Consider the following 72,089-nt stretch of genomic DNA (forward strand, 5'->3'; position numbering starts at 1 on the left):
TTTCGCTATTTTTTTAAAGAATTTAATGAAATACTCACATCTTAATCCTAGCCTCAGGGTGGTTAAGTACTAGAGAGGAAAAAGAATAAGATTTGTTTGTATAGTGGTCGCCAGGGTTGGAATGAAAAGGAAAAAAAGAACCACAATACAATGGTTGCTTGAAAGGGTGGGTCCTTTAAGGAGTGGTGGATTTTAAAAAGAATATCTTGAGTACACACCTAGACCTATGTTTCCCAAAAGAAAGAGAACCTACAGGAGGAGGCTGTTACTGTATCAGGCATCAGGATTCACCAGCTTGCAGCCAGTGTTATTGTTAGCCAACCATAACTTGAGGTTCCCTTATTTATCTCATTCTGTAGCTGGCTCTTCAACACAGCGCTCTGGATCATCCCTAGCAATAACAAGAATCTACAAATAATAATATCACAAGCTGCTTCATTCCCATCACTAGCTGAATATATCGAAACCATTAGTTTATTCTTTGTATTTTATTTTTAAATTTACTTTTATTCGGCAGAATAGTATTTCTTTCTGCTTTCTACTTTTAGAAGCGAAGGCTTTACAAAATTGCAATTGCTTTAGTTTTTTTATATAGTTCATACTGTCTTATATGTTAATTTCAATGATAATTGGAAAACCAATATTTCATTTCCAAATTTAGCTATAAATGGGAAATAATCTGGCATTCAAATTTCTCTTAAGGAATAATAATAATGTTTTATTTGTAATAAAAAGAAAGTAAATACAATTAAATAAATAAAAAACATTCTGCGGCATGGAAGTTCCGTCTGCCGGAGGGTTAGCGCAAAATTAATAAAGCAAAATAACCACTACATAACAGACAATACAAACATTAAATTAGACAGAAAAATAAATAAATAATAATAAAAATTAACAGCATAAAAAAGAAAAAAAAGATAAAAATAATAATAATAAAAAATAAAAAATGAAAAAGAAATAAAACAGAATAACTGATTCATGCTAATATATAGAAAATTAGACATACTTTGATAAAAGAAAAGAAAAATACATAAATAAATAAATAGAATAGAAAATAAAAGAAAATTATAATACTCTGAAAAAGGAAAAGAAAAATAAACTGAAGAATATACAGAAAATTAGACATACTTTGAAAAAAGGAAAGAAAAATACATAAATAAATAGAATAGAAAATGAGAAATACCTACAAGATGGCAAAAATAAAAATTATAAAGAATTTAATATAACTATTGAAGTTAATATAATTGAAAGAAATTCACACAAGCCCTGAAGGCAATAAGACTATGATGGTCAAGTCTTACGACGGCGATAATGCCAAGCAAGTCGCGCAAAGTCTATTAAACGCTTGCAATCTTTCTCAGAAGAAGCATTTAGAAAGGGTATCAGCGCTGATGCAGGAAAAGGGCTAAAGCCAAGGTACCGCACCCGCAGTACTCTTAAGGAATAGGTGTGTCCTTAAATAAAGTTGAAATTGCTTTAATGATGATCAATAAAGATGAAATAAGAAGTGTTTAATTGTATAAATAATCTTCCTGCCCATATCAAGAGAATAATATTGTGCATAACTCTAATTGTAAAGTTATAATTGAGTATGAGAAATGATAATTGTGGGTTGTAGCTTCATCTTGATTTTATTTTTAGTTATAAAAATAAATTTTCTCCGACGGAAAATCGCTGAAAGTCCAAATTTGAAACTTCACCTAGGCACTCCATTAGATGATAAGAACTCTAAGTTTTGGTCATTGTCCACAAATACCACTTTACTACACGAATTTTCGAGTTTTTTTTTTTTTTTAATTTTCACGAAAACTCATCTAGATCTATCCTGTTTATTTTTTCCTGTTAATGTTTTTCCAGTAAAATTTTATTTAAGCTTCTTCTGTGAATAAAACTTTATGGACTCATCTTTCCGACGTACCATTTGATCGTTATGTACGGGTATACCAATTATGTACTATTAAGGATGGTGGTTAAATGTGTTGCTCAAATTCTGAGCAAAAAAAAAATCTAAAATAACATTTCACTGAGCAAAGTTTTCAGTTTTATTATTTTTCAACTGGATTAAATTAATCATCAACTTACGCGAATGTAAAATCCAAATTCTAAAAATTTATTCTTCATTCAACGCGTTGATTTTTTTTTTAAAAAAAAAACTATCACTAAAAATAACAAATCTCACGCTCTCTGTCGAACATCTGCATCTCAGACTATCTTAAAATATGTATATGCTTTAATTTTGGTGCATGGCGAATGTTTCACTTGGTAAAGTGATAATTATTAAATAATATTTTCCCTTATAATGGGTTAATTATAAATTACCTTCAAAAGGTAAATAAATAAATAAGAAAATTACAATGTGATGCGATATTTACATTACTATGGCAACATTGGTACGAAGACTAATACCATTTGGATAAATTAACTCTTATAGCTTTTCCCTATTGTTAAAATGTATTCTGCCTTAAGCAATGATAATTGTTACGTCCTGAAGTAGTGTACGCTTATTAATACTATAATGTATTCTAAATAGCGGAGTTATCATAATGAATCGCACACAGTTATTAGTCCAAGTGATTTAATGAATACAGTTTTAGTAATCTGAATTACAAAATTATGAATACTTAAGGGTGAGCATATTAATCAAAGATTTTGTAAGTAATACTGAAAAACTTTATATTTTCATTTATAAAAAAAAATTTAACTTCATTCATAATTATTTATTTTATTATCTTTTTAATTTATGTAGCTTCAACATGTGAGGTCATTGACCTCTTACCGGATAATGTTCCCTTGCCTTCAACCTTTATTATCATTATTGTTGATCACGCATCAGCCGAAAACGAATACTGAAGAGTGGGACAGCTTTGTTGCAACCTCTCGCACATTTTGACTAAACTCTGGGATGATTTCTATAGTTTTCCTCAGGATCTAACGTTGTCAAACAGGTTCTATTTCATTCCAGTCAATAAATCCTTGCGAATTGTCACTCACTAAATATAAAAACACAATTTTAAATGCGTAATTGTACCTAACAGGTACTATAATCCAACAAGAATTCGCACGATTACTCTAACATCGCACACCAGATCTTCCAAATCTGCATCAATGAAACAACTACTTAAATATCGCAATATTGGTGATTTTCTTGCCCAGAAAACTTACTAAAATATTGAATTACTAAGTATATTTTTGAATTAAGTAAACAAAAAAACAAAACTCGTAACTCTTGATCAACTTTAAAACTAATTTTTGCACTTAACCAAATGATTAAAAAGATTTCTTGTGATATTAAAGCTTGTCTGAGCTTAAAGTTAGCCGAGTTTAATTTGTCATGGTGCTTTTTTGCAAGAGGGGCCTAACTCAAGGCAGTTTGCCACTACTTCACAGACGGCTTTATTGCCTTAAAGAAGAGTCTTTTAATTCTTTTTTCTTCCTTTTTTTTGCAGAATTTTTTTTTAATATTAATATTCCATAAAGTTTAGTCACAAAGTTCAACTTTCTGAAGAAAGTTCTAATTAAATTCTGTTATGTTTGAATAGTTTTTAATAAAGGCGAGGGCGTTCTTTGCCTCACAAGTACATTTACATTAAGCAATAATAGAAAGCATTAATATGAAAACCCTTCAAATTATTGCTTAAAATTTTTCAAGAACGTTTTTAATTTGAAGAAAAGTTCTATCCCCTCTTTTAATCTTTTTATATAGCTTATATTCTAAAGTTTCCAATTTTATTTTAATAGGATTCATATATTTTTGAATAAATAATTCATCTTTACATTGCTTCTGTATAATGCACCAGATAATTTCTTCAAGAGACTGGTTATTTTAGGTTTTAGGAGGTTTATTATAGTAAGTATATATGCATATGTATGCCGGTGTGTGTGGTGCTTAACACTGCATTGCCGAAGTCAATTTGACTCCAACAAAATAGGAATGGTCTCTGTTTCCCCACATCATCCCGAAATGCTCTTAGATATGCTATCCCCACTCTCTCACCATTTAATAGCTACCAGCTGAAGACTGTGGGATTCTTAGTTTCTTTTTGCAGTTTAGTTTACTTGAATCATAAGAGTCATTTTGACTACAGATTGGCATTATACGTAAATATATAGGAGTCATTTTGACTCCTGATTGGAAATATAAGTAGATTTTCTGTTATTAACTTGACTCCAGATGATTGCCTAAATGCTTATTTGATAAATTTACATAATTTTCATAGAAAGTATCAAGGCACAAAAAAAAAAGCCTCTTTCTAGAATTGATTTTCTGTCCGAATTGCAGCAAAAACTTGCAGCGAATTGGGTAATTTCCGATCCGTGTCAACAGCGCACAGTAATTGAAAAAATAGCGAATGTAATTAAAAAAATGAAAAAGTCCCTGATCAGAAGGCAGTCAATCAGGGTTCTAAAAAAGACTGAAATTACTGCGATCCTAAGTTGAAGTTAATTCCTTCTGCGTGAAATGTTAAAGCCGATTTGTGGACAAAATTTGTTTTTTCGTTCTTAATTCCTATTCTTTCTCATCCTTTAATGCAAATTTTATTGTTAAAATTGAAATCAATATAAACAAAGATAAAAATAAATTATGGAGTCAATATTGGTAGTAAGTAAGATAAATAAATAAGTTGGAGCATTGGCAATGCAGTGTTAAATGCCCTTTCTAACTGCACCAAATACTTGTTTCCTTTTAGAGGTTACTAAGCTAGCCATTTCTTCAAGTACAGGGTGATCCATTTAAAACGCACCAATCGCTAATAACTTTTTAGGAAAGCGGAATTTCGAAAAAACCCACGAAGTAAGCTATATGTTTTTTTTTTTTTGCCTAGTTTTCAAATTTGTCTTCATTTTTGGCGGAGTTACGGCCAAAAACTTAATTGAGGTTTCGTAAGAACCACTGGTTTTCAATGATAATTGAAGAAAGAATATAGAGAATGTAATGGTTGTGGGAGAATCAGGATAAATTTGTTTTATCATCAAATAAAAGTAACCATCACATCATTTTAATGTACCCTGTATGCAAGACTTCTTGACCTATGATTACGGTAAGAATATCTTGCCAGGGAGGGGCGGGTGTTGGTCTAGTGGTCATGAGCGTGGTTTTGTAAGATCCCCAGTTCAAATCCCGCGGGTGTAGTCATTCACAAACTCAATACATCATAACACTTTTTTAAATAAAATGTAGTCAAACGTGGGATTCGAACTGGGGACCTCTCACTTTCAAAAACACGCACTTGATCACTAGACCAACACCCTGGCAAGATATTCATACCGTAATCATATGTCAAGAAGTCTTGCATACAGGGTACATTAAAATGATGTGATGATTGCTTTTATTTGATGATAAAACAAATTTATCCTGATTCTCCCTCAACCATTACTTTACACTACATTCATTAAAATCTTCATTTATTATTATTTGTGTTCCTTGCGTCAAAAATAACATTTTTTGCAGTCAGAGGACCTCCCAACACGTGTATTTGTGATGGTAAATTAATATTGAAAACCGATCACGAATAGATAAAATTGTAACTTTAATCTTAAATATCTCGACTAAAATTAGGGATATCGAAACGGAGTCAACGTAATTTTTCACAGTTTTTTGTGTAGTCCTTATGTAGTGGTCCTTATGAAACTCCAATCGGGTTTTTGGCCGTAACTCCGCCAAAAATGAAGTAAAAAAATTGAAAACTAGACTAAAAAAAACATATAGTTTACTTTGTGGGTTTTTCGAAATTCCGCTTTCCTTAAAAGTTATTAGCGATTGGTGCGTTTTAAATGGATCAACCTGTATACTGGCATCCCTACCTATCCTCCAGCCTTAACAGCTAAAACAACTAGATAGATTTAACTCTAACACTAATACAGAGGTTTGCGGAAGTTCATGAAGTGTGTATTAATGTTATTTAGGTTAAACGCAGACAAACCCTAGTTGATCGCTAAAATACTGGTGCCTTTACAGCACACTGTAAGCTCATATGGATTCAAACGTAATGTTAGGATCCTCCGCATTAGAATAGTACAATCGGAGAGATTCTCGCATCTAAAGATCGTTCTCTCTCGAACACAACGCATGTCTGGGTCATATACTGTAAATTCATTTTTCTGACTTTCTATTGCTTTATTCAACTCCTTAAAATGTGTTTATTAGTGCATCCTTGTGACGGTGCATCTTTAGTAAGAACATAAGCACAGAATTGACAATGCTATTGCTTTATTACTATTATTATTATTATTTTAATGATACTTTACTCAATTTAATTTTTTTTAAAAAAAAAAAGATAGATTAACTACAAACTTTTTCCAAAAATGTTAGTAATTTGTACAAAAGAATAGAAGTTGATTCAGGCCTAAACTCGTAGTTAGTACTTTGTTCTAGTATTCCCCTGACAACCATATACCCGAAAAACAACCATTGAGCAGTGCATGTTGTCGGAAATGTCCACTTTTACTTGAGAATGATCCTTCCCTTCTACATTATCCAACCATGTTCGCTTACTTTTAGGATGTAGTTATGAGGATCGTCAAGTTTAGGAGAAGCTTGTAGGTGGAAAAAAGCTCTAAGTGTAAAAATACAGAAGTTGGGCGGTGAACGTGTTGGTGAATGTAAGTGCTGCCGGCGGCAGAGGGGGCAAAGAAATAATGTCAGCAAGATTCTCTTCCGCCGGCAGTCTCTCTCTATGGACGAGATGGAGTGTAACGTACACTCACAGTGGCGCTTATACAAAGACATATTCAGAAGGGAGAAGTATTGAGCACTACTGCGAGGCATGATGTTGAAAGCGTTGGTTTTCCTTCCCTTTCACCAACCGCTGAATACCATCAACCATACATTGAATACAAATGGAAACTGAAAGGTAGATAAAGTAAAGAAAAACGAAAAAAATGTTTAGATAAACCTTACATATTACATTTATGTAATAAATGGGATATCATTTGTGTTGCTTATAGTGGTCGAGTGCACGATAGAGTAGCTAAAATGGGTCACAACCGTAAGCTTTTAAAAGAGATCTATTGATTTATCCTTCTGTAAGCTTGCTGGGACTCAAATTGGAAGTAATCCTACCTCTAATAGTAAAGTTAGTTCTAAATATGAGGAAAACCTTGATTGAGAGACCTTCAGAAAGCAGCTTTTAGTAATTACCTCTCCTTCCAGAGGTGCTCCTCTTCATAAACAAAATTTGGCGGATCTAGGCATAGAAGTCGATAAACTTCCCCTGGATAAACCCCTAGGTTCAGTGTCCCTGGGAGTGCAGCTTGGAGAACCACCCGCCTCTAATCTAAGGCCTAATTTTTTACAAAGTGGTTTGTTGCCAAGATATACGTATCAATGGCGTCTCTCTGAAACTGGGCACAAGCAGAGAGTAAAAAACACACACACAAAAGTAACTTATCACACTAGGAGGAATGGAAAAGAGGATAATATTGTGAGATGAAAGAGGATGCTGCCCGATGCTTACGCATGAGCGAACAAAAAGGGTGCTGCCGTACTGATTGGCACGACCGTCGGATCAAGGTTCAAGAACAGTTCTAAATAATATTTTAGTAAATGCACCAAATATTTTATGATTTTAAAAAAAATGTTTATATTTAATATCAAAAGGTTCTGATCTCGAGTCCAGGTCCTCTTTAAATTATGTTTTAGTAAAGTGGAAACCTTGACATGTACCTCCATCATATCTGAATTTGGAAATAATTGTGGCCCTTTTCTTCTTTTAAGTACAGTTCATCTTAAAAGTAAATGGTCCACTTTGGGGAGGTAATAGAAACGACATTTCACGCGTCTCATGTTCGTCGCTTAAAAAATATAAAAATAAATGCAAAAACTCACTTTTAGTGAGTTCTTTCACATGGTTAATTCTCAAATTAATTTATAATTCAATTAAAAATGAACTGTTTAAAATTTCTTAATTGATCAGTTTCCGCTAAATCGACCCACCTCCTTTAGCCAGCCATCTTTAAATTGCTTCTATTAAACAAGATAACAAAAAAATCCACATGTCTGTGTACAAACATGGCAAATGGAATGTAGAGAGAGCAATCGTGCTCTTTCACCTTGACGAAATGCTATAAATCATTTTACGAATTAGATATACCAGGTAGGTCCTATATAACCAGGTACAACAAAATAGGTGGGAGACATTTCAAAGTATAATTCAAATCTAATTGCCGGATATAATAGTTTTGGTGGAATGATGATGTTCCGGAGGGAGGGTAAAGTAGAAGGGATACGTTTTTTTAATAACCAAAATGGAAGTGGAGTGGGGGCGGATGGGAAGTAAAGTGATGACGGTTCTCTCTCACATTCTCTCACTTGCTCTCTCTCAGAACGGAAACAAGGACCAAAAGTAAATTAGTTACTGTTCCGAACGAAATAAAATAGTTCTTGTATTTGTAAGAACATTGTAAGGCATTGCTTTGCAAATAAGTTCATCCATAGCCAATCAGGTGGGCATAAACAAAAAATTAACTGTTTTTAAAAAGGCGGTTTTGCGCTGCCAGCGCCTCGGACTTACAAAGTTCAAGCAATTGTTTAAGGAATGCTATGAAACACTAAGGGCCGGTTTATCAATGCTCAGTCAAGTTAAATTTGACTAATAGTTAAGTGTTAACTGCAAGTTATGTGTTTATCAAGGCAAGATAGCTAACAGCTACACATTAACTGTTAGTCATAGTGATCGTTAAAGTAACTGACAGAATTTTTGTCTGCCAAACATAACTAACAGGCTAACAACGCAGTTTTGATATTATTTTTAAAAAATAATACTTTCTTTTATTATACGAGGTGTGTTCAAAAAATAAAGTGAATTTTCAAATTTCGCGGGCTACGTACATTCGAATTTCGATTGTCTTTTTTTTTTATGTTGGTACACTTGTCTCGAACATATTTTCAAAGTTGTAGCTATATAGCATGTTTAGTTTGTATGTTAGAGGCATAAATAAGACAAGTGTTTTGCGAGTTCGGCGATTTTCTTCTGTCGAAAAAAATGGATCAACGAATTTGCATCAAATTTTGTGTAAAAAATGGAATTAAGTGTTAAAAAACACTTGAAATGTTGAGAGTGGCGTACGGTGAGAGTACTCTGTGTCAAAAAAATGTTTACAAGTGGTACAAGCTTTTCACAGAAGGTCGAGAAGATGTGAATGACGACGCTCGCCCTGGACGCCCCAGCACATCAACAACCGATGAAAATGTTGAGAAGAATCGTCGAATCACAATTAGAGAAGTTGCTGAGGTTGTCGGCATATCGGTTGGCACATGTCCTGCAATTTTTTTCGGAAATTTTGGGCATGAAGCGTGTAGTAGCGAAGTTCGTTCCAAAATTGCTGAATTTTGATCAAAAAAACCGTCGCATGAGCATCGCTCAGGAATTGTTGAATGACATTATCATGTCTCAGTCACCGTATTCACCAAATTTGGCGCCCTGCGACTTTTTCCTGTTCCCATGATTGAAGAGACCCATGAAAGGACGGAGATTTGCGACGATTGAGGAGATAAAAACCGAATCGCTGAGAGAGCTCAAGGACATAACAAAAAGTGCATATCAGAACTGTTCCGAGGATTGGAAAAAATGCTGGCACATATGTATTATATCTGAGGGGGACTACTTTGAAGGAGACAAAATAAAAATCGATGAATAAATAAATATTTTTTAAGAAAAATGAAAATTCACCTTATTTTTTGAACACACCTCGTATAATCAAACTTCTCAAAATAAAAGAGGGATTTTTGTGAAGTTAACTTTTTTAAATTTGTTTTAGTTTATTATTATTACTCCATTATTTTGGTCACAAAGCGAGTTTACATTTTTTTATATAAATTTGGAATGCTAAATTTTTATTATTATTTCACAAAGCATCAAACTTTCTATAAAATTTTTGAATCTATTAGGCAATATAATTTTTATTTTTTGAATTATGTTACTGTATAGTTAAGTGTTAAGTTAAGTTAGAAGTATATTAAAGTGCTGTGAAGAAGAAACTATGTTCGTAGCTTAATTTTAATAATTGTTTATCGCAAGCACTAAAATTTGGACCCCCTTTACCTTTTTCTACCTGTTTAATACATTCCATGTTTCACTGTCACAAATTTGCTTCATGTCAGTTTTAGGTTATGTATATATATCACTAAAATTCAAGCGAGCGGAATAAAATAACCAATCGGGAACGCACAAATTTAATATCCACAGTACGAACCCACGTCAAAACGAGAGTAACTTACAGTTACCTAACTAACAGTCAACAACGTAGTGGATAAACGGAGAGATGGGTGACTAGAACAATAACTTTAAGCTATCTCTTAACTTTTAGTTATGTAGCAGTCACTTTTAACTGAGCATTGATAAACCGGCCTTAAATGTTTCAACAAAGCTGTAATTTTTTCTGCAACCATGTAGGAAATGTTCTCATTACTCAATTAAAATCAGCTGTGTAATGCCCAACTTTACCTCACTAGTGGGGAAAAATTCCCATTAGTGTCACTTTCCTCACTAGTGAGTGGAAAAACTTAATTGTGCTTCCTTGATATAAGAAGTTTTGTTATTAAATATTTTCTGTAAAACTTTAATAAGCTTATTTAAATTTATTTTATCTAAATAATTAAAAAACGAATATTAAAAAAATGAATTAAAAATTGAAAGGAATATAGAAATAAAATAGTTATTTATTTAACAAGTGTGGAAAGTAGTACTTTTCCTCACGCGAGGCAAGGTTTGCACGCACGAGCGAGCGAAGCGAGGCGAGTGCAAGTGCAAATTGCCGAGTGTGAGGAAAATACTTTACACTAGAGTTAAATATTATATTTTTTCTGCAACCATTTATTAAGTAATAAAATTAAAAATTTCATTTTTACAGTCTACAAAAAGTAATTTATTTATTATAAACATTTATTGTTGTATTACAATTATTTACATTACTTACGTATTCACATTACTTATTACATTTTCTGCTGTTTCTTTTATTGATGGAGGAGTGTTTTCTAAACAGGCATCACTAGAATCCATTTTAAATTTCTATAAGGTAACACTATAACCTTTTTAACTGTTATAATTAAAAATATCTAATTATTTATTAAAGTATTATTTTTATTTCTATATTCCTTTCAATTTTTATTTTATTTTTTAATATTCGTTTTTTAATTATTTAAATAAAATAAATTTAAATAAGCCTATTAGAGTTTTACATGAAATATTTATGTTAATAACAAAACTTCTTATATCAAGGAAGCACAATAAAGTTTTTCCACTCACTTGTGCGGAAAGTGACACTAATGGGAATTTCCCCCCACTAGTGTGGGAAGTTGGGCATTACACAGCTGATTTTAATTGAGTAATGAGAACTTCCCTACATGGTTGCAGAAAAATAATATTTTAATAAATAATTAGATATTTTTAATTATAACAGTTAAAAAGGTTATAGTGTTACCTTATAGAAATTTAAAATGGATTCTAGTGATCCTGTTTAGTTTTTTTTTTAGTTAATAACCCTAATGGTTGCAGAAAAAATATAATATTTAACTCGAGTGTAAAGTATTTTCCTCACACTCGGCAATTTGCACTTGCACTCGCCTCGCTTCACTCGCTCGTGCGTGCAAACCCTGCCTCGTGTGAGGAAAAGTACTACTTTCCACACTTGTTAAATAAATAACTATAATTATTTTTACATCACACACTCATTTTAACCGGATGATTCGCTTAAATAATAAAAATCGATAAAAAAGGAAAGAATTGTAGATCAACGAGTCTGTGTCTGAGGGATCATGATAAAATAAATTAACTAAATTTTTTTTTTCTTGTGCATACTGCGGTAGAATTAAATAACTCGAATTGTACTAACTAAATAGATCTAATTAACATTATAATTTAATTGTAAACTAGAAATCAATATGCGTGCGGAAAGAGACTATCATGAGAAAAGTAAGGTCACATTGCAAGATTTTTCCACATAAGAAACTACTTGAGACCAATTTCCGCACGACTGAAACAAACAGTTGTTTACTTATTTAGCATGTTTTAAGTGAATTATTTGATAGTAATTGTGTGTTAATACTTTTCATAAAAAAGTTAATAAAAGAAGATAGATGATGGCGCCAGGTATCAAGGTGTATTACACAAGGCAGACAAGTGGTTTGGTCAGAGTAATGGTTGAAGCTCTTTCTGGTAACTTAGTTATTATCCTGAGTAATTTGAGAACGCCACTAAACTAAAAAATATGATGATAGGACCGCACTACACATGTTCAGATCAAACTAGATCCAACCTCCCTTATAATGGGGCTTTACACAAACATCGCACAGCTGCTACTTAATACGTCAGGCTAGTTTTTACAAAATTTGGGTTTGTTTTTTTTCATGTTTGTGAACATAATCAATTTGGTTTCGTAATTAATGTGATTTGGCCGTCTAATCGTTTAGTAACTTGACATTAAAATCAAAAAATTCTTCTTTTATGAAATAAAGTACTATTGTGAAGAGTAGATTATGTTTAAAAGTATTTGTTTTCCAATTAAACTAGTTGGCGAAATAATTTACAAAGCAAAAAAAAAACAGAGTAATCGAGAGTCACAAAAAATAAACAAAAATATATCCTCGTAGTTTAATTGATTAAACAAAGTAAATAACATTTCAAATTTACAAAATACTAGCCATTTCTTTTGGTACAGAAGTTTTAACTTTGAGATACCTTTTTTCATTTTATACAAATTTCTTTAGAAACAACATCTGTGCAGTTGTTGTAAGTGAAATAAGTGAAAATTGAAATCTGTTAGACATGAGTGGTCATGAGGTTGATGTGGTTGTGATATTCAACCCAAGACTTTGAGAACTGTCAGAATTAGGAGAGGCGAGAGACTGTTCGAAAGGAGTAGAGCAATCGGAGGAAGTGTAGCAAGGTATTTCTGATATTCATCTTGGGCTAGCTGCAGTACGAAAGGAATGTCGCGTTATGTTAGTATCAGGTTGGTGACGTTGGGCTTAAACTATTTGTCGTATTTTTAATTGAAATGTCTGTAATGTCCGTATGTTTGTCTGTACCCCAGATTTCTAGTCCGTAGGTCCACATAGGCTTGCTTACAGAGTTGTACTATTAGTCTTTTTTTAGTTCGGTCAGTGGTTTAGATCTTTGTCCAAGAAGTTTCGCACTTTTTGTCATTGCTTGTCTTTTAAGTCTAGTGTGTGGGCTCCACGTGAATCGGGTATCTTTGAAGAGCCCAAGGTAGGGCATATGATTGTTATTGAAGAAAACAGTAGTCTAGGAAATCTGCCCTCTTGGTCCGCAGGTATTTTTGAGAGACCAATTAAAGTCTCCACCTTTCGCCGATGGTTCTATGTTGTGAAGGTGTGTCTGTAATATGTGAGAAGCTGATGAAGGGTTTGTTCTTGTCGCAAATAAGGTTGTGCCAACTGTACAAAGTAATGTGGATAAGTCTGTAGTTATGTCCGATGTATGTATACTATGTACAGAACAAGGCCAAGTATACTCCCCTGCGGTTGAGCCAACTGGAGAACTCCAGAAAGAACAACTTTATTTTGTTTGTGAAATAGCCTGCGGGAAGGTTAACGTCTATACGAAACTCTGTGGTATAATTTTGCTACACTTCAGAGGGATGACAACCAACTCCTACTCAAATATAGTATGTGCTTCTAATAAAATTACCATGACAAAATGTTTTAAAGAAACTATGTAAATCTATATGTGTGCCAAGTGTAATCGAAGTATTCTTTTAATGAAGTACGATCATCCAGCTGAAATTTTCCTCGTTATGCTATGTTACAACTAGGTTTCTCAGAGTACTTTGATGAAATATGAAGAATGAGTTCCCTGCGATTTTTCACGAGCTAGAGAGAAAACTTGCGATACACAAACTGTTTTAAAATCCAATTTTTTGGAACCAATGCTCTTCAAAAAGGGAAATTAAAACAACTTGAGATCATTGAGTGTATTCGGGAAAATCTCAAATTGCAAAAGGAGTGAAAATTTGAAAATAATTATATTTGGCTGGGAATTCTAGATCGATTTTTATAGAATTTCAAAAAGAGATAAGCTGCATTTCTGACGTCTAAAGCACTGAAATTATCAGTAAATCACTTATCGATAGGTGCAACATAAATTCTTTTCCAACAGACGTATAGATTAAAACGTAACATTATTTATGAAGGCTTAATATTACTTATTAATTGAAAATGGCGAACAATGAAGATTATTATTGTGTTGCTAGTAATATGATATTAAGAATTCAAACCCAATTATTGGAATAAGTTGATTTATTGAACTATTCTTGCTACCCAGCAGATTGTGAAGGAAGTCTTGAAATTTTGGTTTCTTATTAAATACCGTCTTAGTTCATTTAACAATTTTGATTAAAAGTTTAGTTTTTTCTTCACTAAAACTAGATTTTAAAAATATAGGCTCCATTTCTCTGCGGTCACTAAAAATTTATTGTGATAAAGTGTAGCTATTATCCTTTGTAGGCCATGGAGTTCAAGGTTGTGAACTCTTCAATCATCATCCCCTGAGACCCAGCGGCCTACCTACTTCTCTTGGATGAACAGTTCATTCGTAAAACAGCTAAACAAAAGTAGCTTCTGATTATCAAGTATATATTCTATAAACATCTTCTAACTTTTCTCATAATAATAATTTTTTCTTCCCTCTTTCTTGATGCCGATGTTTTTCATATTAATTTTTAATTTCACATCTAGCTGGTAAGTGGAGAGTTTGTAGGCTGACGGATTAACGTGAGGTTTCACTAATTCAGTTCTGTGACTAATACAGGTGTAATTTGTTTGCAGAGAATATTCTAAAACCTGTCACTCTCTCAGTCCGCTGAAACAAAAAACTTCAAACTTCAAAGGTTTTCGAACAAAATTTATAAACCTTTCAGTTAACGCTTTTGCTTTAGTCACCATAAAATGTTAACATTTTTTATATTTTAAAAAATTTCTTTTGGATTGTCAGGATCGACTAAAAACCTGCTTATATTTTTTCTTTCTATCTTTTTAATATTGGCCATAACGGTAAGTTGTAAGTATAGCGGGGGAGGATGGCTATAGTGGTTAATATAGGGTAAATGAGTGAGTGGCCCGCGGTAGTCAAGTGACATATCGCTTATTTTTCTGGCAGGGCGTAACGTCCAACTTTGTAAATGTCTTGGACGAAGGTCAGAAGCTTAAACTTTACAATTTCAATTTCTCCAAAACCAAAAAGTAGCTATTTGCTGGACTTGGAATGGGAATCTCTGTGTTTACTTCAATAGAATTATAAATTAACTTAAATTTAAAGCGGTACATTAGGAACACATATTCATCTCGAACAAAAAACGCACTTGTGAGTTCGTCGTTTATTTAATTTTTATTTTTTAGGAAGATTTTAAATATAAGAGATTATATCTCATTTGGGCGTAGGGCAAGAATTTCCCTACTGTATTTCGCTGGTTCCTATTTCCTTTATTGAGTTCAGGCGTTTTCAATCCTGTTGAGATAGGATTAAGGAGTGTTTTTCTCCCATCCTCTCAACAGGAGGAAACTAATCACTTATCCCAGGATTTTGATCAACCTGCCTAATTTTACGAGCAATACTTGTGCGGGGACTATGCAAATAGATGAAGTGCTAAACAGTAATTGAATACATTCTTCTACATTATGAGCAGTGAGCTAACAGACAATATTTAGCACCTCTAATTTGCCAGGTTTACAGACTATTCAATTTATATATAATGGCCTATATTCTTGTAACGACCCTTATAACCATAAAACTTTGGCATCGCGGTGCCCTTGGTATTCCAACCATTTTGTCTACAAATGTAACACTAACATTAATACTAAGCGACTGACAATGCGAAGTTCCATCTTCGTAATGACGACCACAAACCTTCACGAATCTCGAAGAAGTAGTCCCACCTCTGGAAATTTGTAAGGATGTGCATTGATCAATATTAATTACTAACATTCGGATGATGTCCATCTTACCTTTACTTAGTGTTAGTATAGGAACTTTAGTAAAAACTAGGCAGGTATACAAATTAAAGTCCAAAAATTAAAAATAAAGATATTAAAATTACCGAATAGTGTAATAATAAAGCATTTCCATTTTTTTTTTTTTTTTTTAAGAATGTAACACTATTCAAATAATTGAGGCAATTTTTGATTTAATAATACATATTATCGAAGAAGAGGTTGCCAAAACAAAAACAAAATGTTTCTTATTGTTCCAAATTGTTCATTGTATAATGTACGGTACATCACATTGTGCGTGACTATGTGGACAATGGGCCACACCTACAGTCACCCTTCCTCACCTTCAATTATCGATGCCTCACTTTGACCTTTTTCTGTTCCATTACATATCCTTCTTCATTATCTGTGCCATACAATTTTCACCTGTTTGCTGTCTTTGAGAGATGGAAATAGATGTTTTATAATGCCGTATTATATAATTCCTTGTATTCAATAATTGTAGTTTTTACTTATTTTTTATCTTCTTCGTTTTATTTCCGTTATTGGACAAAAAAGTACTCGCTTCTTTTTTCTTTTTTTTACAGGTAAAGTTTTTTAACGAAATTATTTTGAAGTCTAATAACAGGTTATAATATAAAATGTGTTCATTAATTTGGAAACACAAATTTAAAAGCTCATGCAAAAATAAAAGTATTCGGTTCCGAGCCATTAACGAAACAGTGGCCACGTATCAGGGAGTTCAGTATTTCTTTCATCACGGATCGGGACCTTTACGAATTACACTATGAGGGCAAAAGCAGAAGATCGCAAACGCAAACTTGGCCAGTTTTTCTCGTACTTCAGGGTTCCTTAGCGTTTGCTATTTGCTTACTAACAAAATTTTTATCAAAAACTCCTAAATGACTGAAGAGCTAAACTGTTGCTCATTTCTTAAATGCTGTAAATATAAGAGGCCTAGTTCTGGGCCATTAGGCTTATAGTTTCAGCAGTTCTCCTCTCAGCTTCAGAGCCCAACGTACAGAAGTTAAACCATTGAGTGAGTCTACCACCTCACAGAGTAAATTAGTACATCTCTGGTCATTTATAAATTGTAAACCTATTAGTAAATTTTGCTCTTTCTTTCAGCTTATTGTTTACGTTCACCCTCATTTAATCTACCAAGCTCCCAATCTGACCACTAAGGGTCACTTAATAATAAGCCCTATGACCAACAACAATCTGATGTGGGAATGTCCTCTATGTAATCTTGTGGAGAAGGAAGATACTGTCCAGTTTGTTGCTACCTGCCCTGCCCTGCTGCCTATTCGTTTGGCAAATTTTATAGAAAAATGTCTCTCTCTAGAAAGATGTTTAAATTCGATTAATGGTATAGACAGGCCTCAACTTATCCATTACCCAGCTGGGCTGGATCTTGGAAGTTTAGATGAAAATTCCTAAATGAGCCTATTTCTTGATTTTGTAGTCATCTGAGAGGAGCCTTTGTATTTATATACCTAGTTTATCATTGATAATTAATTACTTAGCGAATTAATAATTAATGTATTTTCTCTCTCTTCGTCCTTCTTCGTCCTTTCTGTATTCAAAACGACAGTTCATTGCCCTTTGTTTTATTGATTCTTCTTGAGGATTTCTTCCCTCCTCTGATTTTAAGAAGTACTATTATTTTTTTATTTTTCATGCTAAGTGATCTAAAAATTTCAAAATGGTTTCTATTTTTATATACATCTATTTCTCATAACAATGTTTTCTTAATTGCGCAGATAATACTGTTTCAAACTTCGGCAGACGGTAGAAACCATGCCGATTAAAGTATTTTGTTTTCTTTAAAAAAATCTTATATTTTTCATTTTACTTTTATTACTACTACTACTGTAAGTGGCACTAGATAGCAGCACACGCTGTTCCAGTTTTTACTAAAAGGTTGCGACTTGCGATGTACCCAGGCGATGCCCAATTTAGCCTTGTAATTGTTAGATAAGTGTAGTTAGACTCTTCTATTAATCTCTTCTTGCCTTTTTTATTCGACTTTTACCCCTTCCGTTCAACGCTTTCCTTCTTCACTCTTGCTGGCAATATAACAAACCATGTGTTCATGATAAATTTGCCCGTGATTTTAACACTCACGTTACAAATCTAGTAACAAACATTACTACTCGTAAAACATGGTCGCCATGGTCTTGTAGCACATTTACAGAATGATATTTCTATGGTTTTCCTTTAGATTGTTCTAAACCCTTCTTTAAACCTTTAAGAAGCTTAGTATTTACAAAGAATTTCGAAACCCATTCACCATTTATTACGATAGTTTGCATTTTTTTTTTTCATTTTGAAGTGTACGCTACCCAAAATACTTCCGCGTGTTTGTTTCTTACACTACAACATAACCCTTTTCGAATTTTTTTATGATTTCACACATTTGCAACTGTTTTATGTAAGAGAAGGTAAAAATTTCGTTTTAATAAGAGTGCTTAGAAGTTACCACAGAAATCTTTCCCATCATTACTGCGGCTCCGTTAGCCAAGCTACTTTTGTTTATTTTATCTTGGTATTTGAACTGTGGGATGTCACGACTATTAACAGCCGATACCTCGTGGTTTATTATAAGTCAAATTAGTAAGCAGATTAAAATCACGAAATTGTGAAGTTGATGCTATGTGGCTGATATGGGCTAAATTCGTGGCCAAAATAAATCTCATGCTTTAATAATTTTAATATTTTTTTTCCTTTTCCAATAGCCAAACTAGCGATATGCATCTTTTTCAGGAAGTTTAGTTTATATTTTTTGCTTGCTACCTCACTCAATCTCTCTCTCTTTTCTTTCTTTCTTTCTCTTTCTCTCTAATTATTAAGAGAAAACTTGGCTTATTCATCAGACTTATTGTCTTATTTAATGCAAATTCAATAATTGATTTATACTTTAGATTGCTTATACAATAATTGAATTGAGGTTCAGATCGATTTCATCGACACGTTGCAGAGCAGCGAGTAGAAACATGATACTAAGATAAAACAGCGATCAAAGAGAGTTTGAGTTTCCTGAGCGCGGTTTGACTACGATGAGCGTCAAACCTCGAATAATCACGTCGAAAAGAAATCTTTTCTGGAAATGAATATCTCATCTGAAAAGATTTTGGGGAAGAGAGCGTTGTTAAATATTTAAATACTCGTAAGTGAAGTAAATTAATTGCCTATTTTTTCAGGCGGGCTTTACGTCCAACTACCAATTAGGTATCGTGGACGGAGGCGACTAGCAAACATACTTTACTGTAAATTTCTTTTATTAACCATTAAATAAAATCCAAGGTCTAACCACAATGCATATTAGCTTTGTAGGTCTCGCCTCTTAACCGCTCGGCTACTGTGGCGCCTTTAACCTTACAGCGGGCGCGCGTATCTCACAGATACAAGCTTAGACTAAAATAATCGCAGTTTAGAGACGGAGCGGCGGAGGATGCTGTCGTTTAAGCAATGCTACACTCTCATGACTAGTTTCCTTCAGTAAAAATCTTATCTTGTTTGGGGTTGTACATTTCTTTGCAATTGCCGATCCGTGCCTGACATATACTCGCGACCATTCGAGTAAGTTTCCTGACTTATCAATTATTTATATTTTTTCTTTTATACGTGTTCATCAAATTGAACTATTTTCAACATTTTTTATAAGAATATTGTTTTCTACTGACAGAAAAAGACATTGTATATCTCAGATACGAGGAGGAAATAACTGCGAAAGCTTTCAGACAGTCTAGTGGCTGAACATGCTGATGGTAATTATTAATTACACTTATTGGCTCGTAAAAAATAAAAAGTACTGTCGTTTTCTGAGTCTTTTTTTATTTGTTCTTTCATTATTAATAATTATAGATGTTATTTAATTAATTTCATTTCTTCTATTGATAGGAAAAATTAAAAATACCAAAGTTTATCTGTGAGATACTCGCGCCCGGTTTTGTAACTTTTTGGGCGCGCCCGCTGGAAGGTTAAATATTTAGTATATACAATATATATAAGCTAAGATGAATTGTTGGTACTGGGTTTGATTCCCGGTCTTGGCCTGGCATTTTATTTGATAGTTAATATGAGAACTTACTAAAGTATGATACCTAATCGTTGCCTTCCATGACACCTAATTGATGGTAGTTGGTCGTAAAGCCCGCCTAAAAATTAATATTAATTAATAAAAATTAATATTACCTTATTATACATATACATACGTAATATATATAATAATAAATATAATAGTAAAAAAAAATATTTTACTGTTGGATTTAATATAAAGCTAAAATTGAATTAAATTTTTTAATAAAGTTCTTGTATTTAGTAACTAAGCCCATTATACCTTCTAAAGCTCTCGCATTTGGAGTACTTTCTCTAAGATGGAGAAATTAACATGTGAGAAAATTAAAGCTGAACTTTAGAAAGAGGACTTATCGTTAATTCTACTTTAGTCTGTTTATTTCAGTCTGCTTAGAACGGAAAATCCTTATTCTTATTTCGTTTGCCTTATAAAATCCTTAATTCCTCTCTCCGCCGCTTGCTATGAAATATTAAAATTTTAAGCAGAATTCTTTAGTTTTTAAATAAAAGTCTACACAATTTCCCTTCAATCAATATTGCAACTGACATTTTTTTCAGCTTATTAATTTCTACGAATTGTTTTTACAAATTCTATATCTCCTAGTAAAGAAATATTTCTTTTCGCAATCTCCATCTAGATGGCAGAGTCGTATTGCTCTCTGCATTAAGAAAATTAATAAAAGATGAAAATGAAATTTGTCTGCTCAAAGCAAATGGTTACGTTCCTTATTTCGATTTCCTTACTATAAGAGAATGTGGTATGCTCCGGATGTCCTGCTGAAATACTCGATCTTATGTTATTCTATTTCCATTCTCTAATAAGGGAGCTATACTTTTTTCCGTAAACTCCAAAATTTGGCTTCGAATTAATTTACTTAACAACACAAGGGTGTTAAATAAGTAAAATTCCTATAAATATTACTTTAGAAGAGAACCCGAATACCAAGCATCCCCAAAAACCCTCCTAAAGTCAATTTTCACATTTGAAATGGAAATATTCCAATTAGGATGCGATTAATATTTTCAAAAATCATACAAAAGTTTTATTAATATTTTATCACGTTGGTCCATGAATCCATTAAAACAGGATTAATTAAAATTCGTTTTTCTCATTTCACTCTATGCTTTGGAGTAATACTGAAGTAACGCCGAGTGAAATTCACATTTTATCATATTATCTTCATCGGTTATTGCGTTTTGAATCCATATTTCAACGATATAATCGGGACCTTGCTAAAATTGGCTCCCAATAAAGTGAACCACTGATTCTCCATAGCCAAGAATTTTTGTTTAATTTTGTTCACACATCCAGCTTAAACTGTATGTGGTTATGCGTTAGTTGCTGATGAAGATGGCCGTGGAAAGTGCATGTTACAGTTTTCACTTCTATATTGCAAATGGCAAAGAATCGATCCCAACAGTATTTACAAAGTAAAAAATGTACTTTCCTCACAAATATAAGTAGTATAGCCAACAGACATTAATTAAAAGGAGAAAAAGTAACAAATGCCAGAAAAAAGACATAAAATTCTATTCCTTATAGTTCACAAAATTAACGTAGTAACAGACGTAACAGGGGTCACAGTTGAATCACAATGGTAATTAATATGTATAATAAGAACGATTTGTGCTCAGTGCATGTACCAGACTAAACACTCACGACTGCGATAAAACTCAATGAACTTTATTAAATCAGAGAACCGAACTTTAACACTTTTTGACTCATATTTTTTAATAAACACACCTTTTATAAAACGTTCAACATTTGAATGATAAATTTGCCAACGCAAATACGTGCAATACTGGAAGCAACGCGTCATTAAATTGTACAGACATGTACAAGTCTGTGTTTAGACAAGTCAACACTTAAAAACAATAATCTCCTAAACATAATTGAACAGATTGAAACAAAAGTTAGTTGCAATTATTTCTTGTCAACATTTGCATTCAATAATTGCATTCAATTTTATATAAATATCCGCGTGCATACAGTTGCATTCAGTTCTTGAAAGTTAAAGATTGCTCTTGTATGTAAAAGAAAATGGCATCATGAAAATGAGGCTTAACATGCTTAACCTAACCTTAGGACGAAGGTGGTAAAAAAAAAAAAAACTGTTACTTAGAGCAATCATAAACATAAAAAAAAAGTGCTGGGGTCATCATTAATCCCACGAAGGTTAGATTAATTGCAACTGGTTTACAAAGGAAGAACTCATTGCAATCAGCGGAAATAGTGTGAATTTTATTAATAAATCATTAGTTCCAAAAATCATGCCTGCATGAACCGAAAATAAATGAACGGATCGCATATAAAAGGGTAAATTTAATTGATATTGAAAACGCAATATTTCTATTTATTTCTATTTTTGCCGATTAGTATATAATCACATTATGAATAATTTAAACTATTGAAATAGTGAAAAGAATAAAAAAAAAAAACTTCTATTCTTATCAGAGCAGTAAAACAGTAATTAACCTGCACTAACAAACTTCTGATGCGTGTTCATTAATTTAAATTTAATAAAACATATTTTCCTAAGTTCCCAATGGGCAATAAATCCCATTTAGTTAATGGATATTTACTGGAACTTGAATTTAGATTTCCTGTTGCATTGGATGTAACGTTATTTATTTTAGCTATCGATTTGTTTTAATTTGCATTTCCCGAGAGAACAGTGAATAAACCATTCATTCTCTGTTTTTCATAGTTTGAGCATTTCATTTTTTGTATTGACTAGATTGCATGGTATCTACAGTGACTCCCATTAATATTGGGACACCTATTACAAAATGATTTAAAAGGTAAATGAAAACAACATACAAAAGTTTGGATTTTTTTTTTTTTAAATAACATTAGCAACATCTGTAGAAATTATATGTAAGTATAAATCAATGAAATTCCAAACTGTTAGGTAGTACTTTTTGAAAAAGTGTAAAATAAAGCTCTCAAAAATATTGGGACACCAGAAGTGCTAGTGTTTTAAACGTTCAATATTAAAATCTCCTACTATTTAATATTTGGTTGGTAATAATTTAATAATTGCTTTTTGACTTAAAACAGCCCTCTAACGATCAGGCATGGATGAAACAACTTTTTGGTTAATTCAGGTGGTGTTTTTTTCCCATTCTTCCAGGAAACATCGTTTTAATTCATTTTTGTTAGATATTGCTCGTTTGCTTAAAGCACAGCTAAATATTGCCATAATTGTTCAATGGGAATAGGATCTGGTGACTGCGGAGAGGTTTGGAAAACTTTTCGGCAATTATATAACAGTCACTGACGTATCACCCAAGCCGTAGGTTTGGGGTCGTTATCTTGGTAGAATTTAAAAGACCCTAAAATACCCAATTTTTTTGGCACTTTTTCCAAATTATTTTTTAATATATTACTATAAACTATTTTGTCCAACATTCCATCAATAAACGCTAATTCTCCAAATCCTGATGCGGACATCCAGCCCCAAACCATAACTGACCCACCTCCACCCGAAGGTGGAGCTTTAAAACCCTTTAATGTTGGCTGTAAATTCTTCTTTTCGAGCTCAGCTTTCCTCCAGCCCATAACCCTTCCATCTGACTGAAAAACATTAAATTTTGATTCATCTCTAGAGTATATCATTCCAAAAGTCACTATTTCCATTAAAACATTTTTCGGCAAATTTCACTCTCTTAACACGATTTATCTTACTGACAAAAGGATTCTTCCAGGCTACTCTACCATGATAGTCGAGTTTTCTTAGCACTCTCCGAACAGTTTCTGCCCCTTTTTTGCTTTCTAAACATGTCAAAAATTTCACATAGAAGTTTTGGAGCACTAAGTCGGTGATCTTTTTTAATTCTTTTAATATATAACGCTGCTCTCTGCTGCTGTCTCTCAGAGAGCAGTCGAGGACGGCCTTTTTGTGGGATTGAAACAATTCTTTTTGGTAACGCTGAATGATGTTCCACGCAGTAGATGTTTTTGGTCCGATCAGTTTTTCTGTCCCTCTTACACTTTTTTTTTTGTCTTTGTGCAAAGAAATTACAATTTTTCTTTGTTCAATCGTTGTATTTGTATTTTTGCGCGACATGTTATACGTGGCTTGATTTATATAAACTAATTTAATTATTAATTTCATATTGAATATATGCTTAAGGTAAATATTTACAAATTGTATAGATATTCGGGCAAAACCTTGGACAAACTATAAATTGTAATAGTGTCCCAATACTTATGAGAGGTAGAATTTGCACTTATTATAATATATATATTTTTTAATCTACCAAAACATTTTTATTTAATTATTTAAATAGTTTTTATTTAATTAATAGTAATTATAAAATGAAATGAATTTATAAAAATTTGAATAAATGGGTGCCACTTTTAATTTTCGTCAATTTTTAACTTCTGTATGTACTGTCCCAACATTAATGGGAGTCATTGCATACATAAAATGGTGGGCGATTAAAAAGTAATATGGCAAGCTGCAACTAAGATAAGCGTATGAATATTGCAAAAAGCAGTCGAATAATGAGCACTTAAACTTTATTAGATCGTTAAAATCACAATTAATCACAAACTACTTCATTAACACAAAAAGAATTGTCAAGTGATTGATTCTTTAGTTTGTTTTTTAATAACAATATGGAACCTAATTAATTGTATACTGATTATCCCAGTAAATCACCTAACAAATACCCTCTCATTAATTAAGCATTTATTTTGATAAATTACGAACCAACAGTTCTAGAAACATGTACACAAAATGGAAAAGTAAAACATGGTATCTAGAATTTGTAGAGGGTAAGATGGTACAAGTTGATAGTTTGCTTGAATCTTACCAAATTTAGAGCGGCCATAAATCTTTTTACACTTTAGTATGTGCCTGTGTTGGAAGCAATCCCAAATCTTTTACAACCAGTGGGTGGACAGATATTTACTACAATAACAGAACACGCAGAGCAATCTGAATTTTGTATTTCCTTTTTTTATATATTGTTTAGCCGGCAATTATTTATATTATAATTTCTTATTTTCATTTATTCATTTGGCATGCGCGACAACTCAGGTTGCCAATCTATAAGTGAATATCTTAAGTCATATTATTAAATTAGATCAATTGTTACGTTCTACTTCATTAGATATTCTGATAGCGCTCATTAAAGAAGTAAGATTCATCAGCAAGTTGTGCGTGTCTAAGTTCAAGTGTTATCGTTAGAAAATATAATACACTTAATTAAAAAGTGTGTGCTGTTATATTTCTCCACTTTCTCATATTTATTAATCTATTAATTTAATACATTTAATGTCAGCCTAATTAAAAATTAGAATAATGTGCTTACAATTACTGATGAAAAGTTATTGCCCGTGTTCGGAGTTTATTTCATTATTAGTTATTTCATTTTTAGTTAAAAATTTTGCAGCGCCTGTGGGAGAGGGGGAAGCGCTCTCTCGCGCAGGGTGTTGGTGCGTTAGAGGGATAGAGATGACTAATGGTTACGGTAACGGATGGTACTCTTTTAAATTGTATTGGAATGTAGTGTTTTGTATTATTTATAATCAAATATAAACATGTTTTATTGGTTGTACTCCTTTGTTGTCTTCACACTGATACCAGTCATCCATAAACTGATGCAGCGCAACGGCACTAGAACAAAAAAGGATAGGCGAAGAGACTTCACTTCAAGCCTCCTAGCTCCCCTAACAGCCTGAATCGTATTTATTTTGATGATTTTGTCAAGATTCCAATTATAGGAATAAGAATATTTCTTATTAAATTGGTGATGATCAGCAAATCGTATCTTTTCAAAACAGAATGTACTCTTATTGTGTGCATTTTAATTTAATTCAATTCTAATTTTGTTCACCTTCATCGTCACTTTTGCGTATCATTTTTCGGTTAAGGGCAGATGTTCCTGAAGGGGTCTGGAAGCTAAAATAGTTCAATAGGGGAAGAGAAAATTGCAGTATCATCAAGCCAAGGTCGATGTTGAAGCAAATGAAGATCTGCCACCGCTGATCGTGCATAATATAGGAGCCAGTGTTTGGGTGAGGGGACGGCTAATTTTAAAGGAAAGCGGAAAAAGAAAAGATCCCTCAGAGGCTTGTCAGTCACTCAGGTGCGGAATAAGGGGGAAAAATGAGTTTGTGCTAGGATGCCTTTGATTTCCGGCAATAAACTTGTCAAATAGCTGTGGGACATCGAGGAAAACTACCTTGCACTACATCCTAAGCTACTATACCTTTTTTTTTATCATGGTTTGTAGAGGGATGCATTTGTCTGAACCCATACTCATGTTTCGAAATGTTTTTGGAGCTTCGAAGATGAGAATTAGGCTGGAAACATAGTGGAGCGGCGAGCAAAGCGTCGATGATAGCTGCTTCAGATCAAAGAGAGCGACGAGCATGCACATAGTGACGAGTTTAGTCGCGTTTCTCCTTTCGACGAGACATGATGGAGGAATTATTTCTATACGAAAATTCTTCCTCGAAAATTTGGTATTTACAGCAGCTTAGTAGCAGGACTGCAGTGTACATGATATAAACAGGACTAGAGATGAACATGGTGAATTCCATCACTTGTGCCAACAACTTCGGCAGCATCCTGGCAAGTTTCATTGGTATTTTCGAATGTCTCTTTCAACATTTGATTACATACTAACCAGTGTTGAAGGCATGTTAATCAAGAATTGGACGAATATCAATGTTAACCCAATTAATCCAGTCCCATTTCTTATCCGACACAAATCGGTTTAGATGTAGAAGATCCTTTTGCTCTCACAGACGTTTCTTTAAAAAAAAACTACACCAATAAATGCAGCAATATCCATTTCAACCTTGAAAATTGAGCGCGATGAGAGCGTAGAAATCAAACATGTCATAACGCGTTGCTCTACTCTCTCTTGGTAGCGTTACTCTATCTTCGCTCTGCTCCCCACTATGCGCGGTCCCATATCTTAACTTGTGTTGGTTTTCGCCGCTTTGCTCTTCAGAAAGCGGCTTATCTAGGTTATTTAAAATGACGGGAAGAAATCAAATTGGCAAGGAGGAGCGGGTGACCATAATAATAAATAGGATTGCTCTAAATAAAGAATAAACTCTAGAACAAAGCACTGCACAAAAAATATTTAAAAATTTAACCTGACTGAGATAATTCTTTGGAATTCACCCGATGGACCTACTTAACTAAGTGATTATTTATTATTATTGTACACGCTTAACGAAGCCAAACTACAGCGCGTAATGTGACGCCTGACTCATTAAACCGACGAGTAATATTAGCCACTAAACAGTTGGCGGGGCTTTACTAAACCATCCAATTGATCTATTATAACAGTTGAATAATGTTCATAATTATCATATAATTTGAACTTTATAGATATATTTAAAATAATTAATTCGTTCTCTTATAACAAATTTATTATAGCATTCTAACAATAGTTTAGGTAATCTATTATAGCTGAAGTTGTGTATAAATTTGGTTACTTTAAGTACAAGGTGTTGGTAACAGTAATAAAGGTAATTTTAGAAACTCAGAATTAACCACGAGCTAAAAACAAGAAACGATGATAATACTAGAAAATAGAAACACCATAATTGGAAGAAATAAAGAAAACTATTCTAGCTTATCTTTCATATAATAGAAAAAAGAATTCACTGACATTAATTTACCACTTACAACACTATTAGAGATAATTACTAGTTCCTTAATAAAGTTGTAACACACTTCCAATTAGTTTAAGTATGTGTTGGTTTATCATCTAAATATTTTTTCTTTTTTCCTTTTTATTGTTATTACCCTCTAGTTTTATTGTTCTGAGTTCGTGTTTTAGGTGTGAGAAACTTTAAACAATATTTTTCAAACATGTTTGTGATTAATTTGATTGATGTAGATTGTTAATGAAGGCAATTAACTAGCAATTATTCCGGCCATCGATAGTTTTGATACCTTCTCACAATTTCACATCTGTTTTTGTTTTTTTTGCGGAATAGAAACAAAATGTACATGAGAGCTATATCATTTTCGCATTGCTCATTTATCTGATATAGATTATTTCTGCTCTTTTAGGTTTTTTTTTTTCATGTTCTGAGAAAAAATCCATTGTAAATAGTAAATTAAATAAAGAATTTATTACCAATAGATCTTACATTTTTCTGTTAGGTTGTGATAATGACTGAATTTAATTTAATGTTCTTCTTGTTGAAAATAATATTGTTTTAAATAAACAAATCTATATAAAAACACAATAATCACAAATAAATTTTGCTAACGCTCTTTCAAGCGCCATAAATAAGAAAAATATTATATCCAAATAAGTTACAAAATACAGAACTAAAGTTAACTCGAATAATAATAATTAAAGGGAAGGGAGTTAGCTCAGTTAGTAAGTGCGTTGGATTAATAGGTCTGGAGGTCTTAGGTTCAAATCCGGGCTAGCTTTAGATTGTCTTAGTCTGAGCCTCTAAATTTCGTGGCCCGATGATGATAAAAGCAATGAAAGAACAATGTTTGGAGGCTGACCGTCCAAACTTCGCACAGTAATGTTCTAGAAAGAATTTTCCGGTAAAAATGTTTCGAATTTCAAGATATTGAGATTGAAAGCCAAGTAGGATCAGCATGTGCCATCCCAGTTCGAGAAGAAAAATCGATTTTAGTCACCTCAGAAGTTGATACGACAAAATAATAATAATGAAACTATTGCTATATAATACAATGTAGCGCTATATAATTTTCAATGCTTATAACCTAGATAAAGTTTCCTCCAGGATAGGTGAAGTTAGATACATAGCCAGAATGTAGTGACTTTCAAACAAAATAATAAATTCAGTAGGTGAGTGGTAGGGTACAGTACGCGGGAAGTGTCACGAGTATGGTGTTAACTTGTGATATTTTTCACCAACTCCAGGGGACTTCGGAAATGTATAATTCATAAGCAGGAATACATAGGAAATGCAAAGAGGGTAAGAACGGAATGGGGATGATGTTGGGTAGGTTGCTTGATGGTTACCAAAAAGAATGATGGAATTTAGGAGTGAAAAATTGAAATTATGGATTAGGTGTCACACGAAGAACATCTCAATTTGAAAAACCAGCGACTTTCTCAAAGCGAAGTCTATCTTAAATAATAATTGTATTGGGTCCGGATTAATGTTAGAGGAAGGGAATATCCCAAGAAGCGTTGCTGGTAGTGCACATATCCTATAACCTGTTTATAAGAGAGCAGAGCAAGTTCTGACGTTCAAAACGACGAAAAGAATAACTTAAATCAAATTAATGCTCGCTCCTAGAACCGCCACTGTATATACGTAGTTTAATTTCTTTCTATTTTTTACGCTTTGCGTTCCAAAAAAATAAAATAAAATATTTCACTTCAGCTCCTAGAGCATATACCAGGAACAATATGAACCCTGCGTATTTATGAACATGAATATGAACCTCGTATTTATAAAGTAAAGACGTTCTTAAATTGATTCAGCGTAGAAACAAATATTGCTTGAATGTAAAGTATGAAACGAGCTCAAGATTGTTTCACGCAGAACCGTAATTAGTCGGTAATGTTCTTGTTTTAAGTCTTACAATGGTGTTTCACAATTTCAAATTTCGTCTTAATAAGGAGATATTCTCTTTAGTTGGTGATACTACTCTTCGTTTATTTAGAGCAGAAGTGTGCAGAGGTGGGAATTTCACAAGAATTTGATTTATGTACCTAATAATTTATTAGAATTATGAATACTCACGTAATAAAAGCTAATTTCTCTCATTTACAAATAAGTTATTAATTAAATAAAAGTAATTACTTATCGATAATTTGCTATTAGATTTTTATTGCTGTATTAGAGTATATTTTTTCTTACTTGACATTAAATTAATTTACATGTGAGTAATAAGCAAATTGAATTCCCCTGTGGTTCCGGGGTTGCAGAATAGGGCTACAGTGTCCTTCACAGTGACGTAAGAAGCGTCTAAAGGGGCAACTGACCGTTGACCCGATACCTATTATCCTCCCTTTATCTCCATTCATTGCCCATTCATTACTTTTTCTTTCGGCTTTTCCTCTCTTGGGGTACCCTAAGGTGGAGAGAACAGCTTAAAAACTGGGTTCTACACTAACCCCGGGCAGTACATTGGCCCGCCTTCACGACCTGGCTGGCTTATCATATTCCGCGCATAATCTCGTCAGCAGTGGTAGTTGTGGATGGCGTCAGAATTAGTGACCTACCGCAGTCAGCAAGGGAAGTTTTTCAAGGCAACCACCTGTGGGTGTGCTGCGCGTGGAGGGCCTCGGGTGCAGCGTGTCTGAGGAGCGGCGTGAATTTCCGGCAATCTCGCGGATACTTTCAAGAGTCGGTTCTAGTGTTGGTTAGTAAACAGTAACGTTCGATACGATATTCGCGTATCATGGTTTAGTGATCTTCTCAGGACGGCGGCAATCTGGATCCCGAAGGCGTGAAATATTCAGGCAACGTTTGGATAAGAATTAAGCGGGAAACCTATATATTAGTTGTTATTTTACCCCGAATGAGTGTATACTTGATTTTAGGCAGTAGTTAAGTTCCCTGAAAGATGAGATTATAAATATGGCGTGATATGTGTTGGTGGTAGGCGACTTCAACGTGAAGGCGGTGGAATGGAGATGCCAGCGACGGATATGACGGGCAGGCTTACCACGAAGATGACCGCTAGAACGAGACTTGTTTCAATGTCAACTTTTTGGCGTCTTGGCCACACTGAAATAATCCCAGATATCTCCCTGGCCAACCGCCCAATTGAGAACTGGATGTTCATTGAGGACTTCACTGGGAGCGACCAATTGATTTGTCAAATCAGTGAGAGGAAAGGTGATAACTGGCCGAAGCAACAGGAAGTCTTTACGAGATAGAATACGAGGTGTGTTCAAAAAGTAACGGGAATTTTTAAATTTCGCGGGTTTGGAGAGTCTGATTGTAAAATTTTTTTTTATTATGTTGGTACACATGCCCCTGAAGTACGATAAAATTTTCAGTAATATTCATTGTTTACTTCTTAAGTGGCAGCCGTTAAGGTTAGACGTGTTTTTCGAGCTTGGCGATTTTTGTTTGTTAAAAAAAATGGATCAAAGAATTTGTATTAAATTTTGCGTAAAAAATGAAATAAAGTGTAATAAAGTGTGTGAAATGTTAATAAAGGCATATGGTGAGTCTGCTATGAGTAAAACAAGGATTTACGAGTGGTATAAGCGTTTCCAAGATGGCCGCGAAAACGTTGAAGATGAACGACCTGGACGTCCAAGCACATCAACAACCGATGAAAACGTGAAAAAAGTGAAAGAAATGGTTATGAACGATCGCCGAATCACAATCAGAGAAGTCGCTGATGATGTTGCCATATCAATTGGCTCATGCCATGAAATTTTTTCGGATGTTTTGGGTATGAAACGTGTGGCAGCAAAATTTGTTCCAAAATTGTTGAATTTCGAACAAAAACAGCGGAGAATGGAAGTTGCTCAAGAGTCACTCAATGAAGTCGACAACGATGCGGATCTACTGAAACGTGTTATAACAGGTGACGAAACATGGGTTTACGGATATGATGTCGAAACTAAGGCTCAATCGTCCCAGTGGAGGCATTCTGGATCGCCAAGACCGAAAAAGGCTCGACAAGTGCGGTCGAATGTGAAGGTTATGCTCACTGTGTTCTTCGATTTTAATGGCATAGTGCATCATGAATTCTTGCCACAAGGTCAAACAATCAATAAGGAGTACTACCTACAAGTTCAACGCCGTTTGCGTGAAGCAATCCGAAAAAAACGCCCGGATTTGTGGCAAAACAATTCATGGATTTTGCACCACGATAATGCACCTGCTCACACTTCATTGCTTGTTCGTGAATTTTTGGCCAAAAACAAAACTTTAACGATGCCCCAGCCTCCATATTCGCCAGACATGGCTCCATGTGACTTTTTTCTATTTCCAAACATAAAGAGAACATTAAAAGGCCGTCGTTTTACAAGCATAGATGACATTAAAAGCGAATCGCTGAAAGAGCTGAAAGCTATCACAAAGATCGAGTTTCAGAAGTGTTTCGAGGATTGGAAAAAGCGCTGGCACAAGTGTATTGTATGCGAAGGGGACTACTTTGAAGGCGACAATATTAATGTAGATGAATAAATAAATATTTTTTTCAAAAAACGAAAATTCCCGTTACTTTTTGAACACACATCGTATTGATTAGATTAAGGTAGGATTATGCTCCGTAATCCTTAGCTGTGGAAAAGCTCACGTTAAAAGTGTGCGGTACTATTATGCAGGATCTTTATATTATTTGTGTATTATAGGGATCCTGGCTTTATTTTAAAATGAAATGGATAGTTTAATAGATCCTTCTTCTATTTATAAAAATATAATCCTTCTACTCTCATAAAAATTGAAAGCCAAAAAAAAATGTGCACGTAATCTCTCTTAATGACTGTTTGGTGGGTAATAAAAAAATAAAATTTATCTGCTAAATTAAAAATTTTGCTATGAGCTTCTCAGCAGCTGGGCATCTTACCACCACTATCTTGGGTCTGAATGTTTTATAACCACCATATCCAGAGATGTGCGTTAAAAGAAGTTTTACTGGTGTAACATTGGTGATTTTCCAGTACATAGTAGTTGCCACGTCTTATGTGCAGCGATTCAATGTGGACCATGGACGATGAAATCGTTAACGGGATGATTAATTATTGCTGACGCCATTGCGATTATTACATTCCCAAGCTGGTAAACTTTGAGTTCAGGTATGGAGCGATCTCAGTTTAATAGTAATGTTTTAGTTAGTTTTGTTCCAGTTTTCTCAGTATTCATTGGTCCAGGTATTTTTTCTTATATTATAGGTATTATTGGCTCAACGATCTTGAAGAAATCTGCATGCTGATTGTAAACAGAATGGTTGAATATTGAAAATAGTGCTCTAGTTGGTCTACCCAGCGCTTTTCAGCTTTAAACCTGTCAAAATTAGATGCGAATGCGCTCTCTGAAAATTATGGACAAATTTTAGTAACTTTAGCCATAACAAAGAACACAAAGCGAGAAGGAAACAGAAATAAACTAAACAGAAATTCTAAAAGAGAAACAGTATCCGCTGGAATAATGGATATTATTCATACATGAGTCTGCCCTAGTTAGCTCCTTAAAAACAAAGTAGAAATAAAAATAATGCAACAGTGTATATATATAGGAGATATTTTTAGACGTTGTGTTTCTTTAATAATGGGCAAAATATTTTAGAAAACCTATAAAATAACTTTGTTTTTGCTTTTACGGAACTTTGGGCTTGTTTAAAGAGTTGGTCCAGCCAGATATGTATCTATACAAGTTTTTAAAAGTTTTTCACTGAGTTATTTCCGTTTTTCTCTAGTTGCGTTTCGCTACTTATATTCATGGTTATTTCATTGATCTTAAGTTTATTATGTACTTACTTTTACTGGAATAATTTAATTTTCATTTTTCTTTCATCTGCATAAACTTTTCCGATCCATACTTTGTTTTCCATAATTCATAGACTTTTCTCAATGCTCGTCACTACTTTGGAATTTCAGAGTATTTGAACCAGCATTTCATTTATAGTGGACATCATTTTGTTCTTCGCTATTTTAAGAAATAACTACTGATTGAGTATACTTCTTATAGCAGCATTTTTACTCAATCTTACCCGATAAAAGTGAAAGCATCGTTTTCATGCAGATTTTCGGATTTTGATTGCACGGATAAATGGGGGTTTCTTTGAAATTTTTATTAATTTATGAGTGTTTATTAACATTCATATTAATATTTTAAATTTGGGTAATATTTTACCATTTGATTGCGCTTTACATTCTTTTATTCATTCAGTCCAGATTAAGGTTTTTATGAAAAGAATTCATAAAGTTTATTTGGGAAAATAATTAAATATACAATAAACAATGAAATAAAACAAAGTAAAAATCATGGTTGTGGAGAGTATACGTATAGGGACGCACTGAAAATAAAACCTCCTTTTGTATAGGTAATACAACTGTTATTAAATTGTAAATAAACTTTTCAATTTCAAATTTCAAAATATACAATAAAACTTCATTCATTCAATACTATTTGTATTAATTGAAATCGGTTGGCTTTCTTTTCTATTCTAAGTGAAATGATTTTAAAAACACAATAATTCTGGTATTTATTTTATTTTTTTGAAATAAAAATATAATGACAAATTGTGATTTAAAAAAGTATATACGTATATATTTACAGATAGTATGACAGTAGAATTCGTGGTGGCATTGTTTGAGGTCGTGGGACTCGGCTGGAGACCACCTATTGAGCACAACACGCTCTTCCTCAGTAAACACACTTCATGAAGACATATTTTTATCTCCTCTTTTGTATTAAAGCATATTCAATTTGAAATGAGCATATTCTGAAACTGTAAAAGAGCATTCTAAAATACTCAAGTAAAGCATTCTTTCATGATAGTTCATTCTAATTTTCAGATTATTTTCAATTATGATGAGGTTTAGGTAAATTTAAATCATGAAGAGTCATCAGATGATTATCTACACCAAATTTCGAAGAAGGAAGGATACTTTGCCGGTGTTTTATAGCCATTGATTAAATTTTAAATTTAAATTTTCCTTAATTTACACAAATATACATTTGAAAATAAGTTAATTTTGTGGATCCTTTGAACAGAATATCCTTTGAATATAGAATAGAATAATATATCATTTGCGAAAAGTATTCTTTAGATACTGTTTGACTCAAATCCTAATACTATATAACAAATATTTATTTTAATATTCAGAATATTATACATATAACAAAGCTAGAAATCGAAGTGCATTTAAAAAATACATAAAAAGAAGTTTGATTACTTTTAAAAGCTTTTAATAAAAATTTCGCGTATTATAATTAATTAGATCAATTAGAAGGTGAAGTGTTCATACTTCTGGAACTCAAAGATTTAAAAAGTGATCAATTTAATTTATATTATTGGGTATAACTCACCCCCCGCTCCATTTTAATTTCTTCGAGTTTACTTTATAATTTATTAAGTAATTGGTCTTTAGATTCTATATTTTACTTTCACATTAATTTAAAATGTAAAAATGTAGTTGGTACAAAAGTACTAAGTTTCAAAAACAAACATTTATTACTCAATTAGACTGCTCACCTTAATAGTTAGCTTAACTAAAGTTGATGTGTTATATTCTATAGACTCCAAATAAAAGGAAAATGAATTTATTCGAAAACTTTGATTTCATTACAATGATTGAAACTTGTGTTTTCGAGCTTGTAGGAACCTCATTGTTATAAAGTCTGAGTAAATATTGCACCAAACTAAAAAGGGGTTCTTTCCAAGACACGTCGTTGGAACCACCGCCAACTATTCGAAGAATCGGCTGCAAAGCGTTAAAAAAAAATTTAGATGATCATTCTTTGATCTTGAGGATTCTGTTACATTTTGTCTCAGTAATCATGATGCACTATAGTTAGCAGTTTATTATTATGCTCTCTGTTCCGTGTGTTGCAGTAAATTTGTGAATGTTATTAGAATACGCTAATGAATATTATAGTACTCTCTAAGGACATTCTATTCCGGAAGGTAGCGCAGCCGTCTTGAAACATGGAGCTCCCGGTTTCAGGTCTACGTGTGCTGCTCATAGAATTTCTCTTCCAAGGAGAAAGAGCGAAAGAGCACTGACCATAAGAAGGCAGTGCATTGAGAAGGCTCTGGGGGAAGAAGCCGATACACTATAAATAATGATAATATTCTAATCCACTGCACTAAACATTGCAGTTTCATTTTTTAATCGTAACCTTCCAACGCTAAGTCCTTCCTCCATTATCCCACAAAATTGTTCTGAAAAAAATTGAATACATATCTGATTTTGAAGATATTCGTTCTATTTTATTTCTTATATGGTCAATCAGTGCAATCTTAGTCCGTATAAGCCCTGAAATGACCTAAACAACTAGGTCGAAACCTTAGCTAAAACTGTAATAAAAGAGACTGAAATTAGCAGCAATTTCTCTTCCTTATCGTTCATTTTGTGTAGTTTATATTTTTCTTCAAAAAACAAAAAAAGAAAAAAACAGCGTAATTTAGAAGCTAAAATACGTGATTAATGATTCTGCCCGATGCAGGCTTTAATATGATTGGGATGTGCGCACGCCATTACCCCCAATTATTACGATCAAGGTTAAGCAAACATTCAAAAAGAGTTGAATATTTAGCCTGATATGCCATCAAGGTGGAGAGAGTGGCTGTCAGACAACCATCTGTCCAATCAGATGCCCCATATGATGTGGACGTGGTAAGTATAGTTAGACAAACTGCCTGAAGTGACTAGGTCAGGCGCTTGGAAACGCAGAATAGCTCCTAGTAGCCGACTGCAGAACTGTGTGCACTCCTCTCCCATCATTATATGTTTATCTGTAATTTACCGCCATCTTCTCTCTCTCGCACACTAAATAGATCTATTGAATGTGAGTGAGAAAGAATGCATTCGGTGTAATCCGTGCACTTGCCTCGTTGGAAACATGAGCAAATCAAAGAGAGGCGTGCGGTCCACGAGAGTAACTTTTTATCCCATTTTGGACCACCTAGGTTGATTGGCCCAAACTTATCTCTCCCAATTGTTCCTCTACCTGTTCTGGATAATGTTTATCACTCGATTACACTTACCTCCGGCTATACACCTGGATTCTTTTTTTCCTTTTTTCTTTTTGTTAGATTTTACCGCAGAAAACTAGATTTACGTTTGCTACAGGCCAATTTCCAAACGGGTCATTCACTTTCATACTTGCGTGTAAAAAGTAAACCACCTGACAGATTTTAATAAAAGATCGTTAAGAAAGTGACAACATAATCTTCAGAAGGGTTAGTTTAGCGATGGGTAATTTAGAACATAAAAGTATAAAAACTGGATTTACTCCAGAAGAGATCTAAATATAAATCGCTTTAAAAAAAAAAACAACAAAAAGTATAGATTGAGGATTAGATAAAGGCATACCGAACGCCCAACCCTGCTCAGCTCGAAAAGAGTTGAATGTAACTGAAAGGGGACTTTGTGCTCAATGGCTACGAAATATAAAATAAAAGGAGAACTGCGTTACAAACTATAGATTAACCTTGCAGAAGGCGCTCCTAATTTTACGCGATCGCTGCGGACTCATGCGATTAAATAGATAAGATTCTTTTCGTTTGTTTTTAGCTAATATGTTAAAGCAATGAAAAACTATTTAAAATCTCATTTAATAATAATAATAAATAAATAAAAATTAAGGAATGAAATTATAACTTATAAAAAGGGACAAAATAATAAAATACAAAACAATAGGAATTAAAAAAAAGTTAAAATAAGAAATTAGTTTTTAATTATCGCTATTATTGGTGCTCCAAATATGTATGATAATAAATGCACCATACTTTAAGCTTTACACCTTCATAGCATTAACATAAATATTTTCTGTAAAACTTTAATAAGCTTATTTAACACAACTAAATAATCAAAAAACGAATATTAAAAAATAAAATAAAAATTGAAAGGAATATAGAAATAAAAATAATACTTTAATAAATAATTAGATACTTTTAATTATAACAGTTAAAAAGGTTATAGTGTTACCTTATAGAAATTTAAAATGGATTCTAGTGATTCCTGTTTAGAAAACACTCCTCCATCAATAAAAGAAACAGCAGAAAATGTAATAAGTAATGTAAATAATTGTAATATAACAATAAATGTTTATAATAAATAAATTACTTTTTGTAGACTGTGCAATGAAATTTTTAATTTTTTTAGTTAATAAATCTGATGGTTGCAGAAAAAATATAATATTTAACTCGAGTGTTAAGTATTTTCCTCACACTCGGCAATTTGCACTTGCACTCCCTGCCTCGCGTGGGGAAAAGTACTACTTTCCACACTTGTTAAATAAATAACTATTGCAACACGGGGAACCTTCTTCGCTTTTTGAAAAATTTGTTTGTTGCACTGTAATCCTCTCACTTAACCCTCAAATTAGCGCTACTATTATTATTTTGCTTTAAGAGTGGACAAAATTAGTTTTAATTTTATTCGTATTCTGGTTACTTTAGTAGTGATTTTATTTCAGTAAAAGTACACATCTCAATATCGGATTACTGTGCCGCAGTCTCAAATAACGCAGATCATGAGATAATTTTTGGAGAAATCTCATTTCAGATAGGTATTAAAATATTATTTTTCAATGCAATAAATTGTTTGTTCAAATAATACTATCTTTGACGCTCCTTAAATACAAAAAAATAACGATACTATTTTTGAAAATAATATGTAAATTTCCCATCAAGCAGATTTGTTGAGATATTACGAATAGAACTTTCAGTATACAAAAACAAAGAAACCACTCCTTTTTTATCCGACGTAACTCAAAAACGAAAAATCCCAGAATATTCAAATTTGATATTTGTCTCAGGTGCCAAAAAAGGATGCCACAATAATGCTTGGGTCAAAATCGGTCCAATCGATGTATCCAATCGATGTATTCCTTTGCTGAATAAATTTTTTTCAGCTTTTTATAATTTTCTCAATAAAGTTTCGATGATTGTCCTTTTTTACTATCTGCGCCAATCACTCATACACAGATCTATTCTTCTATATCTTCCACAATTGAATAGATAAAAAATTACAAGCAAAATGTTTAAAACAGTTTGAATAATGAAATCAAAAATATGATAGCAACAGTCCAATACACTTCACGCGCACGTCGTTTAAAATAAAGTTTGTTCCATAATTTATTTAATTTGAAAGTATAAACAAATATAAGTAACATAATTAAATAAATAAAATGACCAATTTGTGCTAGCACTTAGTCTAAAACAGTTTTGAAACGGAAGGTCTTGTTAGTTAACTAGTGACAACGGATAGGCCCGTTTGCAGCACTGCACTAGTTACATCAAATAGAATAACTGGAATTTTGCTTAATATACAATGTAATAGAGAACTAACAATATAGGGCCAAGTAATTGCATTTGCAGGGCGCACCCTTAATGGTACTCCTCTACCTAGTTACAGCTCTCCACTACTCTAGCTCCTCTAATTACATTTACACAATTTAACAATACTATCCCAAATATTGTTTACACAATATAATTTAAATTATATATACGAGGTGTGTTCAAAAAGTAACGGGAATTTTCGTTTTTTGAAAAAAATATTTATTTATTCATCTACATTAATATTGTCGCCTTCAAAGTAGTCCCCTTCGCATACAATACGCTTGTGCGAGCGCTTTTTCCAATCCTCGAAACACTTCTGAAACTCGATCTTTGTGATAGCTTTCAGCTCTTTCAGCGATTCGCTTTTAATGCCATCTATGCTTGTAAAACGACGGCCTTTTAATGTTCTCTTTATGTTTGGAAATAGAAAAAAGTCACATGGAGCCATGTCTGGCGAATATGGAGGCTGGGGCATCGTTAAAGTTTTGTTTTGGGCCAAAAATTCACGAACAAGCAATGAAGTGTGAGCAGGTGCATTATCGTGGTGCAAAATCCATGAATTGTTTTGCCACAAATCCGGGCGTTTTTTTCGGATTGCTTCACGCAAACGGCGTTGAACTTGTAGGTAGTACTCCTTATTGATTGTTTGACCTTGTGGCAAGAATTCATGATTCACTATGCCATTAAAATCGAAGAACACAGTGAGCATAACCTTCACATTCGACTGCACTTGTCGAGCCTTTTTCGGTCTTGGCGATCCAGAATGCCTCCACTGGGACGATTGAGCCTTAGTTTCGACATCATATCCGTAAACCCATGTTTCGTCACCTGTTATAACACGTTTCAGTAGATCCGCATCGTTGTCGACTTCATTGAGTGACTCTTGAGCAACTTCCATTCTCCGCTGTTTTTGTTCGAAATTCAACAATTTTGGAACAAATTTTGCTGCCACACGTTTCATACCCAAAACATCCGAAAAAATTTCATGGCATGAGCCAATTGATATGGCAACATCATCAGCGACTTCTCTGATTGTGATTCGGCGATCGTTCATAACCATTTCTTTCACTTTTTTCACGTTTTCATCGGTTGTTGATGTGCTTGGACGTCCAGGTCGTTCATCTTCAACGTTTTCGCGGCCATCTTGGAAACGCTTATACCACTCGTAAATCCTTGTTTTACTCATAGCAGACTCACCATATGCCTTTATTAACATTTCACACACTTTATTACACTTTATTTCATTTTTTACGCAAAATTTAATACAAATTCTTTGATCCATTTTTTTTAACAAACAAAAATCGCCAAGCTCGAAAAACACGTCTAACCTTAACGGCTGCCACTTAAGAAGTAAACAATGAATATTACTGAAAATTTTATCGTACTTCAGGAGCATGTGTACCAACATAATAAAAAAAAAAAATTTTACAATCAGACTCTCCAAACCCGCGAAATTTAAAAATTCCCGTTACTTTTTGAACACACCTCGTATGTATACGTAATTTTTATATAAGTATAGTGTTTTTTTTATTTTCAAAGAAATAGGTAGTAATATTAAATGTTCAATCAGATAAGAAACCAATAAAAACAATGTATATCTCTGTTGGAAACAAATGTGTAATTAATTGGAATGTAGATCAATGATCTGCTAAATAAAGCCAAATACTTTGCAGCCTAAAGTATGTACAGAAACTCGTTTGACGGTCAGTGTTTGTCATAAAATTTAGGCTCTACTCGTATAAAATGTATCTAAGAGGACATGCTGACTTGGTGCACGCTAATCCTGATGGGTTGACTAGTTCGATGAATTGATAGATGGGTAGATGAAAGAGTAGATTGGTTGTAGATTTTTTCTTTTATTTTGTGATAAACTAATTTTTATTTTTATTTTTTTAAATTCATGTATTATTCGCTCCCGAGTAAGAAATGCATTTAAAGTGAAGCTCAAAACAAATATATAAGAAATGATTGTTGATAGATAATTCTTTATTAGTGATTAACTGTATGCACAAAGTAAGTAAAGTAATCGCCTATTTTTTCAGCCGGGGCTTAGCACCCAAATAACAATTAGGTGACGTGGACGGAGACGGAAGCTTATACTTTACCATAAACAGTTTTTTCTAACAAATACAAAGTAGTCATACGCGGGATTCGAACTGGAGGATCTCTCACTCACAAACCACGCTCTTGAACACTAGATCAACACCCTCTCCTACATCAAAACTTTCATCTTGTGGCAAAAGGAAAACCCCTGGCTGCACGGCGAGTTTATAGCAGAGCCTTCTCCTCTCTTCCAGTCTGTAATCAGTGCCCAAGTCATAGTTCCTTATCTCTTTCTCTTTTGAGGTTATTGTTACTCAGTCTAAATTTGTCGAAAAACTTCAGCGTGTAACTTTAAAGTGATGAGCAACATACTCTGTGCTAGTAGCAATGTGCAGGTCTATAATGCACCTGTATCAAGGAGAAGACGTCACAGCAATCTTAGGAACTTATTCTGTATCACCAGCAGCGTGGTGAAGCTGGTTCGACAAGCCAAGCTCCAGGGATGGCCAGCCATACAACAACATCGTTCTAATCACTGCAGTATAAAGAATTAGTTTACATTTTCAAGACATGCTGGACTCTCCTGCAAAGTAAAGGAAACCATGTCCGAATGACCAGCTTTCCTTTGCTGACCCTGCCCTCATGTGGGAAAAAAAACATTAGCTTGTGGTCGAAAATCACATATTTGAAATTTGAAATATCGGGATACCGGTATTAAAACCGGTATTATTAATAAAAAATTTACTAGTTATATTTTTACTTATATCAGATATTATACTGACTTGTTAACAAATAATTGCTGAAATCTAATAAATATTGTTCTGAAATGAGTAGATATTATTAATTTTATTACATAGAGAGTAGGAATAGATAGATAAAAAAATCGTGCAAATAAAAAAGTACATATTAAATTTTATGTTATATTTTACATATAATAGGCTCGCATGGCATTATGTAATTAAAGAAGCGAAAAATATAATTAATTGAAAGTATTTATGAAACAATATTAATAACTTGCGTTTTGTTTATTAAAGTATGCTCTTAAAAAACATAAACAATCAATCGTTTCATCATCAAGCGAGGACCAAATTTTCGTACAAATATAACCAGCCGCTGAAAAAGCTCTTTCTGATTCTACACTTGTCGGCACTATTGCCATTAAGAAATCATACACATTTTGTAAATACGTTCCTTTGGTTCCTGTTTTTTCAAAAAAAAGTAATTTCATCTTTTATTTTTTGTTCCAGACTTGGAATTTTTTTAAACGCAGGCACGGGTGAAGTATTTAGTGTTTCGTCTATTGCTGCCTGTAGTTTTCTCTTTAATGCGTTTACGTTTACCTTGTCAGATTCTAATATTGTTTCGTTACTAATTTGAAAAGATATTGGAAGGGATGTTTCTTGAACAACTTCCATATCTTCTGTATCTTCTAGATTTTCATGTGTGAGCCGTTTTGTTAAGCTTACAATTTTTTTAATGATTGTAAATTTGGATATGCGTTTAAATACTTCTACAACATCTTGTGAGCCTTTTTGCAGATACTGAAGTATTTGTGATAATTCAGTTCGTTGCAGTAAAATTCGAGATTTTAATGCTTCCAATAATTCTAATGCAATTGTAGATTTTTGATGGGAAAGAGTATTTAACATAAATGTCAAAGAAGCGTCAGCCGTCAAAAGATTTGCATCTTTTCGGCATAATGCATCTACTGTTAATTTTACAGGAGTAAGAGCAGCATTAATTGAAGATAATAAATTAAATTCTTTATCTGAAAAATGAATATCAGAACTAATGTCAATAAGCGCTTTTTGAATGCAAAATTTAATTACTTCAAATTTTTCTAGCATAAATAACATACTGTTCCATCTTGTTTGACAATCTAATTTTAGCGCTGTTTCTTTGCCTAATTGTTCTCTCAAGTACTTTTGTAAATATTTATCATTTTTAGAAGGTGAATTTTTAAATGTTTTTACTACTTTCCGAATTTTTGAAACTAGAGATGATATACCTGTATGTCTAATATTTATATTACTTGTAGTAATACTAGCATCTGCCTCTATAATAATTCCAGTACCATCTTCTTCGTCAATATTGTCGTCATTGTTATCATCGTCATCGTCAAAATCATTAAGATCGTCATCATTATAATTTTGCTCCACAGCATCAACATCCCCATTCGAGTTCAAGTTTGAATTATACAAAACTTCAGTAATTGCTAAATTTATGCAATGTGCCATACATTGTTGATGTTCAGCTTCTATAATTTTTCCTAATTTTACCATAACCGACGCACCGTCAGTAGTTTACTCCAACTATGTCTTTAGAAATATCTAAATTAAAATCTTTCAATTTTTCTTCTACAAGGGATAAGCATTTTTCTGCTGGAACGGATGCGTAAGCGCGCACTAATCCGATATTCCACATTGTTCCTCCAATAGAATGTACATTGATGTTTATGTAGCGCCGATTACGAATAGATGTCCATTCGTCAAATGTGATACTGAAACGTTTACCTTCAGATTTTAGTCTAGAAATTTCATGCACTGTATAATGTTTAATAATTTTACTGTATTCAAGTACCATATTTCTAATAGTGACTGCAGATTTTGGTATGTCTTTGAATCCTCTTGCCCTTAAGCCTTCTCTTATGTCATACGATTTTATAAAAATATTATAAGACAAACCATCGCGTGCTGTCATTCGGGCAAGCACTTCTGAAAGTTTTTCGTTTTTATTATTTTTAAAATAATTTGTTATTAACAATCTAGGCTGCTTAGTAACACTTGATACGACATCATGGGGGGATTCACATTTCTTCATATGATTTAGTCCATGTATCGTTTTTAAGTGGGTATGAAGGCCACTTGTGGATCCTCCTGTACACTTTATTTCTTTCGCGCACTTTTTACATTAAGCAACCTGTCCTTTTTTTCCAATCAAAAAATGATTCCAAACTGAAGTTTCGTCCTGTCCTTTTCGGTGCTCCGTAAATGTATTCATCTTTCAGGGTTATAAGTATAACAGTTTATGTTTATTAATTTTAATATTTATAAATTAATTACAATCTAACTTACATTAATAAAAATATATATTTATCTTATCATATAATTCATATGGATTAATCAGTATTTAAATACCGTTATATAATTTTTAATCATTAGAAATAAAACCAAAAAACAAGTGCACATAATCCACACACCACAAAACACAACGGAATGGAAAATAAAATTAAAATATAAAATATAATTTTTACTTTTAAATACTACAGCTGATTTGCAAAATTAAAGAATCTAATCTAAACTATTTAATAATTTTTGTATTAAACACTATGTATTTGTATAAACGAGACCTATTCACTGGGTAGTAGAGGTAAAACATAAACAAACGCCTAATATTGCCAGCACGCCGCTTCTCGATGGTGCCATAATCGGCTCAGTACGAGTATGTGTAATAAATGAGCCTGATATAGATTTTAATACAATGAAGTTGTTTGTTTATCTTCAAAAAAAAATTTTTGTAATTAATTAATGATATTTTAAATTAATTTAAATTGTGTATAAATTCAATTTTTATCAACCAATGTAATACAAAAATACCGGTATTTTTACATAAATACCGGTTTTTAATTACGGACAAAAATCGTCCGGGATTCCGGTATTCGGGATCCCGAGATCCTGGTATTGTAAGGCCTAACCATAACAGATGCAGTCGGACAGATGAAAACGGAACTTCCAGAAACTGTGACAGCTCAAAGAGTTCTGCATCCACTTGCTGCCTTTGCATTTTTGTAGACATTTGGGAAAAATTTAGGTGTAAAAGCTGCGTGCTGTTTCGCAAAGAATACCAGTTGTTTCCACTAATTCCACTAATTGGCTTAATTGGTAAATCCAATTTTAAATTCATAATCGATTGCGAAAAATGTAACGTAATAGCCTTCTTCTTTTGGTGAGAATAAAATATAAGAGGAGTAGCAGAATGAGAAAACAAGGAAGTCCAAGATTTAGAGGGTTTTAGGAAGTGAATAGAACTGATGGTGAATGTCGTAGAATCAGACGAGACTGTGAGTTGGCTTGGTGACAATTGATCATTGTGATAAGCTACTGCATTAGGCGCGTATTATATATTTCTCACGTATTTGCTTAAACTGCTTTTGGCTCTTGAAAAGAATTTAATAAGTATGTAAAGTGCAAAACCAGTTACTTAATTTCCTTACAGAACTTACTTGTGCATAAATATCAGATGCGTGGGAAAGGATAGGTCGCCGCCAGATTCGATTCTTACGAGATTAGGCCTAAGATAAATAGAGACAGCTTTCGATTTTATTTCAACCAAGTATGATCATAGACATTCGCAGTTGGGTCATTGGTTAAACTCAAATTGACTCGAGAACTTAAGAAGGATTAAGAAATAAAAAATTTAAAATACTATTAAGAAAAGAATTATAAAATTTAAGTAACTATAAAAAACGATTCTTCTAGAATTCATTCTCTCAGAATTGGACTCATTACTTCATAAATATTTTCATACAGAATAAGGGGAACGTCTTGAAATCATATAATTATTTGCAATGCCCTTCTTCACCAGCAATTACGATAAATCAACGGACGCATATACCGCAACTATGCGCCAATTATCTGCCCAGCTGAAGATTTACAAAATGACTTACAACTGAAGTTGATGACTACAAATAACTTATTTCAAGTATGCAATAAAATAAGGAAAAACCTCAGTTCACTTGACTGATACTTGCTTTAAAGCTAAGCAAAAGGTCGAATATTTATTGAATAAATTAGAGTCGAGCAAGTCGTTTAAATTGTCTTACTAAACTTGTCTAACGTATACAGCACGCACCACATACAGTTTTTATAAGTTGGATTACTTATTGGGAATGTGCACTCACTTGTCAGACTGACTTTTACACATATGGAAGAATCTCACATACTTGTTTACCACGTCTTGTGGAATTATTAACTGAAAGAAGAGGAAAAAAATTATTGTAGGTATGTCTATCTGTGTAAAGGTGAACTTTTTTCTAAACAAGAATGTCCATCTCTGTTCATGTGATTAATAAACAATAAAAAAGACTTTATATCTAAGAATATGGCTCAAATTAATAAAATATTAAATAAATAAGAATTGACGATTTCATTTGAAACGTGTAACGTAAATACGAGGGTCGTTTGAAAAGTCCGTGCAAAGTCAGAGAGATAGCACCACTGGCGCGTATCGAGGTTATGTTTAGTTAGTAGCATCTCTTGGAAGAACACACACCAAGTTTCAGCCAGATCGGTCTATTTCTTTGTGTTTGGCATTCGTTTGAATCGAGGAAGTCGAGTGATTTTCAAAAAATGGACGAAAAAGAATTTCGTGTGTTGATTAAACACTACTTTATGAAAGGCAAAACGCCTCAGGAGACTAAAGAGAAGCTTGATAAACATTATGGTGGCTCTGCACCTTCGATTAGAACAGTTTATAAGTGGTTTCAAAATTTTCGGAGTGGCCATATGGGCACAAGTGACGCTGAACGTTCTGGACGCCCTGTTGTGGTTACTACTCCAGAAATCATTGATAAAATCCATGATATGGTGATGGATGACAGAAGAGTGAAGGTGCGTGAGATTGCTAGTGCTGTGGGCATCTCGAATGAACGGGTACATAATATTTTGCATCAACATTTGGACATGACAAAGCTATCCGCAAGATGGGTGCCGCGATTGCTCACGCTTGACCAAAAACGAAATCGTGTGAAGTGTTGCAAGGACGGTTTGCAGCTGTCCCAGAAGAATCCGCAAGACTTTAAGCATCGTTTCGTCACTGTTGATGAAACATGAATACATCACTACACTCCTGAGACCAAAGAACAATCTAAACAATGGGTTGCCAAGGGGGAATCTGCGCCAAAAAAGGCGAAGACCGTTCCTTCGGCCGGAAAGATTATGGCGACTGTCTTTTGGGATTCGCAAGGAATAATCCTCATCGACTATCTGGAAAAGGGTAAAACTATTACAGGTGCATATTATTCATCGTTATTGGACCGTTTGAAAACCGAGCTGCCAGAAAAACGCCCTCGATTGGCCCACAAAAAAGTCCTTTTCCATCACGACAACGCACCAGCTCACACCTCAGCAGTTGTGGTCGCAAAATTAATGGAAATAGGGTTCCAACTCGTTTCACATCCCCCCATTCTCCAGACTTGGCTCCCTCGGACTACTATTTGTTCCCCAATATGAAGAAATGGCTGGCGGGAAAAAGATTTTATTCAAACGAGGAGGTGATTGCAGAAACGAATGGCTATTTTTCAGACTTGGACAAATCCTATTATTTAGAAGGGATCAACAAACTAGAGCAGCGTTGGACGAAGTGTATAAGCCTAAAAGGAGACTATGTTGAAAAATAAAAAAGGTTTACCCCAAAAAATTAAGTAATTTTTATTTTTGCACGGACTTTTCAAACGACCCTCGTAAATATCATTGTGTAAAAACAACTTTGTCTTATTTTAGCTGTAGATTTCAGCATTATAGAATTGCATTGCATTTTTAATATTCTAATTTAGTAAAAAAATTGAAAATGTGATTCGCGCGTTAACTTCTTCACTTTTATCGAAATATAATCGATACCACTCCGTCAATTTATTTCTAATGTTAGTGTAGTACTAACTTTACAGGGTAAGACCCTAGATCTTGTGTGGTTTTTAAATCACTGGCTTTATTTCATTCATTGCTGCATCTTCAGGGAATACCATTACTTCTTGTGTTGTTATTAAAGATATGATTAGACATTTCAAGTTTAAAAATATTGATAATTACAATTTTATTTATTAGTTTATTGTTACTGATGGAGCTAGTAAAGAGGGCGCCACGGTAGCCGAGCGGTTAGAGGCGAGACCTGCGAAGCTAATATGCATTGTGGTACTGGGTTTGATTCCCGGTCTCTAGGCCTTGGATTTTATTTAATGGTTAATAAAAGAAATTTACAGTAAAGTATGTTCGCTAGTCGCCTCCGTCCACGACACCTAATTGGCAGTTGGACGTTAAGCCCCGCCTGAAAACATAGGCAATTACTTTACTTTTTTTTTTACGTTTGGAGCTAGTAAGAAATCAGTACTCTTTCCTCTTCAGGAACATGTACGAAACAGGTGCTATACCATCCCACGAGAATGCATATGAAAATACTCCTGATTGATGCCTATGTTACATCTCGCAAGATCTGCACAACTATTCTTTAGCCTTGGGCTGTCACCACTATTCTGTAAACTAATTCTAAACATCTGGAAATTCTTAAAAAGAAAAAAGTCAATGGCTCTGTTCGGACTCTAATGCATTCATTCTTACATCGGACTTGATTTCGAGCCCAATCTCACCAAGAATTCACAAAATACCAGCACCAAATATAAGGAAAATATAGATAAAGAAATAATAATAATAATTTATTAATTTGTACATTGCAATAACTTAAAACCTTCATGTTATTGGTACCCTGAAATAATTCTTTTTCTCAATTTTCAAGATAAGGTTTCATCAAATTAAGCCAATTTTCCTAATAATAAATTATTCATCAAAATTTATTTTCTTAGATAAATTGATTATTAGCATCCTAAGAAGAAATCCTTTCTTAAGAGAATTAAGGTTTTTATCAAATCCTGACACCAATAAATAAAATTTCCAAATCAGCCCTTATTTAATTTCCTTAAATTTATCTTAAGATTTAAGATTTTGAGTATAAAATTAATTTTTAATTAATTAGGAGGCATTAGCGACAGACATTATTGCTAGACCTCAGTAAATCCCAAGAGATTCCCTTTGCTAATTCAGAAATCATCAACTTGTGCGGAAATTTATGCAGCATTATTCAATACCGAGAGGGTTCATTATTGAGAGGGTATTCCTCTCTTAACTGGGACATCCTACACCCACATATTCAGAACTATAGCAATTTTCTTTGAGGTCAGATACAATCATAAAATTATTGACGGGAGAGAAGCAGAGCTTAGAACGATCTAATGCTAAATAATAATGACTAAGTGATTAAAAAGGTAATCAGACAGTTTATCCTTCAGTACATCGTCATTCGCAGAACAGTTTTTTCAGCCGTTAGCGCGTGTTTTCTATAATTCTATTTCAAGCTGATCTCTTTTTCAAGCCTCCTTAATCACCGCCTTATTTAGCTACCAAATATACTTATCTCTATTTCGTCATCTTCTAGTATCATCTACTTCAACAGATTTAATAAATTCTACGCTCACATAAATCTGTTAAACTATAATTAGCGTTCATTAGAATTTAGTCTGAGAGTATTTCCATTTCTGATCATCTTATTGGCGCCCTCATCGCCCTTTACTCTCCTAAAACTCCAAGTCACGGTTGCTCTTACTTAAAGATTTTCCAGAATGGATATATCTTTAATTAACTGCAACTGTTGCCGATCGGGCTTGTTAAAACAAATCTGCTGATTTTGCTAAAAGTCAGTTTAAAATCTACAAAATTTCACTTCTCCTGCTAAATTTACGCTTTATTCAAAAAGGATTGTGATCTATTATTCAATAATTTTCTTTTTAAACAATAAATCTATTTAATAATTAAAATAGAATTATTTTAAGTTTGAAATTAGAATGCTCTACCAAAATTTCTTTTAAAAATAATCAGTAAGTAACAATAAGATATTTAAAAAAATGTCACGGCGTAGCCAATGCTTAAAAAAAAAATCTCTAGTCTAAAAACTGGAATTTTCAAAACGTCCCTAAAATTATTTTATTAAAGTAGATATTCAAAATTAACCCTACATATAGATGGGGTCGATATTTTCTATTTTATTATCTTAAAATCAGTAATTGCGCTGTTTAACGTATACAGGGTGAACCAGTAAGTATTGTCCATTGGCCTACTGTGTGTAGTACATCTAAAGTGGAGCTCAATGACGTATTGGCCAACTTCATATTTTCCACTGTTCTTGAGTGACGTCACTTTAATTTTTTTTTTCTAAAATCATTACTTTTTTCCAATAAAAATGTTATTACTCAGAAAGTTTTAGTCCGAATTCGATTCTGATGACACGGTTAGAGAGACAGATAAATTGTTTAAAAAATTGATACCATTTCGAAGCATAAGTTATTCTCCAAACCGCCTCAATCTTCCTCCGGATGCTGGAAAAATAAAAGTAATCGACATTTTTAAGAAAACTCATTAGGCCCTTACGTGATCATTATCCGACCTAGGTGCTGGCACTTTTTATAAAAGTTTCCTTTTTTAATGGGCTTTCAAACGGTATATCACTTTCCAGGATTCCTTTTATCTTCGTATGAAAAATTACGTTTGTTTTGCAAGAAAACGTGTTCACGAGCACTCAACAGTGTTAGTTTATCAAGTTTTTTAGATTATTGAAAACTCTTTTGGATGGACCAGTAGTAAATTTTAAAGTAGGTTGTCTTAAAATAAGGAAGTCAAAGGTTATAAATTGCTCTTAAAAAAAAAAAAAAAAAAAAAAAAAAATTGAGAAAATGTTATGAAATATTTTAAACAAGTGCTATTTTTATAAAAAAAAAAATTCATATACTTTGCATTTACTCCAAATTACAATTTCACACACAACTACACTGTTGAAAAAGAAAAGACTGAATAAACCTTAACAACCCTTTTTTTTTTGTGCAATTTGTAACCTTTGACTTCCTTATTTTAAGACAACCTACTTTAAAATTGACTACTGGTCCATCTAAAAGAGTTTTCAATGAATTTTAAACTTTTATAAAAAGTGCCAGCACCTAGGTCGGTTAATGATCACGTAAGGGCCTAATGAGTTTTCTTAAAAATGTCGATTACTTTTATTTTTCCAGCATCCGGAGGAAGATTGAGGCGGTTTGGAGAATAACTTATGCTTCGAAATGGTATCAATTTAAAAAAAAATTATCTGTCTATCTAATCGTGTCATCAGAATCGAATTCGGACTAAAACTTTCTGTGTAATAACATTTTTATTGGAAAAAAGTAATGATTTTAGAAAAAAACTTTAAAGTGACGTCACTCAAGAACAGTGGGAAATATGAAGTTGGCCAATACGTCATTGAACTCCACTTTAGATGTACTTCACACAGTGGGCCTATGGACAATACTTACTGGTTCACCCTGTATAATAATATAATTATGTTCATAACTTTTTTATCGTTGAATTTATCATAAAATAATTTTATTCTATAGAATTTCCGTTTTGCTTTCTTATTGTTTCCTTGTAAAAGTATCAAAATGTATTTTTCAGTTTCTGCACTGAGATTATTTGCAAACCTAAATTGCTTGCTGTAATTCATAAAATTTTAAAAATATTATAAATTTCTCGCTTAATATTTGTTGAAAAATGGTCAGGTGCGGAGTGCTGTATAATTTCTTTGATTTTATCCCTGATAGCACCCATGTTTATCGAATCCTGACCGGTTTCGGTCCTTCATCCATCATCAGAGATGGATTAATCAGTTCGGTATAGAGACTTCCGCGCAGTACTTACGCGTGTTACGATGGATAGAGTCAAAGTTAATATTTGTTATTCACTAATCGATCACGTTCGATAAATACATTAGACATCCTTCAAACAACAAATAGAATTTACTAGAACATTAGTAACAGTGTATGGTTTCTTTTGTACTGCAATTACTATTATTATTAGAAGCTATAAAATAATTCTTTATACGAAACATGCCCTCAAACTATTCTGGCAAACCCACATGGTCATTCGTCCGTCCTACAGGAGTCTACTTGCTCTTTATCTATAAATTCTTACCACTAATGAGTCTTAAGTTGCCTACAGATGGATCGTAAAAAATCAGAAGGGACAACAAAAGGAAACAAAAAATTATCCGTGATTTAAACTTCGACTGTATAGCCGCAGGCGTCATCATAGCAGAGAGGAAAGAACCACTGACAATCTACTTTATATCGAAAGTATAACAAATAGTATTTCACTAGCATTTCGAGGAACATTATTACCCACGAGTCTTTCTTCAAGTATGGCTCTTGAATGCTTTATTGTATGATCAGGTTTTAATTCAGCACTATTTATTAGTTCCATAAGTCCTTTTCATAAATACAGATATGCTTTATTCACAGGATTTTGGTCTGCATAAAACGCTGAAAAAGTGCAGAAAATTTAAATTTTAAATCTAATTGAGGCATTGCCATTGGTCCTGAGCTTTTCGGGAAAAATTGTATTAGAGAAGGGATTAACTAAGTGGCTAGCATACTGCACCCCCATGCGAAAATCCTGGATGCGAATCCAGCTGTTAGCTCTTAGATTTTCTCTTCCTAGGAGCTTCTTAAAGCTCACTGTTTGGTGATGGACAGTGTTGTTTGTAGCAAGGGAAACTTTGTCAAAAAAAACGGGCAATGCATTGGAAAAAGCAGCGGGTGCCAATACCTTAGATGTTGGCTTGCATTTAATTAAAATAATAATATTAACAACGCAAAATGAAGAAAGATTATTGCCAAGTTCAGTCATAACTTGTTCTATTATTTGCCAAGCTTTCGACCTTGGTACTAGGTCATCTTCAGGGCTGTAGTGTACATCTTACAGTTACAGAGTGTAGTGTACATTAATTTGGTATAAAACAGTTTACAAAAATTATTTACTTTATGCTCGTAGACAATTATATCTTTTTACATTTTAAAAATCAAAGATTCGTTTGTCTTCTGTTCTGATTGTTTAGGTACTGAATATGGTCGATTTAAAAATGTTCTGGATGCTGAAAGGGGTCTGTGTTGTCAATTACCAATTATCAAAATTGGTAACATTGTTCACGGAAAATGACAATAATTTGTCTTCCTTTTAGATAAATGATTTAGTCACCAAAAACTATAAACAATATTCTATTAATGGTAATAAAATATTTGAAAATGACAAATATGCAACAAGCTTCCTGAATGGAAACAGTTAAACTTGTTAGCAATTTTGGCCATATAAAGAGCGGGTTGGTGGTGATTAATGCAATTTTAAGTGCATTCGTATTGTTTTCACGCGTTGTACAACAGCCTAATGTGTTTGTATTACTACCCATGGTGCCATTTGCAAAAGTATGTTTGTCGGGTGGTGATCTAGAATTGTACTGGAGCAAAACCCAAATAGTTGTAAGAATTTCGCTACTAAAAATCTCTTTATCAAAAAATAGATAAATAAAATAAAATTAAACCAACTTTAAACTTTAATATTTAATTAATATTAAAACATCAATGATTTGCTAACAAAAAATTACAAGTGAATTGCCCACTAAAGATGGAACAAAAATATATTAATTTGCTTAAAAACAAAAAATGTAGTTTATTGGAATTTATAGACAAATTATTTTTTATTTTTTTTTCCTAATTTGTACAAACGTATCTTTAAAGGTTGAAGATTAAATTCTAGTTGATCTGGTTTGTGGAGATAATTTACGAGGAATACAGGTTTACCTTTAAGCGTAACCGTTCCGGTACGTACCTGCCCAGCCACTGAAATGACTCTACTTTATTAATATAAATTGCTGTGAATGTTCCGGTAAACCTTAAATTGGTGAACATGCTTCTATCTATAGGACTGTTATAAAAAACAAAACAGAAATCATTAAAAATACTGTACAAGTAACATAATTTATAATTACCGTTTAACTTGTTTGACAAAAACTTCAAGCGGAAGCTCTCGGAAAAATTAAAACTGCCAAATTATAGTACTTATTAATTTTTATATTGATATATTTTAAGGAAAATGTTTTTCCTGATAATGCCTGAAAAACAGCCTCAGTCCCAAGTCACACTATTTCCCAGTATTTTTCTTTCATTTCCCAGTGTATTAAATTTCTTATTAATGTAGAACGAATACTTAACCTCCTGAATCTCTAAAATTATGACATTGACGTAATGTGGTAGCACTGGCAGAACTAAATGTACTACAGATTTCTTACTGCATTTACCCGGTATTTGTAGTTTTTACTGTTGAGCATGATTAGTTTGAAGTGACTTACAGCTTATGCAGCCATAAAAACATCAAGCCAATCAAGCACTTGGGTAATCCTTTGCATAGATCCGTGCCTCTTAAAGTGATTTCCGCAAAACGATGCTGTTCCTGAATTCGCCTCTAGTGTTTTGTGAAGAAATGGAAATAATAATAATTGTAGATATTCCAAACTTGTTAAATTTTAATTTTATTCAAAGGCACCAAGAAGCAAAACTGCAGAGCGGTTGAGAAGAGTTTGGGTATCACATTTCATGTTTATGACCAACAGTTTCGCTTTCTAACAGCCTAACATATTATCACACACTTATTTCATGTTGTGTTAATGGATTAAATATTGTTTGTCAGCATTTATGAACTACGAGTGTGTAATAAATGTCATCATAGTCCTTGCAGTCTGAAAGCAACCTGAATACATTTGATTGGGTTGAGTTTTATTTCCAATTCTCACAAAAAGGTTTTATGAGCTACAGTTGATCTTGCAATGGGGGTAGAGATGTAATTAGGATCACAATGGACAGGATCGTCATGGTTAGTTATTACAATTCGGGGATATGTAGGGATGTCGGCTGTGTAGATGGTACTGAAGTCAGGCCCCAGAATACTGTCCTACGGCCCACCAGCGCAGGTCACTACAAGAAGAAGTCACCACATTAAGCTGCATTTCATTCTGTAACACCGGTCGGTCAGGTAGGAATTTCTTGAGTAGGGAAAATGGAGAGGGGATTTTTTTTTTTTTATAATTTGAAGAATAGCCCTGGGTGCTAAACTCGGTAAAAAGCCTGAGCCACGTCCAGAAAGAGACCCAGACAGTACTTTTTACTATCGAGAGCGAAGAAATGGTGTCATTGACTCTAAGGACTTTCGGACAGTAGAATGAGAGTATGGAAACCGAATTGATGGAAAGGAAGGATATTTTGTGATTCGAGGAAGGAAATTAGTCATTTTAGGACTAATTTTTGATAAACTAGGAAGAAGGATTAGGTTTATTAGATACGCCGCTGGAAGGTTTATGCGGTTTGGGGATAACGATAATAATGGAATATTTGCACTGCAGAGAAAAATGAGCAGTACGAAGGGTAGAGTCAAAGATGGTTGCGAGGGGAACAATGGTTTTTCTGAGATGATGAAGAAGGATGCAGTTGTAATCAGGTCATTTCCAGGAGCTTTTTTTCCCGAGGTAGGAGGTGAATAACGGATTTAAGTCGTAAGAAATTATAGCTTTAGAAGAGTAGAGCAATGTAAGGGTATATCAAGGTTTTGAAGGGAATGACTAAAGTGACCAGGTTCGAGAACATCATGGATATAGGGTGGAACTGCGACACAATTGGAAAATAAGTGAGCTATTTCTGCAGGCCCAGGAGAGTTGGAGGTATTTTAGTGGCAAAGGAAAATAAATAAAAATATTTTTAACAAAAATAACCTTCATGTGCTAAAATAAAACCTCTCTTACTATAGATAAATAAAATACAGTTTGTTACGTGTGATAAAATTATAAAAAATGAATATTCATTAAAATCAAACTGTCGAATGTAATTCGAGGTAATATGAGGCTGATTTATATTTTCTTTTCAATTTTAAATTTAGAAGTTGTTAATATTGCTAATACAATTTTATTTTAGATTATATCTATATCGTTTAATAAGTTAATATTGTAATTATGAGTCCTTATTTCCCACTAAATATTTTCTTTCTTCTTTTCATTTTTTTAAATTTATGATAATTTATTTCTATTTCACAGGTTCGCATTACATAAACAATTGTTTAAATTCTAAACCCTGAAGTCGATGTCAACATTTTTCAATCAAATATTTTTCATTACCGAATCATTCTAATCTAAATCTCTTTAAAATGATGCTTTTAATTTTGTTAATTAACATTGTGTGGGATTAATTTTTGCGTACAATACCATAAACTGACGCTGAAATATGTATTGTGTCAGATTTCCTTCTGAAGTCTATTTCACTAGATAGGTTTCAGAAAAGATGTCGCTTCCTCCAGGAAGGGATATGTAGCTATTACCTAAACCTTCTCAAGATGATAGCTGTAGCTCCTAGGAGTAGGCTTACCATAATTACGAAGAGCCAAACCGGGACGCAGAGGAGGAAGAGGCTCGTTTTCGTTTTGCTTTTCGCTTAATTTGTGTTTTTCATATTTGAAATGCAATCAAAATTATTAAGAACTGAAAACATATTAATAAATGGGCGCGAGGGAACGATCGGCCGCGGTGTCGGTGTTGTTCAAGTTTGACCGGGACGCCGGGACAGGGATCTCAAACCGGGACGTATGGTAAGCCTACCTAAGAGGTATGTTTCAGTGGCTCCGTCCTTTGCACACAATCTTCAAGAGTTCGTAGGTACCAGACTTACTTTTTCGAGGTGCTTTCTCCTAGAATATCTGCGTACATTGGCTCTGGCGGAACGTTATCATCTTCGTTTCATTTACAGCAGTGCACTCAAAATCTATGTTTCATCCTATTCATTGAGACATTCTGTTTATACGAGGCGTTTTTCAAATCATTTCAAAATCCACGTTGGTTTACTTACAGACTTAGCAAAAGAGGAAATCGCTAGCAACTTCCCTTAACCTACCACTGGCAAAGGAACTTTTCAAACTGAAACTTTCTTGTTAGATCTCAAGGTACTACCAAAACAAAAGAGCATGTGTAGCAGCTATGGAAACGTTTATTTTTTAAATACATAATTTACTATTGATTTCTCATATTAACCATTAAATAAAATCGACGGCCAAGATCCGAAATCGAACCCTCCACCACAATACATCTCATCTTTATGGACTTCTCCTCTAAACGCTGGACTACCGTGGCACCCCAAAAACTATTTATATCTTTTTAACATTCAAAATGCATACATATGTATCTTAGTGTATAAACTGAATGTGTCAGAACAGCGTTTGTAAGTATTGGATTTCTGATACAAATTAGATTTTAATTCATGAATGGATAAGAAATTATAACTGGCAGCTTTCATATTTACGAGGGGGTACCCAAAAATAACCGGAATTGCGAAAGCCGCGCATGGAGCTTATGTAGTACGCATTTCTGCCGCTAGACGTGTATAGCGCAATTCCTTGCCAGTTCAGTCCTGCCTGTGTTGTCTGCCTGCCTTGTTCTGTTCATCTGCAGTGATTGTTTTTACCAGCGCTGTTTTGTTCTTTTTTCGTTTTTTATGATGGCAAGTTTAAATGAACAACGTGCAGCTCTGAAACTTTGTTTTCTACTCGGCAAAAATGCTGCTAAAAGTGTTTTAATGTTGAAAACAGCTTACAAAGATGACGCTATGGGAAAAACTCAAGTATACGAGTGGTTTACTCGGTTTAAAAATGGCGACATGTCGATTGATGACAAATCTCGTTCTGGACGTCCATCAACTGCCCGAATCGACGAAAATGTTGAAAAAATTCGAGAGCTGGTGTTCACAGACCGTCGACAGACAATTGATCAACTGTCAGAGAGTAGTGGGTTATCTTGGAGCTCGGTTCAGCGAATTTTAACGGAAGATTTGGGGATGAAAAGGGTTGCTGCCAAGTTTGTTCCTCGAGTTCTGACTGACAATCAAAAAGAACATCGAGTTGAAACATGTCGTGCTTTGAAACAACAGCTTGAAACTGATCCAGACTTTCTGTCAAAGGTCATTACTGGTGATGAGTCATGGTGCTATGGTTATGACCCAGAAACAAAGCAACAGTCGAGCCAATGGAAGACGTCATCTTCACCCCGACCAAAAAAATGTCGTCAAGTCAAGTCAAACATCAAAACAATGCTGATTTGCTTTTTTGATGCCAAAGGCGTAGTCCATTCAGAGTTTGTCCCCCCAGGTCAGACCGTCAATCAAACCTTGTATTTGGAAGTTTTGAAAAGATTGCCAAAAAAGACCCGATTTGTGGCAAACAGAAGACTGGTTCTTCCACCACGACAATGCACCTGCACACACAGCCATCTCTGTTACACAGTTTTTGGCTAAAAATGGCATGGTTCCGCTGCCCCACGCACCTTACTCGCCTGACCTGGCTCCGTGCGACTTTTTCTTATTTCCACGCATGAAGAAGGGCATGAAAGGTCACCAATTTGACAACATTGAAGAGGTCAAGAAAAAAACGAAGAAGGAGCTGTCAGCCATTTCTAAAGATGACTACAAAAAATGTTTCGAACAGTAGAAGCACCGGTGGGACAAATGTATTAGTTGTAATGGAGAGTATTTTGAAGGGGATAAGGTTGTTCTGTAAAAAATTTGTAAATAAATAGCTTTTAAAAAATAATTCCGGTTTTTTTTGGGTACCCCCTCGTATAATCAAGCAAAATTTCAAAGGAGAAGAACGCTACATTATGGTTTGAATGTTAAATCTACAGGTGCGTTAATTAATAAAGTTAGTTGTTATTTAGAGCGTTATTGACAGTTTCTGAAGTTACACCCAGAGCAAAGTTCAGAGATATTCTACTTTGGTATTTGAGGGGGACATGGTAGGAAACTTTTGGTGAACATCGAATATTCTGGTTCCGCGTAATGAGTTGCTTATTTATGTATTTCGTATTTATTTATTTCTTATTAAGATTTGCTGGAAGTTAGCTCAAACAGTTCACAGTTAACTCTAGGTTCTTTTATCTACATGAAGTTATATTTTATTTAAATATTTTTTATTTTTATTTTGGAGAGCATTAAAACGATTTGCCATTATCTCTATTCGTATTATTGAGCGTTCTCCATTATCTATTTTTCTGTACCAGCCCAAAAACCTTCCTCAACACTTAGACCCAGCTCTCACTTCCATATGCGATGATGGATTTCTAATTATCGTTACATGAAAATCGGTTTCCGCTGCACGAGTATATACCTGAAGCCCCAAGTATATTACCTAAAGCAAAAAGGCATCTGCTGTCTGTCGCTAGTATAGCTCTTATTTCTCTTTCTAGACTACTCTCCTCCCAGGTATTGAAGCTGCAAGGTATTTGAAACCTTTAGTGGAAGTTATGCCCATTAATTTTCTAAGTTCTTGCGAGCTTTATGTAGTCAGTTTTGTAGTAGATTCTTACTGTAAGTACCTACATAAATCTACGATAAAAAGTATTTTATTTTTTTCAAGACAATAATCATTTTAGCAAATCACATTTTCGGATTCAGTTTATGGACTGAAATCCTTTTTTCTTGGATCCCACTGATACTGGCCGGACTACATTCAACTCTACTTTGTTAAATCCGATTTAGGACATACAGCTCTTAGACCCATTATACTCCAGCCTTTCCCTTAGAACCCCTCAAATTAAGTATTTTTTGCGGTTCTCGATTCAAACGCCAATGTTGAACTTGAAACTTGTTCTTGATGATTCTAGAAAATGATAATGAGCCCAATGCGTGTGCTATTGGCTCCGTTTTAGACCTGACCGAAAGTAATAGACATTATTTTCTTTCATTCAATGTAAGCATTTAAACTGCTTCATTCCTTTTAAGTAATTCCTATGATACATTACTATAACTATAAATTAGTTTTATCAAAGGTCTACCTATTATGTTAATCAGCTGTTATAAATGGTAAAGAATTAAGTGGACTGCAAACTCCTCGAGGCCGTTTACGCAACAATAATTTAGATTAATAGGTACACATTTGTACCCGAAGATAAGTGAGTCTTCTATTTGCTTGGGAGATTAATAATATCAGTCAAACATGTAGTTGTTGCAAGTTTACTAAATTTAAAGGTTTTTTTTTTTGTATTTTACTATGGATTTTTCATTTTCTTAACTGTGGAAAAGTGAAAAGTTGAGTAACTGGGAGCAAGTTGAAAAGAGAGGCGCTCTGATTGGCTAAGTTAGTAATCAGCTGTGTGCAGTTTACTTCGGTAAGGTGAGTGCAGCGGTCTCACATGTTATTGTGAAGATGCAACTGTGTTAGCGATGATCATTAGGTAAAAGTAAAATAATGCTGTTTTTTCAGGCAGGGCTTTACGTCCAACTACCAAAGTAAGTGTTGTGGTCGGTGGCGACTAGCTAACATACTTCACTGTAAATTTCTTTTATTATCCATTAAATAAAATCTAAAGTCTAGACCGGGAATCGAATCTAGCACCATATTACATCTTAGCTTTGCGGGCCCGCCTATAACCACTCGACTACCGTGGCGCCTTGGCGATCCATTATTTGTATTATACAAAAATTATACTAACATCGTACATAACTCTATATACTATATCGTACGCATTTTGAATATTCGTTTTTTTTTTGTTTTTTTTTCTCAATTTCTGGTACTTTGAAAAATTCTAATTACGTTTGCAAAATTGAAAGTTACCCAGAGTCAATCTTATTCAATCTTATAAACAATTTTAGTAACTGCAAAATTTGTAACGTTAAAAAGAATTTGATTAATTTTCCATATTTTTTCCTCTTTAACTTTAGGAATTTTATTTATTATTAACCCTCAAACCACAAGATGCGGGTCGGATCCGACCCGAGGCGAAAATATATTTCCATTGTTCCCCCCCACAATTAATTCTTAGCGATTAGACTAGGTATACCCTTTCTGTGAGTCCTTAGGAAGAGGCCACACTGTTTCCGCCGATTCGGTAAGTGTCTCTCCGCTCTCTAGGTTTGTATTTCTTTCAGTAAGTCAGATTCTGGGTCGGATCCGACCCGATCTTGGTATTAACGTTATACGTTTTGTCCTGCACAAATGGAACAAAAATGAAGAAAGTTACTCTGAAGATGCACGTTCGACGTTTCTCAAGAAACTTGCGTTTGCCTTGACGCTTCCTCTAGAAGAAAAAAGACTGAAAAACGAGCGTTTTCCAAAGGAATTACTCCTTACGATTGGAAAATATGTCCTACTTGTTCCCACTGATAATGGCGAACAATCAAATGATTTTTTTTCCTTAACAATGCGATAATTTTGTTACCACACCACTATTTTACTTTAATTTTCATTAAAGCTTCTTGTAAACTGTTTTGTTTTTATTGAAACAAAGTTCCTTTTTCAAGTTCATTTCTTCACTTATTAGTCCATTCTAAATAGACTAATGCCATAAAATTATACAATTTATTAAAAAATTTATACATTTTATATATGTAAAAATAAATGTGTTATTTAGAGTTATATTTGAGTTTTTCACTGTAAGCAAGAAAATATAGTATCGGGTCGGATCCGACCCTACCTTAGTGTTCGTGTCAGGAAAATTCATCTTGTGCTTTGAGGGTTAAAAAAGGAAGTTTTATGATTACAAAAGCAAAAGGTCTGAAATTCGGATATCTGTCAAGGAAGTTATTAAATAAAATTACAAGAGGACTCGGAGGAGGGATTAACAAATAATTTTTTTTGCAATAAAAAAGATCTAATAAATAAATGTATTAAACATTGTAATCTTCAACATGAACTCACGATAAAATTGCTACCATTGAAAGAGATACATTGGAATCTGTTAAATGAATAAAATTATTCCGTAAGATTGACGGAAATATAGGCCTTCCAATATTACAAACGAGTTTAAAAATTCTGTTGAATCACTTATTCTTGTCAGTAACATTTCATAATTGCTAGTACATATTTTGCCGAAATACTAATAATAATTCAGCAAAAAACAATTTATCCAACCCTTCTGTATGTTAAGGAGTTTTAGAATAATCAGCATAAGATAGGGAAACGTCACTAAAACCGGTTTAATAAAAATATCCAATTACGAAAAAAAAAATTAAATTCTGTTTTTGAAACTGTAAAAGGATTCCATTATTGAAACATCCCATCAGATAACATTAAATACAGAGGCGATAGTTGGATATTAAGATATTTAAAAAAAAACACCGAAAAAAGAAAGAAAATAAGATATCTGCCAGAATTCCAGCTAAATAAGTCAACTACTACAGAAAACTCCATGATATTATCTATCGTGATGTATCTATCGTATTCAGTAGCTAGAAATAAGTGGCAATATTAAAGTTCTTGCAGAAGAAACTATAGTTGTGCTTAACAAAATGTGAAATTAATTGTCTGAAACCGTTTTTAATAAATGCTGACTAATTTAGAATACAATTAAAAGATTCTAATAGTTGTACATGTTACTTAGGTCTATTAAGGGTCTTGTTACTCATTAAAATAGTTTATTTCGCTCACTTAGATTAATATCATTTCAAAACTAAGGAGTACGAATCGGGTACTCATTAATAGCTCATCAAGGAATGAAACTTCTTGCCACGTTTATTCCACTATAAAATATTCAGACTTGTAATTAAATGTTCATTTAGTTATCACAGTAATAACACTCAGCTTTTGGTGGATTTTAATCACTACTATTACTTGATGTTACTTATACAGCCATATTTAATAATCTTACATTCAAGTAAGAGAACAATTTTTGCATCGTAAACGTTTACAATTTTACAAATTGTATAAATAAATAATGGAAATTTACTGATATAAAAAAAAGTATACGTAACTTGATCCTTGATTTGAAATATAAAATTGTTCTTTGAGAAAAGAATCTGTTTTTCAAATAAATATGATTAAACTTAAATTTTTAAAATTATATTAGTGCTTGATTAAATCATAGTTATCTATTTGCAAAGGAGTAAAATATCGTCTTTTATTACATTCTCTTAAAAGGTATTAAAACCGCTTGATAAACACTAACTTTTTCTTGAAATTTGCCCTTAAATTTCATGATATTGATTACAAAGGAGAAAGCTATTTGGTCCATTTGATCTGAAAACGAAATTTAAAAAATGTGTATTTGGTAGGTTCGAAAGAATTGAGAAGGTTATTTAAAGAGATTAAATTACAATTGTAACTTTTCTATATGATAAGATTAAAGAAAACTGATCGACTTCATTGGAGAAGAACCATCTACCCAAGTGGAATTGGAAGAAACAAAGCTTGGCACTGTTCGTTCTATTCTGTGAGCTTTCCGGGGGGTTAATGTTCAACCAGAATTTGGACTTTTTCTAAATGTTGTTGAAGAGTAAATGTGTTACCTAATTGTGAAAACTGAGAATGCCTTCTAGCAAAATCAGCAACAAACAAAACAGTAGTAAACATTCATGAATTTAAAGTGTAATGTAAGAAAAATAAGGGCTATCATTTTTTAAAAAAAAACTATAATAAATAATAAAATAGAAATAAAGACAAGTAAAAAGAAAATCTGTTGGCTGTGCGAGGGAGCATGGACGATTTCAATGAGAAATACGGCTACATCCTTCCTAAGCATTATGTTTTTATTTTCTTTCTGCATGAACGACGAGGAAAAATGAACGCGCGTTAGAACCGGATTCCTTTTTACATTTCGGCACGGCTCTTATTTCATTTGTCTCGGAACAATTCAGCATGTTACAAGCAACGCTGCTGAGTGAAACTTATTTTTATAGACATTGAAAAATATATTCTCGCTTTTATATAAAGAAAATATTTTTTTTAATTATTTCATGGTTTCTTTCTCACGGCAAGTTTGAAATTACGGGAAACTATTGAAAAGAGTTCGACTAAATAAGAAATATTACATAATACAGCCGATGTAGTTTTAACAAATTGATAATACAGTAAATTTAATAGAAAACTCGTCTTGTTGTTCATTGTTTTTGGTGACTGATTTATAGTTTCAATAGGATGAAAAAAATAAATGCCATTCAGTCGAGTAAAATTTATTTTGCCGAGCTTTCGACCTAGGGACTAGGTCATTTTCAGTTTGTATATTTACAGTTTGTTAACAATGATTCTATTGAAATGAATATGTATAATAAAACGAAATTTACAAAAATTATTTACCTAGTTTACGAAAACTCGTCTGAATTTTTATTTTTTTGGAGACTTTATTTAATCAATCAATCAATCATTTTATTTGCACAAAAGAGTACATCTTTATGGCATGGAGTTGAGGTCACAATATTTACAAAAAATAAAACAGAAATCAATATCCATCTATGTATAGGTTAACTCAAAAAATAAAAACCAAAAAAGGGTTTAAATTAAAATTACAACATAAATAAATAAATAAAAAATTGAACTTATATAACCTTAAATTAAACTTAAAATTTCTACTATGAAAAATTCAAAATCTAAGAAATAGAAATAAACATTCATCTTTTCTTTATTTAATAAAAAAAAAGCTATAAAAATGAAAAAATAAATGCATTAAATTTAGGACAATTGATTAATAGTGTGCATCTAAACAAGAAAGATTTAATAAATCATAACGAATGAAGTAATCCTTAAAATCGAAATTCATATTACGTATTTATAAAAATAGATAATTTTTATAAATACGTACCATTTACAAACTCTGATGAAGTGACATAAAATCGGACAACCAGCTGGTGAGTTTAGGGCCAAATTTTTCCCTTTTTTTGGCCCTTATTTTTTGTTACATTACACTTTAAATTCATGAATGTTTACTACTGTTTTGTTTGTTACTGATTCTGCATTAAGGCATTCTCAGTTTTCACCATAAGGTTACACATTTACTCTTCAACAACCTTTAGGTACTACTAAAAATAATCAGTGAGTTTAGGGCCTAATCAAATGAGGAGAGTGTCCAAATGCTAGTTGAACATTACCCCCCGGAAAGCTCACAGAATAGAACGAACAGTGCCAAACTTTATTTCTTCCACTTACACTTGGGTAGATGGTTCTTCGCCAATGAAGTCAAACAGTTTTCTTTAATCTTATCATATAGAATAGTTACAATTGTAATTTAATCACTTTAAAGGTACGTATCTATCAGACCAAGAATTTGAAAAGTTTGAACCGGAAGTAAAAAGAAGTTACTCCTTTAAGGAAACAAAAAGAATAGCAATTGTTCAGTTGGCAAGACCGATTTCTAAAAAAATGAATAGACTTCGAAACGTTTATTTCCTGTGAAAACGCCAAATCGTTAGTTTGCACAATTGTGACTTAAGTGGGGAACGAGAAAATTAAAAAAAAAAAATTAATATCTCAACATAATCCAATAAAAAGTATAATTTGTAACCAATGATCAAATTTTTATTAGGCGAGTTATTTCTGACTGAAGCGGCTTAATTGCCCTTCTAATTTTAGCTTTTATCATTTTTGGCCAAATGTTCGTTTGGTATTGAAACACAGAATTGCATTTGCCTACAAAGCTTCAAAACAAATGTATATAGTTATAGCTTTTAAACAAAAAAAAAATTCATTGTTTTGTATGGAAGTTTCAGAAATCTGTACATTGCATTATAAAACCTACTGGTCTGTATCTGTAGTAATCAGAAAATGAAGTGCCAATATTAGACATTCATTCTTAGCTAGCAGTATTTGATTAAGTCGTGTTATGTAACACCTGGAATATGGAAATTAGTTAAGTAAGTATGGAAAGACTAACTCTATTGACTTTTCTCTTAACTATACTGCGTTTAAATGACCTTAAATTTTGACCCATGGTTCGAGTGTGAATGTAGAAATCTTAATTTAAATATCAATTATTTGAAATACTGGAGAAGGTGTGGCGAGATTATTTTTAAAGTTTCCTATAATCGATGGTAAAGTGTTTGCAGGAGGTGAGCGATATTGGACTCAGTCGGGGGTTATAGAGTTTAGATGGAACTGTTTAGCAACAGAACGTTGTGGAAAGACGTGCCGAGTTCCTCCGTATCTCTCCATTGTTCATTGGACACACTGATGCAAGTCATTGTCTCAGCCTCGATGACCGCTTTCTTCCCACAACTTCTCACCATGAAATCTCCTACAAAATTACATTAGTGAATTGAATATAATGATTCTCTCTATAATCGCATTTAGTATCGATAGCAGTTAGATTCTTTAAAGAAGAAAAAAAAAAATAGATGTGGAGCTTTCACATGAAGTTTATTTTCTATTTGTATATTTCAACTGGAGGGTTAGTGATGAGGTTGGAAGCATGGACTTGTATCTTGGGGATCTACTTTTCGATTCCAACCAAGTAATTTGGCAGTGAAACCTACAGAAAAAATAATCATAAAAAATACTTTTAATCGTACCAAGGGTGGAGTCTGCGTTGAAGGATCACGAATCAGTATTCTTAAGTACGCGGACGTTGTAGTCCTTGCAGCAGACAAAAATGTTCCTTTTCAGAGAAACAAAAAAAAAAAAAAAATGAGCTCCCACAGCTCGAAGACCTGCGTTTGTTGCTGCGATTTCCAAAATTATAAGTACTGTTTTCTCCTTGATAACAATAGCTTCGTAATTAATTTTTTTTCTTAACTGATGAAAAACATTTCAGTTAGATGGCAATTATTAACACTCAGTAGACAGTGACACTTGTTTTTCGGCACTTTTCACTGAATAAAATTTTGAGGTTAGGTCAAATAAACACAATTATTTTTTTCACAATTTTTAATTGCCAAGGATTCTACAATATAAATATATTTTTCAAGGCAATTATGTTTTTTTCTTTTTCTTTTTTATTAAATATGGAAAATAAACAATTGTGGTTAACAATATAAAATAAATTTGGAGATTTTAAAATAACTTCATTAACGTAACTTTGCCAATAATATTTTATCATTAATTTAACAATTTTATAGTTTATAAAAACATCACGATTTACAATATAAATCTCCAACGTTTTTAATAGAGAAACAAACATTTTTGCAAACGTTTAATTATTAACAAACGTGTTTAATTATTCTGGTTTGCAAATCAAAGTACAATTACAATTTCATACCTCTGTGAAAGTATGTGCAATTAATTAAAAGCCAAAATAAAACACACAAATGAGAGAAAATACATCTAATAATAATAATAATATAAAGTCACTATTTGGAAATACTAACTTAAAAAGCACACACTCTCAGAACTTCAGAATTTCTTTGATAATATGTCTTTGTAAAAAAAGATTAGTTTAATTCCATGAAACAAGTCTCTTAGTCTTTCCAAATTGGTGACTGCACGATTATTGCGTGAGATGCGAAAGTCTAACCGTTTTGATCAACAAATTTGTGGCGCTTCGCTAGTTACTTAGCAACTTCATTTCTCTTAATAGGTTTGTATTTTGAAAGCTCATTGCATGCACGCATGCATCGTTCTCGCCGTATTCAGCTGGGACATAGGTTAGGGTATGATATTTTTAAGAGGTTTTCAGAAGTAGAGATAGATTGTGCCTCTTTGGAACATTGCATTCACAGAGGTAAATCTGAAAGTTGTAGTAGAACTTGCAGATACTATGGGTGTCTCACTTTAAGTTCCTGCTTCTCACTCGACAATCACCTAATGAACGAAATTTTGGTTGTTAAGTTAGGGCTTTACAGGTACTGGTCAAATTAATTATTCCAGCCACTTAATTGATATCCCTTCTTTCTGAAGTGCAGTTGTTTGAAGTGGTTTTGCGCTCTGTAGTGAGCCACGCTGCGCAGGTGTGGTATGAAAGATTTTAGCGTTTCTTCAACAAGAAGTTATTCTGTATACCCACTTCTAAACCAGATTACATAGTTTGCAATGAGACTTGTACCAATTACTAGTACATCTTCTAAGTTTATAACCTTCATTTCAAATACTGTTAGCAGTTTACTCGAACATGCAGCCAGTGGTGAACCACAATATTTTGTTAAATATTAAAAAAAAAAAAAAAAACATTGAAGGCTAAAAACCGCTTGTTGGCTATTTACCTCCCATGTTTGTAATATATCTAACCAATAATCTTAGATAAATTGTATAAGTACAGGTCTTTAACCTCAGCAAAGTATTACAAGTCGGTAAAGGTAAATCAAGTAGCTTATATTTTTGCAGTAGAGTAATGAAATTAGTATTTTAGTCAATCAACCGAAATAAAAAATAATTTAACCTTAATAGCGTAAAATACTTAATTTTTTTTGTATAAGAATATTGTTATCTCTTAATAAAGCAATAATTATTTATTAATTTTTTGTTTTAAAGGTAGTTTGGCCAGTGGTTAGGTTGAAGGGGCCGGGCTGTTCGTTTGTATGAGTGTTTAGCAGGAAGGCGTGTCTTGTTGGTTTTTTCAAGCCTGTAATTACGGTCTGTTCCACATACAACTAGCAGACTTGACTCCATCTTTCTAAGAAACCAATTTTTATGTGAGCTCATGATGTTTTATACCCAGAGCTATATAAATATATAATATCCAAGGAAATCCTTCATAAAGTATAATTATCACCTAATTGATCATACTTTAATTTTTACGGAAATTACTAATAAATTATTACTTTTTAACTAGGACCAATCATCTGTTGATGGTTCCAATTAGTAGATTCGTCATACTTCTCTAATACAGAATAGAATCTTGAAAGACTTGAGTCACAATGCTTTATAAGTGGTTATTCATCTCAAATAGCCATAGATAGATGCTTTTCAAGGAATTTGGGAATCCAATAATCCTAAAAAAATCTACTGTAAGAATTCCAAGGCCCAAATAAATTAATGGAGATCTAAATGTCATTTACCATTACAATCTCGGAAGTGGTATTTTCGAAATTAGTTATTTAGGCACGTACTCTGGATTTGATCAAGCTACCAAAATTCAGGACTAGTTGCTGGACATAAAGCTAGCCTTAGTAATAGGCGTGTGGTTAATCCTCGGCCCTAAACCAATCACCAATAAACTTGGAACTCTTGTAGTTCATTTCAAGAATAGTTTAGTTTCACTTTGGTTCAGTGAAAAACTATTGGTGAGGTTATGTAGCATCCGTTGAGGGGGAATATCCGTCATATAGTGATTTCTTAAGAGTGGCATACAACGAATACTTGAAAAGTTGAATTATTAAACAAAATGAAAAGTAAAGTAAACCAATGCCCATTTTTTCAGACACGCTTTACATCCAACTACCAATTAGGAATCGCAAACGGAGGCGACTTAGCTAACATTATTATTAAACATTAAATAAAATCCAAGGCCTTGACAAGGAATCAAACCCAGTATCACGTTACTTCTTAGCTTTGCGGGGCTAGCCTCTAACGTCTCAGCTTCGTTGACGCCTAAATTATTAAATATTTCCTCTTCAATGTATTGATTTTTCAGTTTCCAAAAATAGTTCCAACAATATTCCTTTAATTTCGAACACTGTGGTACTATTTATGTATATGAATACGGTTCACTTGAAGTTTTCTGATAAGGCAATTTTAGGACACTTTTGAAGGCTTTCCTGTAAAGTGCCATCTTTGTGTTTTGTGCGGTCCTTTCGCATAATATTTTAGTAAGGTTTAAAGGAGAAGTTAACTTCTGAGTTGGGAAGTACAATTCCCAAAACTTTTCGGCTCTGAATTTCTTTCAGCTTTTCGTTTTCTACACCAATTTTTGTACGAGAGTCGTTTGAAAAGTCCGTGCAAAGTCAGAGAGATAGCACTACTGGCGCGTATCGAGGTTATGTTTAGTTAGTAGCATCTCTTGGAAGAACACACACCAAGTTTCAGCCAGATCGGTCTATTTCTTTGTGTTTGGCATTCGTTTGATTTTCAAAAAATGGACGAAAAAGAATTTCGTGTGTTGATTAAACACTACTTTATGAAAGGCAAAACGCCTCAGGATACTAAAGAGAAGCTTGATAAACATTATGGTGACTCTGCACCTTCGAATAGAACAGTTTATAAGTGGTTTCAAAATTTTCGGAGTGGCCATATGGGCACAAGTGACGCCGAAAGTTCTGGACGCCCTGTTGAGGTTACTACTCCAGAAATCATTGATAAAATCCATGATATGGTGATGGATGACAGAAGAGTGAAGGTGCGTGAGATTGCTAGTGCTGTGGGCATCTCGAATGAACGGGTACATAATATTTTGCATCAACATTTGGACATGACAAAGCTATCCAAAGATGCGATTGCTCACGCTTGACCAAAAACGAAAACGTGTGAAGTGTTGCAAGGATGGTTTGCAGCTGTTCCAGAAGAATCCGCAGGACTTTAAGCGTCGTTTCGTCACTGTGGATGAAACATGGATACATCACTACACTCCTGAGACCAAAGAACAATCTAAACAATAGGCCACCAAGGGGGAATCTGCGCTAAAAAAGGCGAAGACCGTTCCTTCGGCCGGAAAGATTATGGCGACTGTCTTTTGGGATTCGCAAGGAATAATCCTCATCGACTATCTGGAAAAGGGTAAAACTATTACAGGTGCATATTATTCATCGTTATTGGACCGTTTGAAAACCGAGCTGCAAGAAAAACGCCCACGATTGGCCCACAAAAAAGTCCTTTTCCATCACGACAACGCACCAGCTCACACCTCAGCAGTTGTGGTCGCAAAATTAATGGAAATATGGTTCCAACTCGTTTCACATCCCCCCTATTCTCCAGACTTGGCTCCCTCGGACTACTATTTGTTCCCCAATATGAAGAAATGGCTGGCGGGAAAAAGATTTTATTCAAACGAGGAGGTGATTGCAGAAACGAATGGCTATTTTTCAGACTTGGACAAATCCTTTTATTCGGAAGGGATCAACAAACTAGAGCAGCGTTGGACGAAGTGTATAAGCCTAAAAGGAGAATATGTTGAAAAATAAAAAAGGTTTACCCCAAAAAATTAAGTAGTTTTTATTTTTGCACGGACTTTTCAAACGACCCTCGTAAATAGTGCTGTTTGCTAACCATAATGCTTCATAATAAAACCATAATAATATTGGATAATAAATAATAATATTATAATTAATAAATAATTGATTAATATTAATAATAAATTAATTAAGAGATAAATTGAGGAACTAAGCGCTTAATATTGTGAATTTCTAATGCAAAAAAAAAAACGCGTTTTTTATCTGACTTGTGGGTTTATAACATATCTGGTTTCAAAATGTGAACAAAATGAATATATGTGGTTTCAAAATTCAAAAACGAATAATTGCAGGGCAATTAATTTAACATTTTATTTAGATGCTAGCATCGAAATCTGCAATAACTTTAAAGACAAAATTAGTCTAAAGACGAGCCATTTTACTGAATAAATTGATTTTTCAATTTTTTAACATTTTTTCAAAAACAGTTACCAACAAAAACATGTTGTAATTATAATTACCGGGCATAGATAAATTAGTTCCAGGACTTATATTTGATACATTTTCCTTGATAAATTTGTTTAATGGCACTTCTAAGGGACGGATGGAGGGGTAGGCTTCCTCTTAAACGCTATTTAATGTAGTATCTGGAAGTTTTGAGAAATATGGCTGACAGGAAGTACAATTTCAATGAATTTGAAAAAATCTCTATGAAGGGTTACGTCAAATTTTGTCAAGATGTTTTTAGAATCATTGCTTTTATCATAATTATTTTGCTAAAACTAATCAGTCATTAGTTGAATTATGAATTCGACCTGTTATTCTACATTCACTCTAAACATTTGCTGATTATGACGTTCAGGCCTCTGTTCTTAAAAGTATCTGTCTAGATCATACATTATTCATATAGACAGCTGTTGACAATTATTTTATTTTCTACTGGTATAGAACAATCAAACAAAACAAAAACAACAAACGAACAGTTTATCTTTTGTTAATTAATAAAAGACTGTTTCTTTGCAAAAGAAAAAAAGGATTTCGACGATAAACAAACAATGAACATGCCAAATATAAAATAAAAGATAAATAAATGAATTTCCAAACAGAGAAGAAAGACCAATAAATTTTAAACTTCTATATTGACAGCAGTTTAAAGACTTAAACCGGCCCGAATGTGTCTAACAAGCATTAAATTTGTCGTGGTTCGCATTAAAAATGGATAAAGGAGCAGCGTATGAATAAAACCGGACGCTCATAAAAAGTGTTGAGCTGGGCTGGTATCGAAATAAGGGAACGAACCATGCTGAGATATTGTTTGTTATATGAACATATAAATGAAATTTCTCCTTTCAAAACCCATCATGAATCTTCAAGTTATATATATATATATTTTTTTTTTTATTTTTTAATTCTACCGTCAATCTGTTGAGGCTGTACTGACCGCTGAGAGATGCCCATTTTACGTCTACCATCAAAAGCAAATAAGGGAATACGAATAATTTAGCATTACGTCATCCTTTCTCAAATTAATAATAATTCAAAAGCAATTTTTTTTTTCATATTGAAGAAGTAGACTGTTTAAAGAAAGTTTGTGCTAATGAAAGGAAAAACAAGAAATGGAACTATAAAAAATTGTAGAACGAGAAGAGTACCAAGAAATATAATTTACGTCGCTCATCAAATTGTA

At 33.3% G+C, this 72,089-nt stretch overlaps 1 protein-coding gene across 2 annotated transcripts; it reads left to right on the top strand.

The window, feature by feature from the left end:
- The first annotated feature begins 2,138 nt into the window (after positions 1-2,138).
- LOC141459848 (uncharacterized) lies at positions 2,139-34,586 on the top strand. Of its 2 annotated transcripts, none has more exons than XR_012461645.1 (3): positions 2,139-2,651; positions 30,607-30,842; positions 34,484-34,586. XR_012461645.1 is itself a non-coding variant. In XM_074139384.1 (3 exons), the coding sequence occupies exons 2-3, from the start codon at positions 30,632-30,634 to the stop codon at positions 34,349-34,351; spliced, it is 318 nt and encodes a 105-aa protein (XP_073995485.1). In that variant the 5' UTR covers positions 2,139-2,651; positions 30,607-30,631; the 3' UTR covers positions 34,352-34,456. The 2 variants fall into 2 exon arrangements, 1 of the variants encoding a protein (XP_073995485.1); XM_074139384.1 differs by lacking the exon at positions 34,484-34,586 and adding an exon at positions 34,245-34,456.
- Positions 34,587-72,089: the final 37,503 nt, after the last annotated feature.

This window comes from Rhodnius prolixus, unplaced genomic scaffold, assembly GCF_049639745.1.
Source record: "Rhodnius prolixus isolate KJV_2025 unplaced genomic scaffold, Rpr scaffold_1, whole genome shotgun sequence".
Lineage (NCBI taxonomy): Eukaryota > Metazoa > Arthropoda > Insecta > Hemiptera > Reduviidae > Rhodnius > Rhodnius prolixus.

Excerpts from the sequence above, each read along its gene's own strand:
- LOC141459848 (XM_074139384.1), top strand. The coding sequence starts at position 30,632 with ATGGAGATGCCAGCGACGGATATGACGGGCAGGCTTACCACGAAGATG. Across the intron at positions 30,843-34,244 it reads TCAAATCAGTGAGAGGAAAG|ATAGTATGACAGTAGAATTC; the intron begins GTGATAACTGGC and ends ATATATTTACAG.